Source organism: Pituophis catenifer, unplaced genomic scaffold (genome assembly GCF_029215685.1).
Source record: "Pituophis catenifer annectens isolate HBS135680 unplaced genomic scaffold, rPitCat1.0.hap2 SCAF_1, whole genome shotgun sequence".
Classification (NCBI taxonomy): domain Eukaryota; kingdom Metazoa; phylum Chordata; class Lepidosauria; order Squamata; family Colubridae; genus Pituophis; species Pituophis catenifer.
The window spans coordinates 240,094,541-240,166,629 of record NW_027256881.1 but is presented as its reverse complement, the minus strand read 5'-3'; the positions used below and the strand labels follow the sequence as shown (position 1 = coordinate 240,166,629).

At 40.4% G+C, this 72,089-nt stretch overlaps 1 protein-coding gene across 1 annotated transcript; it reads left to right on the top strand.

Moving 5' to 3' along the window:
• The first annotated feature begins 40,775 nt into the window (after nt 1-40,775).
• LOC139327495 (acyl-CoA (8-3)-desaturase-like) lies at nt 40,776-63,929 on the top strand. The gene is made up of 12 exons (XM_070957334.1): nt 40,776-41,018; nt 47,677-47,787; nt 49,482-49,679; nt 51,277-51,378; nt 54,078-54,206; nt 55,536-55,596; nt 57,957-58,030; nt 59,072-59,169; nt 61,547-61,643; nt 62,526-62,605; nt 62,730-62,855; nt 63,754-63,929. The coding sequence occupies exons 1-12, from the start codon at nt 40,776-40,778 to the stop codon at nt 63,863-63,865; spliced, it is 1,431 nt and encodes a 476-aa protein (XP_070813435.1). The 3' UTR covers nt 63,866-63,929.
• Nucleotides 63,930-72,089: the final 8,160 nt, after the last annotated feature.

The following is a 72,089-nucleotide window of genomic DNA, read 5'->3' as shown; positions in this document are numbered from 1 at the left end:
TTATTTAGAAATAGAAATATAATAACAGAGTTGGAAGGGACCTTGGAGGTCTTCTAGTCCAAACCCTTGCTCAAGCAGGAGACCCTATACCCGTGATGGCGAACCTATGGCACACATGTCACAGGTGGCATGCAGATCCATATCTGTGGGCACACGAGTGTTGCTCTAGCTCAGCTCCAGCATGCATGTGTGCACCAGCCAGCTGGTTTTCGGGCCTTCTGGGCCTACTGGAAGTTGGGAAACGGGCTGTTTCCATCCTCCAGAGGGCCTCCAGGGGGTGGGGAAAGCTGCTTTCACCCTCCCCAGGCTCCAAGAAAGCCTCTGGAGCCTGGGGAGGGCAAAAAAATGGGCCTACCAGGCCCACCAGTAACCTTTTTCCCGTCATGTGCCAAAAGCGGAAGTTGCGTGAGGGGGTCGCGTGTGCATGCACGGAGCGGGGCACGGGGAGGAATTGAATTATGGGTGTGGGCACGCGCATGCATGACCCCACCCCCACACTCCCCCTGCTTTTGGCACATGACGGCAAAAAGGTTAGCCATCCCTGCCTTATACCATTTAACACAAGTGGCTGTCCATTCTCTTCTTAAAAACCTCCAGTGATGAAGCACCCACAACTTCTGAAGGCAAGCTGTTCCACCGGTTAATTGTTCTCACTGTTAGGAAATTTCTCCTTAATTCCAGGTTGCTTCTCTCCTTTATTAGTTTCCATCATTGTTTCTTGTCTTGCCTTCTGATGCTTTGGAAAATAGGTTGACCTCCTCTTCTTTGTGGCAGCCCCTCAAATACTGGAATATTGCTATCGTCACCCCGGTTCTTCTTTTCTCTAAACTTCTTTTCTCTGGACTAGTTCCTGCAACCGTTCTTCATATGTTTTAGTCTCCAGGCCTTTAATCATCCTAGTTGCTCTTCTCTGCAATTTTTCCATAGTCTCAATGTCTTTTTTGTAATGTAGCATTTTGTAACCAAATGCTGTATTCTAGGTGTGGTCTTATAAAGTGGTACTAATACTTTACATGATTTTGATTTTATGCCTGTTTATACAACCAAGGGTTGTATTAACTTTTTTGGCTGCTGCTGCACACTGCTGGCTCATATTTAAGTGATTGCTTTTATATGCTTTGATACAGTTTAGATTAAATTTAAATTGCTTTGATACAGTTCAAAGTGATGCAAAGCTAGGACTTGGGAAACCCAATTATCTCTTCTTCATCTTCTTTTTTTAAAAATTTGATTTATATGCCGCCCTTCTCCGGAGACTCAGGGCGGCTTACAGTGTGTTAAGCAATAGCCTTCATACTTTTGTATATTTTATACAAAGTCAGCTTATTGCCCCCACAAACTGGGTCCTCAATTTACCTACCTTAGAAAGGTTGGAAGGCTGAGTCAACCTTGAGCCTGGCAAGACTCGAACTTACTTTAATTGCAGACAGCTGGTATTAAATTACAGTGCTTAGTCTGCAGAGCTATCCAGGCTCCTTCATGTTCCTGATATCTTCCTACTTGATGTTGCATCCTCATCAGTGGTGAAATTCAATTTTTTTTACTACTGGTTCTGTGGGATGTCTTGGTGGGCATGGCAGGGGAAGGATATTGCAAAATCTCCATTCCCACCCCACTTGGGCCAACCAGAGGTGGTATTTGCCAGTTCTCCGAACTACTCCAAATTTCCGCTACTGGTTCTCCAGAACCTGTCAGAACCTGCTGAATTTCACCCCTGATCCTCATTCATTATCTGACACTGAATAACGCTGGGTGCATTGCTTGTAAGAACAGCAGTGATCATCTCCATCAGTGCCCTCTGCCTAGGTAGAAGATGTCAATGTTACTGGCTATAACCAGCTGTGTGGCTTGTTCTAAAGTGCTTCAGGAATTATATTGTTGTTTTCTTCCAGAATGTTTTCACAATTTAATTGCAAAGAAAATACATGGAGGTATTGATTTCTCTCCCTCCATCCTGCCCTTCCTTCTTTCTTTTATTTTTTAAGAAATGATTGGTTTTATAAAAAAAGTAAAGGGCTGACTTGTAGACTGAATTGGAATGGGATGACTCACAGTGATCAGGTCAGCATAGATGGGTGGGCGTTACCAGGTGGGTGCAGACGAGTGGGCGACCGGAAGCGTCGCAGCGAGACAGTCAGGAAAATAGCGGGCTCTGACGAGCTCTGTGAAAACCCGGACTGAGAAGCTGTTGCCGAGAGGTCTTCGGACCAGAACTGTCTTGTAGGGATGGGGAAGAATAAGAGGCACCTTGGAAGACTTAGAGGAACAGGGAAGTTCCTCAAAGGTGAGAGGAAATTCTCTCCAACTTGGCAGCAGGGGCAGCAGCCATTGCCGTCAAGAAGCTGAGGCAACCAGGCTAAGCATGGAGCAGGAATGATGATTGGTACGGAGTTTTGACAGTGAGTACAGTGAGTGACAGCCAACTCATAGGCAAAAAAAAAAAAAAAAGATTTTTAAATTTGAAAGAGCCCCAGCAGAATAACAGTGGCTAATGGGCATGGGGGAAAGGAAAGAATATGATTGAAGTGGAAGATGATTTACAATTTATATAATCCCTTTTTGCCATAATATTTATTTTCTCTATTTTTTTTAAACTAATAGTACCCTTCATCCTAACCTCTAATCTTAACCAAATTCAATTTTTCCCTTCATCTCTATATTAAACCCCTTAAATTTAAAATCTCACATAATATAATTCCTATCATTTCCTGATATTCCCTTAATATAATCACTAATATTTTCCATTGTCAGTTATTTCAATATCCAACATCTTAATACAAATCAATTAATTATGTGGTGTTACAATCATTCATTTCTTATAAAAATAATAAACCCAATTGTTTTATACCATACATTTCCTTAAATCTTATTCCAAATAATACAATCCATTATCTTAATAAAAATCAGTTAATTATATAGCCATCTTTTTTCTTTATATAATAATAATAAACCAGGTAACTTTCTACCATATATTTCCCTGAATCTTCTCTAATTTTCAATTATTTTATCAAGCATATGTATTTATACCTTTTCAAACAACATCTTAATTGTTTTTGCTTTCCCCACAATCCAATTTATTCACAATACAATATCATTTCAACATTTTTCCTTTTTTGATTAGGTTCCAAATATGCAATTAAAAATATTTCAATTATTACAATTTCCTTAATTAAATTATTAAAGTTACTCATATTTCTAAAACTTATCATTATATAAATTCCAAAAATGCAATTAAGAATATTCCAATTGTTACAATTTCCATAATTTTAGTTTAAAATCCAATATTTGTATTACTTAATTAATATCACCTTCTCAATTTTTTCTTAATATTCATTACATCTATAAATCTTACTTCAATTTATATTTCAATTCTAAATGTATATAACATATTCCTATTTCATTTCTTTCTCCCTTTCCCCCTTTCTGTTTTTATTTTTTTTTCTTTTTCTTTTTCTTTCCCCTTTCCCCGCAGAGGGACACACACACACGCGCAAGGCCCTGTTGCCTCCACTGCCGCTTCTTTTGCTATTGGCTTCTCGCCCCTTTTAAAGTCGATCGTGAAGAGCTGGAAGATATTTCCTTTAATCTCCGCCAAACTCATTGTTGGAGTGTCAGCAATCTAAGAAAATGTCTTCCAGCTCTTCACGATAGACTTTAAGAGTGGTGAGAAGCCAACAGCAAAAGAAGCAGCAATGGAGGTGACAGGGGCATGTGTGTCCCTCTGCAGTCCTCTCCCAGATGACAATCAGGGCTTCGCCTCCGCCTCTTTATCTCAGAGGGGCAGTGTGTCTGCCTCCAACTCCTTGCAGAGGGGGACACACACACATGCCCGTCACTTCTGCTGCTACTTCTTTTGATCGTGAAGAGCTGGAAGATGTTTCCTTAGATCTCCGCCAAACTCATTTTTGGAGTGAAATGTGGCAGCCATGAGCTGTGCTTTTCTCCAAGTCTCATCCGAAAAGGTCTGTGCAGAGAGAAGCACCTGTTTACCTCTACTGTCCACAGCGCTTAGAGGAAAGCATGGCTGCTAAATTTCGCTGTGCTGAGCCAAACACTTTCCCATAAAGAGCAACAAAGGAGAGAAACAGCCGCTGACCTGGAGAACACGTGGACTGGAGCAGCTCTGTGTGCTCTCCACTGGCTGTTTCTTCCCCTTTGCTAGTGCAGCAAAGCAAAATGTAGCAGCCATGAACTACACTTTCCTCCAAGTCAAATCCAGAAACATTTGGCTGGGAGGGGTGCCTCCATCTACTGGCTCAGGGCAGCGGGCTCAGCTGCAGCCCAGATGAGCCGAGGAACTGTAGGGAGCCTCCTGTGTGTTGCACCCCCCTCCCAGCCTTTGCCCATGCCTCTGTGGCTCCAGTGTCTCCTGAAGCCGCTGCCATTGGAGTCGCGAAAGGGATGAGGGCAGTAAGCTGGGCACCTGAAATTACGCAGGAGTGCGGGCCGAAGGCTGGGAGGGGGTTACAACATGCAGGAGGGTCCCCGCGGTTCCTAGGATTGTCTGGGTTGCAGCTGAGTCCGCTGCCCTTGTCAGGGCATTGATTAATCCCATTCTGCTTTTGGGATAATCACCCTGAATACGAGGAGTGGATCAAGACCTTTCCTTGTGAGTATACTTTAAGAAAATAAAACCCGAAGATATTTCTTCTAAGAAAACTCATTTATTTGTTATAAAGAAAATAAAACATCTCACTAACTAAGAAAAGTAATTGTTACATTTTGAATATAGTTTGTGCCAGCTGCTTTCTCAGCAGCCGGACCTCTGGCAAGAGAACAAAGGAAAGAGAGTGTGAAGCAAGTGAAAGAATGCGGACATGCGTAGTATCAGCTTACTGATAACAATTCTTGGCAAGCTACGGAAAGACTGACAGTCCAGAAATAATGAGCTCAGCTGGTAAATAAAAGAATGCAGTGACAGCCCTGAGCCGTCGGAGGCTGCACAGGGCGTGGTTGGGAGTGTGCTAACTTTACCCTCCCCAAGTGCCAGATTCTGCCATTGCCATCATCCCTGGCCTGCCCGGCTTGCCCCTGGCTGGCTCCATGCTCATGTGGGCTAGCATGAGCGTGGCTTTCCAGGAGCTTGGCAACAGCAACACCAAAAAGTTCTCTGATTGGGCAACGAGAAGGAGGTTGCTTCATGCTTTCCCTTTGTTGCCCTTACTGGCCGAAAAGCCATAGCTGGTGGGCCGTGGAAATAGGGTCACCCTCCTGGCTTGAGGACCTGGGCGCATCCTCAGTGAAGCCACCCCCGAGGTCCAGAGGGAAGCCTTTCTCCTGCATGCTCATCTTGCAGACAGGACCTGGCTGGCAGGAGTGGGGTGCTCTAGCTGCAACCATGGGGAAGGCCCGTCAGAGGCGAGAAGGGGCACTTTTTGGCCAGAAAGGGCAATGGAGGAAAAGCCAAGATGGCCACCGCCACCCCACTGTATCCTGATCTGGATATGGGACCGGAGTGTCAAAAAAAAGTGTCAAAAGGTCCCAAAAATTTTCACCACTGTTTCGGTGGGCGTGGCTTGGTGGTGGTGGGTCATGTGACTGAGTGCGTGAGTGACATCAAGTTGCCCATGACAACTCCCTCATGCCTCCCCACCTAGCCACACCCACAGATCCGGTAGTAAAAAAAAATTAGAACTCACCACTGGTGCTGACTCCCGGCCTTATTATATCCAGCTGTGACCAGGGCTGTGCACTCAACACTGTTCCAGACACTTCCATTCCCTTGCTAGGCTTCAGCTGTTGACCAAGGAAAGTGGATCGGAGACAGGCTAGTGAGCACAGCATAAGAATGTGTGAATAATGCAAATTTTGTTTTCCTTGCTTGTTTTGGTTTTATGTTGTAGTGTTACATATTATTTTGCTTAGTTACGGTATATATTTTCACCTACGTTTGTGAAATCTAGGTGTTGGGGACTTTTAATTGATTGGGCCTGTTATTACCATGGATAGAAGACATAATGTGTGAAGCCTGTGAATATCGTTGTTGCTGCTGCTGGTGTTATTGTTGCGACTATTGTTCATCATCATCATCTTCTTTTTAGCCATTGTCTATTCACTGCAGGACAAAGGCCTCTTCCACATGTTTCCAATCAATATGGTCCTTGCCTAATGCCTGCCAACCACATTTAACATGCCATTCAATTTCCTTTATTGTATCACCTTCCATTAAGATCTATTAAGCAAGATATATGTAATGGTCTACTATGTCTAATTCTTCTCAACAATCTATCTGCATTTGAAAGACAAAGGTCACTCTTTTGAAGACAGTAAAGTCCATATTCTGGACAGAGAGGACTCCTGGTTTGAAATAGGGGTCAAAGAGGCCATCTACATTAAGAATGAACAGCCTTCTCTCAACAGAGGGGCAGGGCTGTGACACCACCTATCTCCTGTTTAGAACACAGCCCCTTCAGCGGTTCCAAGAAGGTTCAACACCCATTTGCATTCTGATTCAGGTGACCCTGAGGTAAATAAACCCCCAAGTGGCCTCAGTGATGCTCAGAAGGAGTGCTAATGACTAGACTACTGCAAGGAATATAAAACCTCCCCAATTCAGTCAGAATTGAAGAAGCCTCTTGGATGAGAAGTGAAGCATCTTCAAGAAAAAACAAAGCCTGCTTGCCTTTTGGAAAAGCACCATGAGGACACCATGGATTTGGAAAACACCTGGAAGATCAAACAATACAAACCTGGAAGATCAAACAATACAACACCTGTAGACGTAATTCTTGGGTTCACACTACTTGGATTCGGCAAGATGCTAGCAGACAAGAAGCCAGAATAGGATTGGCACCATTTGTTGAAAATGTTTTACAATTTGGGCTATACAGAAATTCCTATCTAGGACCGGAAGTTGATGCCACAGCGAGACGGACGGACAATTTTTGGGGCTCCAGAATCGCCACCGATAGCCCCGCTGCCAGACGGTCCAGTTAGGACCCCACAGTCTAGGTTTGACTTTGTCAGTGGAGGGCACCTTCTGTTGATCTCAGGGACATCGCAAAGTCCCTGATTGATCCAGGAAAGCCCTTTTTCCAGCAGCGGGGAAGCAGCCATTGCAGCTGCCAAGGCTGGGGCAGCTTCGGAGGAAGAAAGAGGAATGACAGCTATCCGATCTGGTGAGAGAGCTTTATTTTGACTGACAAGTTCACCTTAAGAGATGAGCGAGTGGATGATTATCTAAAGCAGTGGTTCTCAACCTGTGGGTCGGGACCCCTTTGGGGGTCGAACAACCCTTTCACAGGGGTCACCTAAGACCATCGGAAAACACATATTTTCAATGGTCTTAGGAATAATTTTATGGTTGGGGGTTACCACAACATGAGGAACTGTATTAAAGGGTCGTGGCATTAGGAAGGTTGAGACCCACTGATCTAAAGGAAGTTAAGTGGCGAATTTATATTGAATAGACTATTTGAAACCCGATTGCTGATTGGAATGGCTTTTAAACTAATTGTTTTTTAAGACGGAGACTGGACTGAATGAGAAGAGAGGGGAAGGCATTGATTTTTGGGATTGTGCTTTTTTTTTTTTTTTTAAAAAGAAAGAATCTCGTCTGAATTGTGATTGATCCATTGTGAAGCCTTTTTTCCCCCTTTCCTCTGATTTTTTTTCTCTTTTATAACTTTTCCTTTTTTAAAAAACAAATTAACTTTCAATAAAGAAGATTTGGATTTTTAAAGTAGGAAAGCTAAGAGAGTGAAAGTGCTGCCATCTACTGGAGAAAAGAAAAGAAGAGAAGAAATCAGTTGCAATGTATCCAGACAGAAAGATGAAAGATATATTGTAGCCAAAATAATAACAAAGTGGCTCTGAGCTCCAGCTTGTTTAGCATAAGTGAAGAGAACATCTGAGACAGTATCTATCTGCATTGTTGATTCAGGTGTTCTTGGTGACTTTGAAGTAGGAGCCTTGGAAAAGTGTGAAGGGGAATATTCCTCTCTATTATCATCACTCCTTTGGGCAGCTACTGTTATTCTCTCTTCCTGAGGCTTGTATGCGAGAGAACTCTCTGTACGCTTTCCAGATAAATATAAGGAAAGATTTTTTTTTCATTTTGAGGCTTTTTAAGGATTGAATTGAATTGGATTTAGGCATTCAAGAGCCTGAAGCTCTTTTCTTTTTCTTTTTCCTTTTCCTTTTTTTTCCCTATCTCTTATGGTTTTTTTCTCCCCTCCATATTGTTCCCTATTGTGGATTTTTGATTTTGGACCTCTATATTTTTATAATTCATCATTTTTTTCTCTCCCCTTGATATTTTGTTTATACATGATTTCTCTCTCTCTCTCTCTCTCTCTCTCTCTCTCTCTCTCTCTCTCTCTCTTTTCTTTTTTTTTCTTTTTTAATGGAATCTTAGTTGGATTAGGGTTTGGAAGAACCTGAAGAGCTGGGGTTTTTTCCCCCCCCATATTTGATTTTTCGCTTTTTTGCCTCTCTTTTTCCTTTTTCCCTTTTTGGTTCCCTTTTTGTTCTTTGTTTTTTAATTTTTTATTTCCTCTCTTGGTCTTTACACCAGTGGATTATAATAAAATGAGTAAAAAAAACAGTAACAGTGGGAGCTGCAACCACATCTTCTGCATCTCCATCTGGAGGACAACGTCCAATCCAGACCATGACACAACAAGAGAAAGAAACGTCGCTACAAGCAATTTTGAGCGTAGTTCAGAGGATGGAACAACAATTACTTAAGACAGATGAAAAAGTGGTTAGCATCCAACAGCCAATGTCAAAATTTGAAGGAAGACTACAAGAGCTTGAGAAGAAGGATGACCAAAAGGGAGAAAAAAATGAAAGATTTTGACAATAGACTGAGAGAGGTGGAAAGCGAAAGAAGTGCAGTAGTGGAACTGGAAATGGATAGAGCAGAATTCTATCTTAGATTTCAAAATGTGGAGGAAGAGAAAGGAGAAAATCTTACGAATGTCATGATTTCTATGCTTGCTGATGCTTTGGAGATACCTAGAGAGGAGATGGCATATGGTGGGGATGAGATTTACCGAGTTCACACTAGATATGCTATGCGCAATAAATTACCAAGAGAAGTCCATATAAGATTTACTAAGAAATCGATCAAAGCACAAATTCTTCAAGTGGCGAGAGAAAAAAACATTGAAATTCAAGGAGAAGGAAGTGGTAGTTGTGAAACAAATACCAAGGAAAGTGAGAGATGTGAGAAAAGAGTATAAATTTTGGACTAAGATACTAATTCAAAAGGGTGTTAATTTTAGATGGCTGATACCAGAAGGATTGATCTTAACATGGCAACTTCAAAGATACAGGCTGGATACAATTGATAAAGCGAGAGCTTTTTATGAAGATTTTTTAAAGGAAAAGGAAGTGGTAATGGAAACAGAAACACAAGCTACACTGATGTCGACAAAACCTACAGAAGAGGAAATGGTAATGATTGAATCAACAGAAGGCGCTGTTGGCGGGATCGTGGAATTCAAAGAACAACAGGAAGTAAGATCAACTAGAGCAATAAAACCTACATACAAAATATGAATATGGATACGATATTAATTTCAATAAATATAAATGGACTTAATTCGGCTGTGAAAAGAAGAAAGGTTTTTCATAAATTAGAGAAGCTAAATTTTGATATAATTTGTTTGCAAGAAGTTCACATTAAAAAGCAACACAAACAATTATTGGCACAAACTAAACTTGGGAAAAAATTTTCATCATTATCACAACACAAAAAGAGAGGCATTGTTCTATATATTAAAAATTCAATAAAAGCGGAACAAATATATGCAGATTCAGAGGGTAGAGTTTTGATAGTGGAGATAATTGATAATAATATGAAGATACTTCTAGTTGCAATATATGTGCCAAATAACAATCAGAATGATTTCTATCAAAATTTACATATGAAAATAATCGAAATGGACTATGATAATATATGCATGATGGGAGATTATAATGGAATAGCAGATGAAAAATTGGACTATAAAACAACAAAAACAGGAAAGCATAATAGAAAGACACTGCCAAATTCTTTCTTTAAAATGATAGAGGAAATAAATTTGAAAGATATATGGAGAATTAGAAATGGGAAGAATAGACAATACACTTTCTATTCAAACAGGCACTCATTTTGTTCCAGGTTAGATATGATATGGACAACAATGGACTTAATTCCGAAAATTGAACAGGTGGAAATAGACACTAACTTATGGGTTGACCATAATCCAGTGATAGTAACTTGGAAAGGTCAAAAAAGGAAAGCTAGATGGACTTTGAATAATACAATTTTAAAAGAAAAAGAATTTGTACAGAAAATGCAAAGAGAGCTGGAGTTTTTCTTTAAGGAGAATAAAAAGGAAGATACATCGATACAAAACCATTAGGATACAATGAAGGCCTACGCTAGAGGTATAATAATAGATTATATAAAGAAAAGGAATGTGAAAAAAAGGCAAACTTTTACAATATTAAAGAATGAATATAAGAGATTTGAAAAGGAACTCCAGAAAGATTCGCATAAGAAAGATGTAAAAATGGAAATGGATATGCTAAAACATAAAAGGGATTTACTGGAGAAGGAAGAGCTAGCCCAAAAAATAAGTACTAAACAGAACTATTTTGAAAATGCAAATAAACCTGGAAGGTGCATATAAATTGAAAAAAGAAAGGGAATCAAAAAAATAACGCAACTGATTGATGACCAAGGACAAAGTAAATTTGGAAATAAAGAGATGGGAAAAATAATACAAGAATACTATAGGCAACTTTATAAAAGAGAGCAGGTTGAAGAGGAGAAAGTTAAAAAATACCTACAGAACGCAAAACTACCTGTGATCCCCAAGAACATTGAAGAAATGCTAAATGGGCATATAACAATGATGGAACTAACAGAAGCAATTAAGAAACAAAAAAATGGAAAAACACCAGGACCAGATGGTTTGCCTGTTGAATATTATAAGACATTACAAGAATCCTTATGCCTCCCACTTTTGGACGTTATGAATGAAGTAATGATAAATAAAACAATACCCCAATCATGGACTGAGGCTTATATCACACTGATTCATAAAGAAGACACAGACCCACAGCAAGTTAAAAACTATAGGCCTATATCCCTGCTAAATTCGGATTATAAAATCTTTGCTTCAATGCTGGCAGAAAGACTTAAGAGACCCTTGAATAACTTTATTCATCCAGATCAAAATGAATTTCTTCCAAAAAGACAAATCAGAGACAATATAAGAATAATTTTGAATACTCTAGAATATTATGAAGTGCACCCTGAAAAACAAATGGCTTTGGTATTCTTAGACGCACAAAAAGCATTTGATAATGTGAACTGGCGATTTATGAGGTTACAAATGGAAGAGATGGGCTTTGGAAGGAAATTTATTCAGGCAATTGAAGCTATATATACGAAACAGATGGCAAAGGTAATGATTAGTGGAGAATTGACTGATGCTATTGAAATAGAAAAAGGTACTCGACAAGGATGTCCCTTATCCCCATTGTTATTTATATTGATGTTGGAAGTGTTGAATAGAAAGGTTAGAGAAGAAAAAGACATAAAAGGAATGAAAATTAGAAAGGAAGAATATAAATTACAAGCTTTTGCTAATGACCTTGTCTTTATTGTTGAAGAACCATTAATATCAATAAATAAATTGATAGAAAAAATAGGTGAATTTGGGGAGGTTGCTGGTTTGAAAATTAATAAAGAGAAGACGAAGATAATGACTAAAAATATGTTAAAAAAACAAAAAGAAGAACTGAGGGAGATCTCTAAGATGCAGGTCACAAATAAGGTAAAATACTTGGGGATTCAATTAACAGCAAGATGTAGTTCTCTTAAAGAAAATAATTATAATAAGCTCAAGCAACAGAAAAACACTAGATTATTAAATTTGGAGGGACATGATTTGCTGATGGGATGGCATGCTTTCTTATGGTATAAAGAAACTAAAATTCAGGGGTATTTTAGAAGGCACCAGATACGTGAAGCTTTGTGTTTGATATGGGAGAAGATAAAAAAATACCATTATTTGAAGATTCCGGTCTGGGTATCTACAATTGAAGCTTTTTCTTATCCAGTGGTATTTGAAGGGGAGCAAATTGTTAGATATAATGAATTATTGGATGAAAAGGGTGAACTTAAATTGAAACAAAACTTAGACGATCAGGGAATTAAGATAGATTGGTTTTCATACATGCAAATACTTTCCAGATATCGAGAAGACTTTAAACAAGAAGGTATTTATAGTGTTTCGACTGGTTTAGACAAGATATTAATGGGTTCAGATGACCATGTAATTAAAAAGTTATATGGATATTTACTTGAAGCAAAACTGGAAGAAGAACAAGTTAAAGAATCAATGATAGCATGGGGGAAAAATTTTGGTTATAGTATTGATTTAGAGAAAAGGCAAAAATTGTGGTCACATAATTATAAAATGACAATGTCAATAGCATATAAAGAGAATTTGTATAAGATGTTTTACAGGTGGCATTTACCCCCAATGAGAATAGCCAGGCTGTTTAAGAATAAATCGGAGAAATGTTGGAAGTGTCATCAAACTCCAGGATCGTACTACCATATGTGGTGGACATGCGTGGAAGCAAGGAGATTTTGGACTAAAATACATATGTGGTTAGAAAAAATGACAAAGAGACATATCGACTTTAAACCAGAAATATTTTTATTAGGAATTTTACCAGAGACATTTAATAAAGAATTACAATACTTAATTGTGAACATTTTAACAGCGGCCAGAATTGTATTTGCCAAAAACTGGAAAGGAGAGAAGATAATTACTGATGAAGAAATTATTATGAAAATGTTGGACTGTGCTGAAATGAGTAGATTGACATTTGAAATAAGAGAACAGGAAGATAAACAATATTATTTGATATGGGAGATATTTTATCAATGGTTTGACAAAAAAGTATGGAGATGAGATAGCATATATGAAATGTTTAAATATTTATCTTCAGTTTAAGTAAAGAATAATTGTTATATAAGGAGATCTGGAGAATTGTAAGCACAAAATGATTTCAACCGATTGAGATGCTGTCTATAATTGTTTGTAAGGATGATATTTTTATGTTGTTGTTGTGTTTTTTTATTTTTATTTTTTTATTTTAATCTAAAATAAAACTTTTCTCAAAAAAAAGAAAAGAAAAGAAATGCCTATCTGCATTTAATACCCATTTTATCTGTGAAAAAACCAAAGTCACCTGAACAGCATTTCGTGCAGATTTGTGAACAGAGTTATTATAGTGATTCATCCTACTGTACCTAACATTACTCTTTCACTACTCTAGTGCCTGAAGGATCTTGGTTCTCTGTGATGGACTTAAACGTTGCTTTCTATTGCTTTCCATTAGATGAAGATAGTCAGGAAATCTTTGCTTTTGAATGGGAAAATTTAGAGGGATATAAAATTCAAATGTGTTGGTGTGTTTTACCTCAAGGATTTAAGAACAGCTTCACCTTATTTAGAATTGCTCTTGTGACAGATTTTTGTCCTTGGCGGCCACCAAAAACCTCTCTCTGTACTCTCCTTCAATATGCTGATGACCTATTACTTTGTACATTGACTAAAGAAGATTGTATTTAAACCATCATAGACTTACTCAACTTTTTAGCTCAAGCAGAATATATAATGTTCAAAGGTAAGGCTCAAATTGCTCAACAATGTTACGTATCTAGGTTTCATCAAAAAACAAGGAAAAAGGTGGCTTTTATCAGAGCAAAAGGAGGCCACTTTTCACTTAGCTTCCCCCCAAAATCAAAAACAACAATGTGGAGTTTGGGGAATGGCTGGGTTTTATCGTATCTGGTTACAAAAGCTTTGGAGTGATTGTTAAGCTACATGAAGCCAACCAAAGTAAGGATTCTGACCCTTTTGAATGGTCCCCTGCGTGTGAAAGAGGACATGTCCACGAGGACATCTAATTCCCTATCAGAATTACATCTGTTGAGTCAGGCACCACCTATTCTATATCTGTGTGTTTGGTTTTACTTGCCTAAATGTAAGACCTTACTTTTCTGAATACTGAATTGCATTTCATTGGATAGAGCCCAGTGTTCAAGTCTATCAAGATCCTTCTGTATCTTGAGCCTATCTTCTAAAGTTTGGCTATTCACTCCCCCAACTTGATATCAGCTACAAATTTGATTTAATGTTTTATCTTGTTGTTTTTACTTGATTGTAAGCCACCTAGAAAGTGATGACTTGGCAAGATGGGCAGCATAGAAATTTAGTAAATAAATAAATCTGAGAGAAGCATTGCAGTACTAGATAAATAATCCTCTGGATCTCACCAGGTAATAATTTCTGTCAATTATCTCAGTTTTTTTATGAAGCAAACTAGACACATGGAGCCAGTTTGATGTGCTGATCATGAGGCACCAACCTAAAAACCAGGAATCTGGGGGTCCAATCCCACTTTAGGTACAAAGCCAGCTGGACAGCCTTGGACTAGTCACTCTCTCTCAGCCCTTGGAAGGAGACAATGGCAAACCACTTCTGAAAAGCTGCAAGGATCTGTCCAGGCAGACTCCAAGAATTGACATAATTGACTGGAAGAAAAAAATGACATACAAACATAGTATACATTTATTTATGGTTTCTTCAAGTCATTGTTGACTTCTGGCATCTACTTGGACTAGTCCTTGCAGTTTTCTTGGCAAGATTTTGTAAAATATTTGCCATTCTCTGCTTCTTAGGATTGAAAGAGAATGACTGTCCTAAGGTCACTCAGCTGGCTTTGTGTCCAAGTTAGAACTAGAACCCACAGTCTGCCACAGATTCTGGGTAAAAACTATGAAGAATGAGAACAGCCCTAGGACTATACAGCTTACTCTATAGACAAAAATCTTTTATCCCACAAATCTATTTGTGTTTGCATTTAATTTTGCCTCTGAACCTTGTTATGCCTTTTGTCTGTTTCATGAAATTATCCTTGGATAAAGATTGATTAATAGTTATAGCTATGATCTCTTTTAAACCCTAAATTATGTAGCAGGGCAGAACAAAAATTCTTGGGCTCAGAATTCTTCAGCCCTAATAGGTATGTCATTAGCAACAGGCTCTGATTACTGATTCTGAATCTTCTGTGTTGCAATAAAATTAAAATAAATGTGGCAACCTGAATGATTATCCAGCCCAGCCCTATTTGTTAAGTCCTCCTAATTGTGTCAGAGCCTTTTAACTCTGAGCAATTTTCATATGATTGGAAGGACATTTAATTATCAAACCATGGGGGAGTTGTAAAACCTGAAATTTTAAAGCCTACAGTTCTCTATCTAGTACAAATAGAAATCAAATACGCGCATTAGCCTGAATCAGATTCTACCTGAATCAGATTCTGTGCATCTAAATGCAAAGCTCAAGTACTTATCAAATCAAAGTACTTCTTTCTTTATCAAGTGTATATTAATAATTTATTAATTTTTCTACACAATCCACATGGGTGTGGACATTACTTTGTGTCTTGCCTGGCGCTTGCGTCGGACAGCGAGGAGGCTGAAGAGGATGTGGTGCCAGAGGCAGAGACTCAGCCAGGGCCTTCAGAACCTCCAGAGGCTCCTTCAAATGGAGAGAGCAAAGTGGAGGAGCCTCTCCTCAATGCTCGAACACACAGGGCTGCAAAAAGGCAGGAGTGGCTACTCAGGAGGAGGAGGTCTCCTCGAGAGTAAGGCTTGAGGATAATTGGCCACTCCTTTAGCCTATTTAAATCGCACACAGTTAATAATTTCTTGCTAGAAACAACTTGTAATTATCATCAGAACATTTTTGGAAAAGTCTTATCATATCTTGTTTTCTGGGCTGGTTGCCAACCTTTGCCGGACTTTAGTTTATTCTTGCTACTTAATAAATTGAAACAAAAGTTTTTTTTATTTTTTTTTTTATATTCAAACAACCAAACATTACACAATCAATTATCATACATCATTTTATCCCCACCCAAACCGCCCTCCCCAATTCCCCCCCCCGACTTCCCAGAGCAAAAACAGGATATAGCATTTAACAAACATAAGCTAAAATATGCTAACTATTTCAGAATTCAAAACTCTCTCACACTTGTTAACTACACTTTTAAAAATTATACTTCAACCTTTCTTTTATAAATTCTCTTGTCACATTTCACATTTGTAAAATAAAAACCCATAATCTTATTTTAAACATTTTAAAATCTCTTAATACATTAGCAGAACATTCTCCAAAATATAAGTTTCAAAACTTTCAAAAAGTTATCCATTAAATTTTAAGTTATCCACCTTTAAACTTCAATACTTTAAAACTACCATAAAATTCAGAAGTTATCCAACTTTAATTAAATCTTTTAACATCATGAGACAATCTCCAAAATATGACCACTCTTTCTTTCTTTCTATATTTTTTACCTTTAAACTTCAATACTTTAAAACTACCGTAAAATTCAAAAGTTATCCAACTTTAATTAAATCTTTTAACATCATGAGACAATCTCCAAAATATGACCAGTCTTTTTTTCTTTCTATATTTTTTCCCCAGTCCTTCTTCAATAATACTTTCTTCTTCAGCATTACTCCTCCCCCTGCTCCACCTTTAATTAAATCTTTTAACATCATGAGACAATCTCCAAAATTTGACCAGTCGTTCTTTCTTTCTATATTTTTTCCAGTCCTTCTTCAATAATACTTTCTTCTTCAGCATTGCTCCTCCCCCTGCTTTTATTTTCGAAAAAAATTTGGTTTGAAATTGTAGTTGGTATGTCTTAGGAATTCGTTCTCTTCTTGGGGTTGTTTCCTTTAATTTGAAGCCCCCATTTCAACTCTTCCTGCGTTTGTAGTCCATCAGTTCGTTCCTTATATATTGATTCTGTCTGTAGAGCCAACACTTGTCAAAATATTTATCAACCTGCAGTAAAGAGTCCTCTTGCTGTTTCTCAGTTAATTGAATGGAAGCCTCTTCCAAAACCTGTGTTTTTGATATAATAACCTCCATTTTATGGAGGTTAACCCCCAACAATGTCTCTTTTACCCTCCAAAGACGCATTGTCCTGATTAATTTCTTCCTCTTTTTCACCCAGTAAGTCATTATTATTCCCCAATTTAAAATCTTGAATAGTTCTTTTAATTATATGTCTTATCTCAGCAGTAAAAGATTTTAAAAGGTCTTTTAAGTCCTTCGCAGTCATTACTTGTAAGTTTGCTGACTCATATAATCCATCTTTAATTTCAACCATTTTTCAATTGTCTCTTTATGTTTGTATTAATTCAGCTATCAGGTCATTAACTCCAATTATTTCCAGACAAATTAGGGATATAAGTTAGTTAAAATCAATACCGCAGTCTTTTCCATTCCACTTCCACTTTAAATCTTTTTCTTGAATAACCCGATAGCTTTAACAATATTACTGATGTTAACAAGGACTTTCACTTATAGGTTTCATTTTTCACGCCCTAAGGCTCCATCTTTTTTTTAAAACGGAGTTAGCGTACAATACTTGCATTTTTAGTCTCCTGGATTAACTCTGCCAGCATCCAAAATCCAAAATCCAAATTCTTTTTAATCCTTCTAGTTGCTTTGCTGGTGTGGTCGTGATGTTTCAGTCTGCTTTAAGCAGACTCGTCCCGGCTCTGGAGCTATGAAGGGCTTTCAGGGAGCTCTCACCCTGCAAACCCCAGGCTTAAAAAAAAAAAAGCCTGGGGGTCTAGGGGAGCTCTACCCAGACCTTTCTGCTCTTCTCTCCCTCTTTTCCATGGGGGAGAGTTTTAAAGCCGCTAGACAGCTGATTTTTGTTGTTCTAGCGGCTATACGGAGTCACGGGGCTGGAGCTCTTAAAAGGAGCTCCGTTGGCATTACGCAGAGCCACTGGAAGGCCTGCTACTTAATAAATTTGATAAGGACCGTTGGTGTGTGTCAATATCCTCGGGAATCTGGAGCTGGGGCAGAACAATAGGAGACAGTTAGATATAGATAGTGGAAAGTTAAAAAAAATCCCAGAAGAAATCATGGGCAAACCACTTCCATGATGTTACTGAGAAAATGTCATGGATGTGTCCATATAGTCACCAAAACTCAAACGTGACTCTTCGGAATCTTTGATAAGTGTTTTTACTTTCTGCCAAATTTAAGCCAAATGTCATCAAAATTCCAATAAGATGAAAAAAGAAATTCTTCCAAACCTTTCAGACCACCATACTACATAGAGGCTCTATGGGTGCTGCAGTTCCATCTCTGGTCTTTATACCATACTGAATATTAATTACTGAACAGCAATTGTGGGAGATATTCACCTATTTTTCACATTTGTTGCAATTTGCTAAATCTGCCTAGTACAGCTGCTCCTCTTTTTAAAAATAAGCTTCAAGTGATAATGAGTTTGTCCTCCTATGCAATGTCAGGTGGGCCAGCACTAACCATTCGAAGGTTTTCATAACTACAGATGTCAGAGCAACTGGAGATGTCAGCTCCAGTTCATAACTACAGATGTCAGAGCAAGGAGATGTCAGCTCCTTGATGGAGGGTTTCTTAGGTACTGGATGATAGTAGAGTGTTTGAAACAAAAAACATAACACATCTCTAGTGATGTATTAAAGATGCAGGTGAAGATGGGGGGCAGTTGGTCAGCACAGACTTTCAAGCAAGGAGTTACCCTGTCTGGGCCTGGTGTTTTTCCAGGCTTTTGTCTGTGAAATAGACCTTGCACATCTTTTTCTGTGATCACCAGAGGTGGGGGGCCCAGAGGGATGGAGTCAGTTGTAAGAGATATGGCTGTTGTTGGTGTATCTGAAATGGGGAGGATAGTGATAGTTGACAGTGGTTTCCTCTCAAACCTACAGTAAAACACATTTAATTTAATTTTAATTTAATTAATTCAATTTTTATGCCACCCCTTTCCGAAGACTCAGGGCGGCTCACAATACATTCTAAAAAATCATTATAAAAAACATTTAAAAATTAAAAACATTAAAAACATTAAAAACTCATTCATGCCATTCATGGCCTGAACTTGCCAGATTAGAAGAGCGAGATCAACGGCCCCAGGCCTGCCAGAAAAGCCAGGTCTTCACCACTTTTCGGAAGTCCAATAGGGTGGGGATGTCCGGACCTCAGGAGGTAACTGGTTCCAGAAAGCTGGGGCAGCCACAGAGAAGGCCCTCCCCCGCGGACCTGCCAGCCGGCATTGTTTAGCTGATGGGACCTGGAGGAGACCAACTCTGTGGGATCTTACCGGTTGCTGGGAGCTATGCGGCAGAAGGCAGTCTCAAAGATAACCTGGCCCTAAGCCATGTAGGGCTTTAAAGGTAATAACCAAAACCTTAAATTGTGACCAGAGACCAATAGGGAGCCAGTGCAGCTTGTGGAGAATTGGTGTAATGTGGGTGTACCTAGGTGCACCCACGACATCTCGCACAGCTGCGTTCTGGACCAACTGTAATCTCCGAACACTTTTCAAGGGTAGCCCCATGTAGAGTGTGTTGCAATAATCTAACCATGAGGTGACAAGGGCATGAGTGACTGTGAGGAGAGCCTCCTGATCCAAGTAGGGTCAAATTGGTGCACCAGGCGAACCTGTGCAAAGGTCCCCCTAGCCACAGATGTCAGATGTTGCTCTAATCTAAGCTGTGAGTCTAGGAGGACACCCAATTTGCGAGCCTGTTCTGAGGGGGACAATTTCTCCCCCCCCCCCCAGAATCAAGGATGGACAATCAACATAGTCTTTAGGAGGCAATACCCACAGCCACTCGGTCTTGTCTGGGTTAAGTCTGAGCTTGTTGACTCCCATCCAGACCCTCACAGCCTCCAGGCACTGGCACATCACATCCACCGCATCACTGAATTGATGCGGGGTAGAGATATACAGCTGGGTATCATCCGCATATTGCTGATATCTCAGCAATTGGTTTGGGGACTTGCCGGGAAACCTGAAGCTGCCCTCACTGACGATAGCTGCTGGGGCGGTAATGACTACCTCTTCGAGAGGCCTTAGCTAAGGCCAGTGACAGCTTACAACGTCATCAGAGGGAATCTAAAAACTATTAACCCCTGGAGTGCCTTGAGTGCCCTGAATCACGCAAGGTGTTTAGACCCTTGCTGGAATTGAGAGACATCATTATAATCTAAAGTCTGGAGCCTGGCAATATATGCAGAGGACTATTCAATATACCAAGAGTAGGAGAGGCCAGAGGTTGACGAAAGACTATCTACCTGGTCACCTTGGAGGCCTCCCCCATCTTTCTCAATTCTCTGCCTCAGCCAGTCCCTAACCCAGCCGCCTCCAGCTTATACATTACCACCTTGATTTGACACTGACCTAGCTGCCTCCAGACTATACTTTCACCATCTAGTCTACCTTCCCTCTTTATATACATCTACCCCGCCCCCCCATGGAGTTATTATCATTCTATCTTCACTGTTTGGCTTTATTTCCAACTGAGCCACCTCTTGTCATACGTTGTCTGGGCAGCTATTAATGTGGATGCTGAGGGAGTTTTGAATTACTGACATCATTTGACCAGACAGAACAACAAATTTATTACGACCATCTCATTCAAAACGAGCCGCCGTGAGAGGATGACTAGACTTTTATCCTCTGTCCATCCTGAGATAGCACTAAACTCGTCCCCCCTGCCATGAGAGGGCAAGGGAGATCAGTTTCTTACCCACACTGAATTTATTACTCGTCTGCCTCAAGACTCTTACATCAGACTGTTGGACCAGGCCCAAATGCTATACTCATCTGACTTACTAGATGTATTTGGCGACTGAACTCTTGGCATTGTGAGATTCCCCCCTCTCGCAAATTTGGCCCTCCACATTATCGAGGGCCTACCTTGATGATGGATTTTGGAATCCCGATTTTGGAATCCCGAGAGGTGCTAAAAGGGGATTAAGGGCTTTCTTATCTAATTTTCTAACCAAAATTTTAATGGCTTCTGAAAGGGGAGTGGGTATAAACAGGGTGGATCATGTGGATTTGGGGGGCAGTCCACAGAGCGAGGGATTAGCAAATAATTTTCCGAAAGTGAAGCCAAAGTCAACACAAAATTACATCATAGGAAACTCGGAACTGGGAATAGGCAGACTTAATACTGGCATGGAAATGGGCTGTTCCATCAACGTTATGGTTGGGAGGGGCAGATATGGTGGGAGCAGGAGGCCACATCATGTCAGGGGGGTACGCACCCACTATCTTCAAGCGGTGGCGTGCTCCGACCTCCAAAGCTCTTCTTGTTCCCTGGGTTGCTCAAGGTCTCAGAGCCCAAGTCTTAGGCTGATGTTATGCAACGCCAGGTCTGCAACTAACAAAGCCCCCCTCATTTGTGACCTAATTCAGGAGGGGAAAGCGGACCTGGCAGGTATTACGGAGACCTGGTTGGGCAATGAAGGGGGGGTCCCCCTCGTAGAAATGTGCCCACCAGGTTTCCATGCATTCCATCAGCCAAGGACTCGGGGCAGGGATGGAGGTGTGGCGGTCATTATAAAGGAAGGTCTTGACCCTAGGGAAGTCACTGTCCCACAGACAACCGGATGTGAGTCCCTCCTTGTGAAGTGGGGTTATGGGTTATAGATGGGCCTGTTGATTTTGTACCTGGCTTCCTGCCACGTATCAGCAGCCCTGCCTGAGCTCCTCAACATAATAGCTGAGGTGGCAGTTGAGACTCCTAAACTACTGGTTATGGGAGATTTCAATCTGCCATCCATTGGTGAAATGTCTGAAGAGGCTCAGGAGTTTATGGCTTCCATGACAGCCATGGACCTGATCCAATTAGTTCATGGCCCTACTCACATGGGGGGACACACTCTGGATTTGATCTTTATCTCTGACCAGTGGCTGAATGGTCTAGATATAGGGGATATAGTCATCGAATCCTTGTCATGGTCAGACCATTTTCTCCTTAAGCTTGACCTTCTGACCACTACAACCCACCGCAGGGAAGCAGAATCAATTAAATGGTTCCGCCCCAGGTGCCTGATGGATCCTGATAGGTTCCGGATGGAGCTTGGGCCATTTCCTGAGACCTTGGCTCATGACTCAGCTGAAGACCTAGTGGCGTTCTGGGATAGGATGGCCGCTGATGCTTTAGAACGGGTCATGCCTTTGCGGCCTCTGACCCGGCATCGAACCTACCCAGCTCCTTGGTTCTCTGATGAGCTGAGGGGGATGAAACATCAGAAAAGACGCCTAGAGAGCAGTTGGAGGACCAGCCATTCCAAATCTGACCGAACACTAGTGAGATCTTATATTAAGACCTACTTAGTGGCGATAAAAGCGGCAAAATGTAACAATTTTTCCACTCTTATTGCATCGGCAGATAATCGCCCAGCCACCTTGTTTAGGGTTACTCGCTCTCTACTCCAGCTGAGAGCCCGGGAAGACCCTCTGCAAGGACGAGCTGAGGATTTTACACAATATCTGCATGATAAAATCGCTCAGATTCGGGAAGGCTTGGACTCTAACTGGGTTAATTCAGATGAAATGATGAGGGCAGATCTTGAGGACATTATCTGGGATGAGTTTGATACTGTGACTCCTGAGGACGTGGACAGGTTACTGGGGAGGCTGAATGCGACCACATGTTTATTGGACCTGTGCCCTTCCTAGCTAGTGCTGGCTACCCGGGAGGTTATACGTAGCTGGCTCCAGAGAATTATTAATGCTTCTCTGAACGAGGGATTCTTACCTCCCGCCTTGAAAGAGGTGGTGGTGAGACCCCTCCTTAAGAAGTCCTCTCTGGATCCGGCTGTTTTAGCAAACTACCATCCAGTCTCCAACCTTCGCTTTTTAGCGAAGGTTGTCGAAAGTGTGGTGGCACAACAGCTCCCACAGTACCTGGATGAAGCTGTCTATCTAGACTTGTTCCAGTCCGGCTTCAGGCCTGGATACAGCACAGAAACAGCATTGGTCGCGTTGGTTGATGATCTCTGGAGGGCTCAGGATAAGGGATGTTCCTCTATCCTGGTCCTATTAGATCTCTCAGCGGCTTTTGATACCATTGATCATGGTATCATGCTGCACCGGTTGGAGGGGCTGGGAGTGGGAGGCACCGTATTATGGTGGTTCTCGTCCTACCTCTCTGACAGGTTGCATTCAGTGTTGACAAGTGGACAGAGATTGACCTCGAGGCCCCTTACTTGCGGGGTGCCACAGGGGTCGGTCTTCTCGCCTCTCCTGTTCAACATTTATGTGAAGCCGTTGGGGGAGATCATCCGTGGTTTTGGGGTGCGATGTCATCTGTACGCTGATGACACTCAGCTGTACATCTCCACCACAAACTACCCCAATGATGCCCTTGAAGTGATGTCCTGGTGCCTTGAGGCCATTCGGGTCTGGATGGGGAGAAACAGGCTTTGACTCAACCCTTCCAAGACTGAGTGGCTGTGCCTGCCAGCGTCCCGGTACAGCCAGTTAGTCCCATCACTAACTATTGGGGATGAGTCATTGACCCCTGCAGAGAAAGCTCGCAATTTAGGCATCCTCCTGGATGCACGACTGTCTTTAGAAGATCATATAACAGCCATGGCCAGAGGAGCTTTCTATCGGGTTCGCCTGATTCGCCAATTGCGTCCCTTTCTAGACCGGGACTCATTACGCACAGTTACTCAAGCCCTTGTCATTTCCCGACTTGACTACTGCAATGCTCTCTACATGGGGCTCCCCTTGAAGTGCACCTGGAAGCTACAACTGGTCCAGAATGTGGCCGTGCGAGTAATTATGGGAGCAACATGGCGCTCACATGTAACACCTCTTCTACGCGAGCTGCACTGGCTTCCGGTGGCCTTCCGAGTGCGCTTCAAGGTGTTGGTTGTTACCCTTAAAGTGCTCCATAGCTTAGGACCTGAGTACTTACGAGACCACGTGCTGCAAGCGATAACCTCCCACCAACCAATACGCTCTCACAGAGTAGGCCTATTCATAGTACCATCATTAAAACAATGTCGTCTAGTAGTTCCAAGGGAGAGAGCCTTCTCTGTGGGGCACCTACTCTTTGGAACAAAATACCCCCTGGAATACGAATAATCCCAGATCTTCGCACTTTCTGACGTGCCTTGAAGACCTTTCTGTTTCAACAAGCAGGGCTAGCATAAACATTTAAATTCTATGCCAAGGTCTTAGCAGATACACTAAGTTGACTCAATTTATTATTTACTGTTTATTAAAAAAAAAATATGTATATGAAATCTTATTCTGTTCACCCCCCTGAGTCCTTCGGGAGAAGGGCGGTATAGAAATTCAATAAATAAATAAATAAATAAATAAATAAATAAATAAATAAATAAATAAATAAGAGGGGAGAGAGGACCAAGCCTTGAGGCACCCCACAAACGAGGGGCCTAGGGGTCGACCTCTGTCCTCCTACCAACACCGACTGTGACTGATCAGAAAGATAGGAGGAGAACCACCGTAACACGGTGCCTCCCACTCCCAGCTCCCTTAGTCGTCCCAGAAGGATGCCATGGTCAATGGTATCAAAAGCTGCTGAGAGGTCAAGTAGCACCAAGATGAAGGAATGACCCCCATCTCGGGCTCGCCAGAGATCATCCATCAGCGTGACTAAAACAGTTTCCATGCTATAGCCAGGCCTGAAGCCAGACTGAAAAGGGTCTAGATAATCCATTTCCTCCAATGACCGCAGGAGCTGAAGTGCCACCAGTTTCTCTACAACCTTTCCCACAAAGGGTAGGTTGGAGACTGGACGAAAGTTCTTTAATTCTGCTGGATCCAGGGAAGGCTTCTTGAGGAGGGGCCTTACAACCACTTCCTTTAATGGTTGCGGGAAGGCCCCTTCCCTCAAGGACATGTTAACTAAAGCCTGGAGCCAGCCTCGTATCACCTCCCTGCTGGCCAAAACCAAGGGGCATGGGTCCAACAAACAAGTGGAGGAACTCATCGCTCCTACAACCTTGTCCACTTCCTCAGGAGTCACCGGCTCAAACTCATCCCACACAATAGGACTAAGACCTGCCCCCATCATCTTGGTTGGAATTGCCCAATCAGAGTCCAGGTCCATCCGAATCTGAGAGACTTTATCTGACAGAAACTGTACAAACTCCTCAGCTCTACCCTGCAAGGGCTCCTCCACTCCCCCCAGATTAAGGAGGGAGCGAGTCACCCTAAATAGGGTGGCTGGGCACGAATCAGCAGATGCAATAATTGCGGAAAAATGTGAACATTTTCCCCTCTGTATTGCCATTCAGGTCATCTGCCAGTTGTTGATTCCCTTCAGCATGGGAAGGAGGCTAGCTGTAACCAGCGATACTTTTAAGGGTTTTCCACACATTTGCTGGTTCATTTGTTGAGAGGTGATTCCTCAGCTTTTGAGTGACAACACATTGACACTCTAGAGCATTGGTTCCCAACATGAGGCCACTGCCCCACTGGGGAGCAATTTGATTTTTAATGGGGGCAATTAAAAAATGAGGTAGTAAATGAATTTTTGAAAGCCTGCTAATTGTTCTTATATATTTGTGGTGAAACAGCTGTGTTTCATTTACCTATTGTTGTCTTTGTTAAAGTGCATTTCCTAGGGTCTGGTCTGAAAAGGATATCCCAGCTGGGGGGAGGAGGGAGCGACTACCAGCCAATCAGATATGTTCCCACTAAGGATCATGGGACTGGCAGAGTCTCTCTCTCCCTCTCTTTCCTGTGGGCTTTCCTGCTGGGTGGTTGCAGGGAGAGCCGCTCTGTGGGGAGACAGAGTGGATGGCTGCTGGGGGAAGCTCAGCAGTGAGGATACAGAACCAGGACCCAAATTTAAGTAAGAAATTGTTAGATTTACAGTTATTTTTAGTCTGTGTTTTCCCAGGCTGTGTTTTAAAAGACTTTTCGTCTCAGAGCAATCTGGGGCTGGGACACGCATGCGTAGGCTTTGCAGGCCTCTGTGATTCACCTCCACCTACTGAACTACCAAAGCATTTCCCCACTAAACTGTGGCTCTCAAAGGGAAATTGTTTGAAAAGATTCATGGAACTATTTGATGTTCTTAGTGACTTTTTAAGTGAGAAGCCTGAAATGAAGCACCTGCTAACCATTGATGGTAAAGCATTTGTGAGTTATTTAGCAGATATCTTTGAAAAACTGAATATGTTGAATAAACAACTTCAAGGAAGAAATAAAACTTTTGTTGATGGAAAGGCAAAGATATTTGGCTTCATTATATTTATAGAGTTATGTCAAAAACATATTTCTGACAAAAAATTTGACATGTTTCATTGACTAAAACAATGTGAGGTGACTGATGCTGCTGTACTTGTCATTGTGGATCATCTGAAAATATTGGCCTCTGATTTGAAAGAAAATTTTCTGATTTAAAACAAATTGATTTTCCAATGTGGGTAGTGCAGCCAGTGCTAGTGTTGTGGCTCCATTACCGGAGCCTGTGTCATCGTCAGGAGAGGATTCTGAGAATGAAGGGGAGGAGTTGGCAAGGCCTCCCTCTCCAGGACCCTCCTCTCTGGCAATGCTTTCGGTGTCCGCTGAAGGGCAAGAGATAGGGCCAGGGCCAAGCACGTCCACGCAGCCACAGATGGACAGTGATGAGGGTAATGAGTCTTGGCTGGACCCACGCCAGCGTCACAGAGATAAGCACGTGCAACAGAAGAAAGGGCATGCCTGAGATTAGGCTGAGTCACTGGACCACACCCCACAGGATATAAAAGGGAGTGTGGTGGCCAGTCAAACCTTGTGGCGAACAAAGCTGAAAGCTTCCACGCCATTCTGCATTGCCGGACTTTTGCTTTAGGACTTTGCTGGAGTATCTCTGGACTTGGTTTAATTCTGTAATTATTGAGCTGCTTTCCTTTGATGTATCAGAATTGGGAAGAAGTTATCTCTCCTCTTTGTAAATAATAAACTCTTGGCAGGCAGCCACTAGGTTGTTGCCAAGTTCCATTATCATAAGGAAAAGGATTTTGCTGGCTGGTTTGGTCTTTAACTCTGAACGTCTGTTGGTGTGTGTGCATGGGGTTGGGGACAGAACAGCTAGTGGATCTATCTGATGTTTCAATGCAGTACCAAGAAGAACTCTCGGAATTGCAAAATGATGAGTCACTTAAAATTGTATTCAATATAAAAGGAGCGATGGCATGGCTTTGTGATGAGACAGAAACTAAATACCCAAATTCAACCTACTTTACAAGAAAACTGCTGTTCCTGTTCCCCTCTTCATATTTAGCTGAATGTGACTTTAGTGCTGTAAATGATTTCCTACTGAAGAAAAGAAATCGACTGGATATCACTGAACGAGAAGATGTGAGAATGAAGCTGACTAAATTGGAGCCTAATATAAAATCTCTCTGCAGCAGGCATCAAGCACTAGGATCTCACTAACTTAAGTAGACTAAAGCTGCAATCCTACAACATTCTCCTGGGAGGAAACCCCATTGAAGACAATGGTACTTACTTCTGAGTAGACATGAATAGGATTGCATTGTAAATATGATCTTGAGGTGAGCTCAAATTGTATTTTTAATTTGTTAGGTACCTTTATTTTAATATGTATAGTAATTAATATGATTAAAGTATTACAGAAAAAGCTTTCATTAAAATTATTTTATATTTATGTATTTCAGTTCTCTATTATATGTTTTGAAACTTTATTTGCTGTTTTTTCATATCCCTTCATACTATTATTTTTTAAGTTCCTCAGTACTTCTACTGTCTTTCGTTCTTTTATTTTTCTCTTTCATGGATGCCATGTTCTTTGGAACCTTGTTTAAACCAAGTTAATGGCCTTTTAGGCTTCCTCCACAGGGTAGGAGTTCACTTTTTGATAGTAAGAATTATATGTCACGGGGGGGGGGGGGGGCATCAGAATTTTAGAGATGCTTAGTTGGGGCATGGCCAATAAAAAGTTGGGAATCACTGCTCTAGAGAATTCCTGGAAGCCTGGCATTCAGAGAAATCAGCTAACAATAGGAACACTGAGATAAACATCATCTACATACCATTCAAAAGAGATAAGCAAAAAGCAAAAAGATCCTAGAACTTCCTTGCCAGCAATCATCATGCCTATAAGCAGAGATTAACATAAATTAATACCATATCAAAAGATAATAGCACTTCCTTGCCAGCAATCAACATTCAGATAGGAACTTCCGGTTTGTCTGCCTCCGACGAAAGACGGTCCCTTCTTTGGACCGCCAGCCCCGCTGCCTGTAGAGCCGCTTCGATTTGAAGAAGCGGCTTGAAAATTCCCAAATCTTTAAGATTTGAGGAGGAGAGTGGGCAAGGAGCAGGTTGAGCCCCTGTGAGCCCCCAGAAAATTGCTACTGGGGAGGAAACAGGCGCGGCTCCCTTTCAACTTGCTGAGACTCCGGATGGCGTGGGACAACTCTGCCTAGCGCAGAGCAAGTCGGCTGCAGCAACCTTTCAATTTAAATGAAATTAACTCCAATAATCATCGGAAGATAATAACTTGAACCTCTAAACCTCTAAACTGCAAGTATTGTTATTTCTGTGACTTTCTGACTTAAAGTGCAAGCGTGACTGAGCGGAAGCGGCTTGAAAAATGGCGCTCGGCTTCAGCATTACAGGCTGAAAGTGAGAGTGGATTTCTAATGTTATTTTAACCAGCTACAAAGTTGCGCTGTCTGTAACAAGGAGGAAAAAGAAAAGAGAATTTTTTTTTTAAAAGTAAGCCTGAGATTGCTTCAATCTAAGTTCTATTTCCAACCTGATTAATCCTGGGGGATTTTTTTAGAGGACTTTGTGGTGGTGGAAAAGGAAAAAGGATATCCTTTTTCAGAAAAGCTAGTCTATGTGGCAGAATGGCTTCCAAGCCTAAACAGGAAGGAAAGGCAGCAGGGGGGGGGATCCCCCACACGTAAACCTGAGCAGCAACCTCCTCCCAGCCAGCAGAGTCAAAAAAAAAAAGATTTTGATGTTGAAAGTTTAAAAGATTTTATTACTCAGGCTTTGGATGATAAATTTCAAAAATCACAACAGGAAATTAAGCAGGAAATTAATGAAATTAAAAAGGTGGTGCAAGAGAAATATGACAAGGTGACTGATAAATTAATGAATGTGGTCTCTGGCCTGTCAGAAGCTATTATTAGAATGGATTCTAAGTTGGAAGAATTTAAATCAGAAATGAATGTTAAAATGAAGGATACTGATTACAAAATTTCTGATGCAGATAATAAAATGCAGAGAGTTGAAAACGAAATTACGATGATGCAGTTTAGGTCCATGGAATTCGCCATAAGGCTTAGAGGTATTAAAGAGAATGATCAACAAGACCTAAGACAGATTTGTGCTGATGCTCTGGCTGTGTTGTTAAAAATTAATCCTGAAGAGATTTTTTACAAAATAGACAAAATTTACAGAGTGAATTCGTGGGTGGCCAGACAAAGACAACTGCCTAGAGACGTGGTGATATATTTTACAGACAGAAGAATGAGAAATGATATTCTGCAAAAGTCTTTTCTCTCTGCTGTGCAAGTGGAGGGAGCTCAGATTGGAGTCTATAAAGAATTACCACCCAAGATGTTAAAAGATAGAAAAGATTTTGGCTTTTTAGTGAATGAATTAAAAAAACAACAAATACCATTTTGGTGGGATGCCCCAACTGGTATAATTTTGAGGTACAATGGAGAAAGACATCGATTAAACACTGTTGAGAAGGCGGAACACTTCTATTCTACTGTTCTTAAAGAGAGATCACCATCCCCACGTACATCCACTGTGTTTGAGATAAAGGAGAGTGACAAGGAGAAGCAACTTCAGCAAGAGATGAAAGAGCAGCTTAAGCAGGTGGAATCAGAGGCAGCGGAAATGCAGGGTGCTACAGGAGGTTTTCTGGAGGAGCCCCTGTTAGAATCTTCTCCAATTTTGTCTACAAGAGATGTGGCTTTGGACCTAGCCCAGATGGTTGAAGCTAAAGACCAGTGTGTAACTTGAGCAATTTCTAAGCAACTTAAAGAAAAGCAACAACAGGAAAGACCTAAGGTACAACAATATAAAAAGGGAGTCAAGAGTACTACACAAGAAAGTGAAGCCATGGGGGGAGCAAAGCTGAAGACTTCAGAAGATATTCGGCAATTCTGCTTGTCGCTTCAAAAAAGTCTACATGACGCTTAAGTTTCTATCCTGGAATGTGAATGGATTGAATTCACCACAGAAAAGGAAGAAGTTATTCACAAATTTGAGACAATTTAATAATGATATAATTTGCTTACAAGAAACTCATGTCAGAACACAAGATCAAAAATACTTGATAAATTCAAAACTTGGAACACATTTCATAGCTTCAAACTTGGAAAAAAAGAATGGTGTGGTCATTTATATAAATAAAAGACTGTCAGCTAAAATTATAGAAGCAGATGAAGGCGGCAGGTTCATAGCAATTGAACTGCATACAGTAAATGGCCAAATTCTAGTGATTGGAATTTACGCTCCTAACCAACAACAGGATCACTTTTACAAAACTTTGCACACCAAAATACTGCAATGGGATTATAGATCTATTTTAATCATGGGAGATTGGAATGGAGTAATTGATTCCAAACTAGATAAAAAGAGTTTGGCGAAATCAAGGATTAGACTACCACAGACTTTTTTTGACATGAAAGAAGATTTGGAATTAAAAGATATTTGGAGAATACATAATCCAAAAGAATTGGACTTTACTTTTTTCTCTGATAGACATAGATCTTTTTCTAGGATTGATTTTATTTTATTATCAGATGATTTATTTGTCAAGACAAAAAGAACAAAGATTTTTCCAAGAACTCTAACCGACCATAGCCCAGTATGGATAGAAATTGAGTTTGGAAAGATTGAAAGAAGATCATGGAGATTAAATGAAAATCTGTTTAGATATGAAAAAAATATAATAGAACTTAAAAAGCAGATGAAAGAATTTTTTGAAATGAACTTGAATAAGGGTACCCCAATTGAAATTGTGTGGGATGCGAGTAAAGCGTATATGAGAGGGGTACTCATTCATATGAATTCTAAACACAAACTGAATCGACAAAAGAAAAGATCTGAAATGGAAGTAGAAATAAAGAATAAAGAACAGTTACTTATTAAAAATCCAACAGTTGAAAGAATACGTGGTGCTATAAAACTTCTGAAAGATCAATTTCAAATGCTTATGGCGGAACAAGCTGCAACAAATTTACAATATGCGAAGCATAATACATTTTGTAATGCTAATAAACCGGGCAGATGGTTGGCTTATACATTAAGGAAGAAGCAGAGTATACGGACTATTGATAGCATCGATATTGGAGGGAAAGAAATCTTTCAACAAAAATTAATTAAAGAAGTCTTTGTAGATTATTACACTAAATTATATGCTAAAGATGATATGCAGAATGGACTTATAGAAAAATATTTAGAAAATAAAAGAGTCACAAAAATTACCAACCAACAAAAGGAAAGAATGAATCATCCTATAACAGTTGAGGAGATAATTGCAGCAATTAAACAACTGAAAACAGCTAAAGCTCCTGGAACGGATGGCTTGACTGCGGTGTATTATAAAACTTTGCAAGCAGAAATGGTGGAACAACTTAGAGACTTATTTTGTAACATACAACAAGGGGGTAAAATACCCCCATCATGGAAAACAGCTTACATTTCTTTGATACCAAAAGAGCAAGCAGTCCTAAAAAACCTGAGTATTATAGACCAATATCTCTTCTGAATAATGATTATAAAATATACGCAAAAGTACTAGCCAACAGGTTGATGCCAGTTATTCAAGAGGTGATTCACGATGATCAAGCGGGATTTATAGAGGGCAGATATATGAAGGACAATGTAAGGCAAGTTATAGATTTATTGGAATATCTTGAGAAGAATAAACAGATCCCTTCAGTGCTGGTTTTCTTGGATGCGGAGAAGGCCTTTGATAGAGTGGACTGGAATTTTCTATTAAAGACTTTAAAAAAGATGGGCTTTGGGGATCAATTTATACAGGCGGTTTCAGCAATTTACCAAGAGCAAAAGGCACAGATTATTATTAATGGAAGTTTGACAACAGACTTTAATATTGAAAAAGGAACAAGACAAGGTTGTCCATTATCCCCATTGTTATTTATTTTAACACTAGAAGTCTTGTTGAATACAATACGGGACTCGAATATCTTGAAAGGTATAGTGATAAGGCAAGAGGACTACAGAATAAGGGCATTTGCAGATGATCTGGTTGTTTCCCTAACACAGCCGATGGAATCAATAATCCAGATGAAAGACATTATAAAAGACTATGGCATAGTATCAGGATTTAGACTGAACCAGAAAAAAACTAAGATGATAGTTAAAAATATGACACAATATCGAAAACACGAACTTGAAAGGAGGGCAGGTTTTGAGATTGTACCAAAGGTTAAATATCTAGGAGTTCAGGTTGCAGAATCAAATATGAAATTGTTTCAAAATAATTATGAGGTGTTGTGGCGAGATATACAGAAAGATATGGAGACTTGGAAAAAACTGCAGCTGTCTCTACTTGGAAGAATAGCAGCAGTTAAGATGAACATTTTGCCAAGATTTCTTTTTTTGTTTCAAATGATTCCGGTGCTTAAAAGTGATAAACAATTGAAAGAATGGCAAAGTGGACTGAATAAGTTTATCTGGAACGAGAAAAAACCGAGAGTGAAATTGAAAATTATGCAAGATGTTCCAGAAAGGGGAGGTCTTAAACTTCCAAACCTACAGTTATATTATGAAGCAGCAGCTTTGACTCAAGCAAGTGATTGATTTGGAAGGAAAAAGACTGGAATATTGAATATAGAAAGTTTTGATCTTGAATTTGCTTACATGCTTACTTATTTTATGAAAACAAAGTGGATAAAGTATTTAAAAGCCATATACTTAGAGACTCTTTGATGAGAGTTTGGAAGAAGCACCGATCCAAATGGGATTACAAAATACCGCTATGGCTGGATCTTGGTCATATCATGTGGAATACAAATATAATGTCACTTGGGGGGTTTTTATATAAAGAAGTTCTTTTTGCAGATGCGGGCAGATGGCAACTGAAGACATTAGAAACACTGTTGGATGAAGGGATTAATCTAACTTGGTTACAGTATAATCAACTTCAATTGAGATGGAAAGAGGACCAAAAAATTGGTATAATGTTGCATGAGGAAGAATTGGTTAGACATATAAAAGAGAAAGGTCCAATGCATATTAAAAGGCTTTATAATGTTTTGTTAGAAAGGGATTCAGAAACTGAATTGGTTAAAGATTGTATGATTAAATGGGCACAGAATTTTGCAGAGCCAGAATGTTCAGAATGGGTTCAGAATGTTAAATTTACACAGTCGCAGAATTTGAGGGAAAATTTTTATAAAATGTTTTATAGATGGCATTTAGATCCTAAGAAATTGTTGTGTATGTACCCTAATGTTCAGCCAAAATGTTGGAGATGTGACTGCTTAGATGCTACATATTATCATGTTTGGTGGACTTGTAAGAAAGTTAAGGCTTTTTGGATAAAAATTTGGTGGGTCATGCAGAATGTTTTGAAGAAAAAAATTCAATTTTCTCCACAATTGTTTTTACTGGGTATAGTTAAGGGTTTTACATTGGGTGAAACAAAGTTGATATTGTATATGATAACAGCAGCGAGATTATTGATAGGTAAATACTGGAAAAATGAAGCTTTGCCCACTATCGAGGAATGGACTTTGAAGATGGCCAGCTTTGCAGAGATGGCGAAGATTTCAGCATATCTAAAAGATCGCTCACAAGAGACTTATGAATGGGAGTGGAAAAAGTGGATAGATTATGTGCAGAACAAATATCAAACTAGGAAGTATCAAATAGCTTTTCACTGAAAGTATTATATAATGATAGACATATTTGAATTTTGTGAAGATGAAAAATTATATTGGGGATGGAGAGGTTCAAGTTTTATAAAAAGGGGATTTTGATTGGATTATACTCTGTGGAAGTCCGGGGGAGGGGTGGGTTAGGGGGGTTGGGGAGAGCTAGGGGGGGTTTGGGAGGGTTAGGGAGATTGGGGAGGTTGGGGCGGGTTGGGGGGGAAAATGGGGTGAAAATGTAATTGCAAAACTTTTGCAATAAAAAAACAACATTCAGATAAACAGATTAATACTATTATCAAACAGCAAACAATGCCCCAATCAATGAACTATCGACTCAGACAAATAGTAAATAACAGCCTAGTCAAGGAACTACCAGCACAACTGCCACCAACACTGACAGGGCAAACCGCCTGTATATAAACAAAGAGAACATTAATTCCCTTCTAGCACTGATGATGTTACCTAATTGAGTAATGAAATGTCTGCAAAAAAACCCAACCAAGTTAGAGAGGATGAAGGACCCCATAGTTCAACTCTGAGCTACAAATATTCTCTTCTATTGGTGCTTAAAATGATCTCAGTCCTGGGCTACAGCTGGGGAATAAAGAGAAAAATATCTGTAGTCAAGTCATAATTGCATGGTGGTCAAGTTCTAATTCTTCTGAGTGTTGTATAGAATCACAAGGATAAAGATGATGTGTGGTTGGAGATTTCTTCTCTGTTCTTTGCTTTGAAATAGTTATAGTTATATTGTAAGGAATAAAAGGAAGAAAAAGTATCCATGTGCTTGGGGGGGGACTTCTAATGGTGAGGGAGAATAAAATAAAATGAAGAGACCAAGGTAAACATAAATGGGGGGAACCAATGTTGCTATAGGGGATCTACAGATAGGAATACTGGGTTGGCAGGTGGAGAGTGCATTCAAACATTTTTTCAAAGGCCAAGAGAATACTGTGTGACAGCTGTGATGTGAAAATGTTCCTAATTTATTAAACATTTTTCAGTTGTATTTGAGGCAGGGGGCAGTTACTTATGCTTGGTTAAGACTATCCAATATTGTTGTTTTCTCCCTGAAAAGCAATAAATAGTGCAGTTATTGTTAGGTGGGTTACAATCAAATTTCTGCTGCATGATATCAGGGACATATAAGACAGGTTGAGAGAATGCACATTGACTTTACCTGCATTAAGGCTTTCTATAGAGTGCTATTTGGGGGAGAAGATTGGGCAAGGATCTAGGTATGTCTGTTTACAAAAGAGATGTCAGTATATAAGAACATTAGAGAGCAGCCTGGAAGTAAACTTGAAAAAATGAAAAATATAGTGATTTCATAGGATCAGAAATGCTTTGGTACTTCATTCCAAAATGCCTTATATTCAGTTTCTTGCCGTATTGTTCATCTTTACTATAATATTTGCTTTGTGATGCTGCTCATGACACTTTGAAAGTGTTCACATGTGTTCACTGACCTTGAAAATTTGGAAGAACGCCCACTATTAAGCTTATCATGGCTTACTTTGCAATAGGCTTGTACAAGATTGTTATGTGAGAGATGGAGTTTGTGATACAATTGAATGAATGTGTATGAACATGTATGAATTATGCAACAGGCCAGGCAACTAAATAACAGGCCAAGTAAATATTAGCAGGAGTGGGGTATATTTTCCCACATTCTTTGAAGCATATTTCTTGCCTTTGAATTCTTTATTTATTACTTATACCTTCTTTCCTATTGTTCAGATTTGAAAGTGCCTCTCTAGTGGACACCTTCCATTATTTTTCATGTATACACTTATAAGCTTGTTATTTTAATATTTTAAGTACACAGCAATCTTTTGATTGCATCTTTAAAATCTTAATGGATTAGATGTGCTAAATCCACTGTTTCATATTTATAAATGATCTTGCAGATTATTTTTAACTCTTGCTAACTGCTGATATATAATTACCGTATTTTTCGGAGTATAAGATGCACCGGAGTATAAGACACACCTACTTTTTTGAGTGAGGAAAAGAAGAAAAAGAAATCTGCCTCTGAGCAATTTTGCCTTGTGGCAGCAAACAGCAAACAGCAAACAGCCTGCTTTACTTTCAGTTTTGCTTTCAACATAGTTTGATTAGCACAAGGAGAAAAAAAATCTGCTCCAGCAATTTACCTCTTTGCAGCAAGCAGCAGAGCCCTGCAAAACAGCTGAGAGCAAATCAGCTGAGAGTCTGGAGGCTGATCCAATCACCTTGTGCTAATTAGGCTGTGCTGAAGCTGAAAGAAGCTGATTTTTCTTGCTGTTTGCTTGCAAGGAGGTAACTGCTACGAGACAGAGGCCAAAGGGTAAGGGCCAGTGGGTGGGCAGGGCTACATTCGGTGTATAAGATGCACCTAAATTTTCACCCCCTTTTAGGGGGGAAAAAGGTGAGTCTTATACTCCGAAAAGTACAGTAACTTTGTTAATGTTGTTCTGTGTTGTTATTTTAATGAAAAGGCAAATAATTTCTTAAGGATAGTTGCATGGTAAACAGAAAATTCAAATAAATATAAAATATAAATATAAAGGCATGGGCAGGCAAATTGTATTTTAAATAATATAACTCTGGTGTTGACATATTATTAAAATGTCTTCCTCCTTGCCCTCTTGTTTAAAAAACTGTAATTTACTGTAAATGTTGACAAAGAAATATATCAACCATCCAGTTTTGAAAATTAACCAATCTTTATGTCCTGCAAATCCACAATTCTTGATAGATTCCATATAATGAAGGTGTACTTAAAAACTATGTATGAATCATTAACATGCAACAATTGAACCAAATTCATGTTAACAGTCTTTCTGATGTCAGCCCAAAATGTGATGAAAATAGAACAAGTCCAAACCAGGTGGTTCCGTCCCAGGCGCCTGATGGACCCTGAGAGGTTCCTGACGGAGCTTGGGCCATTTCCTGAGACTCTGGCACACGACTCGACTGAAGAGCTGGTGGCCGCCTGGGATAGTGCGGCCACTGGAGCTTTGGATCGCGTTGTGCCTTTGTGGCCCCTGACCTGATGTCGATCTCAATTGGCACCTTGGTTCTCCGAGTAGCTGAGAGAGATGAAGCATTGGAAAAGATGCCTAGAGAGCATTTGGAGGACTAGTCAATCCGATTCTGACCGAACACTGGTGAGGTCTTATATCAAGACCTACCTAGTGGCGATAAAAGCGGCAAAATTTAATTATTTTTCCGCTCTTATTGCATCTGCAGAAAACCGCCCAGCTGCTCTGTTCAGGGTGACCCACTCCCTTCTTCAGGGGGGAGTGCGGGAAGATCCCTTGCAGGGTCGAGCTGAGGATTTTGGGCAATTCCTGCATGATAAAGTCGCTCAGATTTGGGAAGGCTTGGACTCCGACTGGGTAAGTACAGGGGAGGAGACGGGGGTAGGTCTTGAGAATATTATCTGGGAAGAGTTTGATCCTGTGGCTCCCGAGGACATGGACAGGATTCTGGGGAGGATTAGTGCTGCCACATGTTTATTGGACCTGTGACCCTCCTGGTTGGTACTGGCCTCCCGGGAGGTCACACAAGGCTGGCTCCAGGGGATTATAAATGCTTCTCTGAGTGAGGGCACCTTTCCCACCACCTTGAAAGAGGCAGTGGTGAGGCCCCTCCTCAAGAAGCCATCCCTGGACCTGGCTATATTAGCTAACTACCATCCGGTCTCCAACCTTCGCTTTGTGGCAAAGGTTGTTGAGAGCGTGGTGCACGACAACTTCCCTGGTACCTGGATGAAGCTATCTATCTGGACCAGTACCAGTCGGGCTTCAGGCAGGGGTACAGCACGGAAATGGCATTGGTCGCATTGGTGGATGATCTCTGGAGGGCTCGGGACAGGGGTTGCTCCTCTGTCTTGGTCCTATTAGATCTCTCAGCGGCTTTTGATACCATCGACCATGGTATCATGTTGCAGCGGTTGAGGGGGTTAGGAATAGGAGGCATTGTGTTATGATGGTTCTCCTCCTTCCTCTCCAACCATTCACAGTTTGTGTTGGCAGGGGGGGCAGAGGTTGACCTCGAGGTGCCTTGCGTGGGGGGTGCCGCAAGGGTCGGTCCTCTTGCCCCTTCTGTTCAACATTTATGTGAAGTCACTGGGTGAGATCATCCGTGGTTTTGGGGTGAGAGTCCATCAGTACGCTGATGACACTCAGCTGTACATCTCCACCCCAGACCACCCCAATGATGCCCTTGATGTGATGTCCTGCTGCCTGGAGGCCGTGCGGGTCTGGATGGGGAGAAATAGGCTCAGACTCAACCCTTCCAAGACCGAGTGGCTGTGGCTTCCGGAATCCCGATATAGTCAGCTAGTGCCATCGCTGACTATTGGGGGTGAATCTTTACCCCCCCACAGAGAGGGCTCGCAATCTGGGTGTCCTCCTGGATGCACGGTTGTCTTTAAAAGAACATATGACAGCCATGGCCAGCGGGGCTTTCTATCAGGTTCGCCTGATCCACCAGTTGCGGCCCTTTTTGGACCTGGACGCCTTATGCATGATCACTCACGCCCTTGTCACCTCCCGGCTGGACTACTGTAATGGTCTCTACATAGGGCTCCCCTTGAAGAGCACTCGGAAGCTCCAGCTGGTCCAGAATGCGGCCGCGCAGGTGGTTATGGGCACGACTTGTTGCGCCCATGTGACACCTCTCCTGCATGAGCTGTACTGGCTCCCAGTGGTCTTCCGGGTGCGATTCAAGGTGTTAGTTACCACCTTTAAAGCGTTCCATGGCTCAGGACCTGGATACCTTCGAGACCGACTTCTGCCACTAGTAACCTCACACTGGCAATTTGCTCCCACAGAGAGGGACTCTTCAGGGTGCCATTGGCCAAGTTATGCCAGCTGGCGACACCCAGGGGAAGGGCCTTCTCTGTGGGAACTCCTGCCCTGTGGAATGAACTGCCCCCGGAAATACGCAAGATCTCGGACCTCCGTATGTTTCGCTGTGCCCTTAAGACCCTGCCAGGCAGGACTGTCTATGTAAATGATTTTTAAATTGGTGTTTTAAATTTTGGGTTTTAAATTCTGGCTGAAATTATGTAATACTTTTAATTTATTTTAAAACTGTTGTTGTATTTTGTGTTTTTAATTGGCTGTACACTGCCCCAAGTCCTTCGGGAGGAGGGCGGTATATAAATTAAATTATAAATAAATAAATAAATAAATAAATAAATAAATAAATAAATAAATAAACCATATGGGATAATCTTTTAACTTCTTAGTTGCATCTCCAACTGCAGGACAATTATAACCTTCTATATAAAGTATTTTCTAAGATGTCCAGCATACATGAAACATTGAAAAATTTAATTGTATTGATTTCATTTGACGAACACAGGGAACAAATTTCACATATTTAAGTGACTTTCTTTTGATTTACCAAGATAAAATATTCAAGCTTATTATTCCAGACATTCTGTACATAACTAATTGAATCAACATTCTTCAACATCCTATACATCAAATATTTAATTCTCAAGTAGAATAACCAAAACAAAAAAACAAAAAAACCACTCCACTCTAAGGCATTTTTGCACTTCTGCGAATGTTTTTAAAAGTGTTTTCTCCAAACTGAATTGATCCAAACTAATAATGCTATAGATAGCCTACTTTATCCTTTTCAAATAACTAACAAATGCTATTTTTTTTTCAACTGAGATTATTTCATAGTGTAAGCAATTCACTATGAATAGTTTGGTGTAAATTTGGTGTAATAGTTAAGGCACCTTTTGGTGTAGAGCCAGTTTGGTATAACAGTGAAGACACCAGACTAGAAACCAGGAGAGTTTCAGTTCTATTTCTGCCTGAGATACAAAGCCAGCTGAGTAACCTTGGGACAGTCACTCTATCCCAGTGCTGGGAAAAAAGCAATGGGAAATCATTTCTGAAATATTGCCAATAAAATTTGTCCAGTCAGTCACCAGGATCCAACACTGAATGGCACAAAAAAAAGCATTATATCTTCTTTGTACAATGTAATTAAAAATCTGATTGGAATGTATAAAGCTATTAAATTCAATCCATTTATTAGTGATCCATTCCTGTCAATCCCCCATGACAGGCGAACAATACCAGTAGGACGTGAGATTTATCGCTGTGATGTTTTGACAAATGAAAAGCTGTTTCGGATTGTGCCAGTCTCCTTTTTGTGTAGCAGGTAGAAATTCTCAACCGGTGGCATTCCAGGGATGGAGAGGAGGAGTAAAGAGAAAAACCAACTCCGAATTTTTTGAATCACAACTCAGCCTATTCGCCAAAATGAACAAATACTGGCAAAACTGATTTCGGTCCCATCACTACCACTTGGGGAACTCAAGCTTTACACACACACAAACACAGACACAAACACACCGGATCAGGATCGCGGGATTATTTCTTTCACTCTTCTCCGTCCCAGACTTTTCACTTTTCTAGGAAGTAGTGCGCGCATCGTCCGTCTGTGGCGATAACATGAAAAATAAATAACATTTATGTCCTGATGACATTCAGGAAGAGCTTAACTTCAGACAGGATCGCAGATCGATCTGTGATCGAACTGCCTCCCGTGACTGCGGGGCTGAAGAAGTGGGGAGATCTTGCTTCTTAGTGAAACCAGTCAGAATAGAGCCTCCACAGAGAGACTCCGAAATTTGTTTGGCAATTTACTTGCCCTGCACGAAATCGACCTCAGGGTCCTTCATTCTTATCGTTTTGCTTGTGAAGAAATAGGATTTTTATGGAACCAAGAAAAGGAGTTTGCTCCGCTTACTGCAAAAACGCTGCCAGCCTCCAACTCCTCTTTCGTACTTGAAAAGCTGAACATCCCAGGCTCAGCCGAGTTGGCGCCTTCGGTGCTTCCCTCTCCGCGTTTGTTCTCCAGGGGAGCAGCGTCAATGACGCTCTTGGCCAATCGGAGATGGAAAAGGGGGTGGGGGGAACTCCCTCGCCAGGACCCGCCCAGTCCGCTCTTCCGTGGTGCTGAAAAGGACAGTGCCAAGTTCCCCGAAACCTCAGTCTGGGGGAGATGGCTTCCCAGCAAGGAGAAACTGGGATCAGGCGGAGGAGGGAAACTGATCCCGCGACCGATCAGTCCGGTCCTTCGCGGTGGTTTACCTGGGAAGAGATCGGGCTGCGCTCTGGCCAGGGAGACTTGCCACGGGAGCGCTGGCTGGTGATTGACAGGAAAGTCTATGACATCAGCCGGTTCCACAAGAGGCACCCGGGGGGCTCTCGGACCATGTGCTGCTACGCAGGGCAGGACGCCACGGTAAGACGCGCGGCAGGTGGAGAGACGAAGACTCCGCTGTTTCCAGTTCCTTGCAACCGCGAATCTTTCACTCTTCATGTCAAAGCTGGATTCCTTTTTCTTGCTGTTGCCACCTCTTCTTTCTTTTAGCTCATTTCATTTAGGTTGCACTAAGATATGTGTAAGGGTAAATCCATCTATGATGCCAGACATGGATTTCTTCCTTTCTTTTTGGAAACAGACCCCCCCCCCCAATTCCTTCTTTCTAACATACTCTAATTCAATCTAATCTAATCACAGATTTTCTCCATGACATTCTGTCCCTAACCTGATGCTTCAGATCTTCCAACGTAACTAGAAGATTGCTGCTGGTCATATTTTTGTTCCTTCCACCTTTCCCAGCATTAGAACTTTCTCCAGAGAGCAGGATCTGCACAATGTGTTCAGAGTAGGATAACTTTAGCCTGGTTATTTGTCCTGAAGTGAGAACTCTGGGTTTAGTTGTCCAATGATCCATTGGTTTGTTTTCTTGGCTGGCCATGGTATTCTCAGGAGTCTTCTCCAACACCAACGTTCAAAACCATCAATACTCTTCTGCTTCTTCAACTTTCATTTCCATAAAGTACCACAGGGAGTACCATGGCCGGTATTGCACAATTCTGCTATTTATAGATATAGACATATCATAGCATTTGAGTATTTTTTCCAAGACCTTCATGGCTACTTTACTAAGTGTTGTGTGGTATATTTCTTGATCGCTTGTTCCTGTACTGTTGATGGTTGTTCCTAAAAGGCAGAAAGTGTCTAAGACTTCACTATCTTCATTATCAGTTCTACGGGTGGCTCTTCTATCTGTTGTCCTTCATTTGGTCTTCTTTATATTGTATTTTAGTCTCATTTTTTCCCATTGTACTCATTGGCTTTTTTTATTAGAGCTTGCAGATCCTCTGCATTTTCAGCTATTAGGACAGAATCATCAGTTTAGCCCAGATTATTGATGTTTGTGCCTCCAATTTCTACAACCACACACAACTTCGTCTAAATCAGCTTCTCTTAATATATATTCAGCATACAGGTTGAATAAATAAGGGGAGAGTATATAGCCTTGTTGCACTCTTTTGGAGCCAGCCTGTTCTGTTCATGTTGAGCCTTACCTTGACCAGTATGCAAGCTTCTCTCATAAGAACAGTAAAATGCTCTGGGATTCCCATTTTTGTAAGCTTATTCAACCTTGATCTGATTGACAAAATTAAAAGTCATTCTATGATAAATGAAACACATGTTAACTTTTTAGTATTTCTCAATTATCTATTATGCATCAGTTATATTTCATATTCCTCAGCCTTTTCTAAAGCCAGCTTGAACATTTGGCATCTCTTTTTCTATGTAGGGTTTTCATCTGCATTGGATGATCCCTATAATAATATCTAACCTGAAAGGAATGACCAGTGAATATGACCAAAGCATATGAATTAGTTCTAAAATAATATATTCAAGACAATGCAAGGGGGGGGGATCCTGTATATTAATTGTTCAATAAAGGTGGTAAAGAGATAACAAGTATGAAAAAAGATAAAGGAAAAACATTTTCTCAACTCCTCTTTTGGCTCAGGGTTTTCAGAGAAGAGGATATTTACTTCATTGGGCAATTCAGAAGATCAGGTTAAAGAATCTAGTTTCACTGAAAGGAACAGACAGAAACTGAACCTCCAGGCCAAACAGATTGATTGATTCCAATTGTATCATGTCACTATCCAAGTAAAATTCTTGAGAGTTTACATGTATAAACCGTAAACCCTTCAATATAAATATTAAAATAAAGCAATTACAACAGAAGCCAACATAATCTCTCTCTCTCTCTCCCTCTCCCTCTCCCCCCCCCTCTCTCTCTCTCTCACACACACACAAATCAGATAAGCCAAACTTTTATTTAAAAAAAAAACAAATAAAATATGTTTAAGTCAGAATAGAATGCTCTCTGGAACAATTCCGTTTTCTGCATCCTTCCAAATATGACCATTCTGATCTCTACTGGAAAACTGGTGCTGCTGCTTCCAGTGGAGAACCAGAAGGAACTTCTTCAGGGATGATTTGGTGGCCCCAAATCATTATGAAATAAGGATGAACCTTCTGTGTAACTGGAGAACCAGCACCTTGGATTCTCTCTTTTAAACTCTTCCCGGTCACCCTTTTGTTCTCTGCTTCGGCACTAGGAGTTGTAACTAACCCCCATCCCACCTCATCCCTGGCTGGGGGGGGGGTGGTGCTCGGGAGAACTTCGGCAAGGCTGGCCGGGCGACCCTCAGGGCAGAGACCCTCACCCCGGCCCCCTTAGCTGCTTTGAGAGCGGCCATGCCAGCCCAACCCAGCCCAGTCCAGCCAGGCTCCTTAGTTGGCAGCCGGGGAGGGGGAGGAAAGGGGGGCAGGAGAAGAAGCGCTGGCTTGGATCGCAAAAGCCACAGACTGGCTCGATCGCCTTCCTCTTGAAGAGCCTGCAGGGCAAACTGGAGATCTGGAGTTTGGGCGAGCGACAGAATTCTCGCTTCTCCGCCTCCCCACCTGCCACTCCCCCTCGCAGGCCGAGATCGGCAAACCTGATTCGGGGAGCTGAACATGCTGCTGTCGCGCAGGAGGAGAAGAACGTCAGAAATGGGCTCTCTCGCAGCGCCTCCTCTCTCTCCTCTCCCCAGTGGCAGCAGCGCGTCCGGCTCACCGAATCTGGCCTGCTGATCTCGGGCGGCAGCGGCTCTGACTTGATCCTCGCTGGCAATGCTGCGGGCAAGAAGCGGCCACGCCGATCCCACTTCATGGCTGCGCGGATAGCCCGCACCGGCCACTGCTCGGAGCTCTGGTGCCTGTACCCCTCCCCCGAGGTCGACAGGGCGAGGGCTGGCAGGAGTTGGTTTGCGGCTGCCACTAAGAGAAGAGCGCACAAGGCCGTTCCTGGTGGATGGCAGGTGCGCCTGGGGCATGTTCCCCCACCGTTCGCCTCCCCCACCTGTGTTGCCTCTTCTCCTCATGCTCTTTACGCAGCAGCTGCGCATGTGTATAAGTATTTGGGGGGCTGGGGCTTATATTCGAGGAGGCTTATTGTAGCATGTGCGCTCAAAAGCCCAATTGGGCTTATTATCCCGGACATGTATTATTTTCGGGGAAACACGGTATTCTAACTCATATTACTACCAATAATAACAATGACCCCTTGGATAATTTCATCAATACTTGTGGATCAGAACTGATCACTTTGGGAAGCTCTGAGTTAAACTGTGTCTCTGACCAGCACGTGCCCTTTTTCCCCATCTTAGAGCAAATAAAGTTGTTGAAGTGCTGTAATGAAGTTAAAGGGTTTTTTTTTTTGCTTATTTATACATTTTTATTCATTGAAATAATAGAAAATACTTGTAGCTCAGGTTTTAGATTTTGGCAGTGATTTGCTCTCTGAGCTTGCCATTTAGCTCCTGAACGTTTCACGAACAGGCCAGGTAACTTCATTTATTCATTTTTTAAACAAAATACTCTGATTAAGGCACTCTCAAGGATTTATTCCTGACAAAACAAAGACTGGACAAGCTGGTTCGCAAATGTCAGCATGCGCCACCTCTGTGCATGCGATGGCCTTCTGTGCATGCACAATAGTCATGCATTACGTCCAGGCAGGTGGGCGGAGCCTTCCGCAGTTGCAGCTACTGGTTCCTGTGATCCGGACAGAACTGGATGAATACCACTACTGAACCGCACCCTCTGCGCATGGCGCGGCTTTTGTGTGGCTCTCCCCATGTACTGCATGTGCAATTGCACCATATGCACATGCACATGGCTTTTGTGCATGCAATACATGCGTACATGCATGCATGCACAGGAGAGCTCTGAAGACCAACTGGGTCTCTGGAATTGGGCACACGTGTACCGGAGGCCCAAACACCAGCTGGGGCACGCGCACATGCACGGCTTCAGGTGAGTTGGGCGACAGCTCACGTGCCTGGAAAGATGGCTCTGCATGCTACCTTGGCCACGGGTACCATAGGTTTGCCATCACAGGTATAGACAGTGACTTGTTATTATTTTAACCATTCCGTCATGTCCGACTCTTAGCAAATGCTCTCCATGCTACCCTATCAAGCACAGCTTCTTTCAATTATTGAATGTTCTTCTTTGTATCAGCTTTGATGGTATCAAACCAGCTTGTTTTTTGCTTGCCCCTTTCTTTTTGTTCCACTAACTATTCCTAACATCATTGACTTTTCAAATAAATTTGCATGCATGACATGACCAAAGTAAATCAGACATAATCTTGCGATTTTGGCTTCTAATGATGTGTCTGGTTTTATACGATTCACAATCTCTCTGTTGGTTGCTCAGGCTGCCCATGGTATACGCAATTATTTATGCCAGCACCACAGTTCAAAGACATCAATTCTTCTATGAGCCATTTTTAGTGTCCAACTCTCAGACTCATACATCATTATAGGGAAAACTATTGCTCTAACTAGCCTGCTTTTTGTATTTATATCAATTTTTATGCTTTTCCAGATCTTATTCATGTTAACCATTGCACTATGGTCTAAGGTTAGTCTGTGTTTGATTTCAGGAGTACAACTGCCAACGTGAACAATTTTTGATCTAAGGAGCATATAATTCTTGAACTAATTCAATTTCCTCCTTGTTCATTTTAAACATCTCATATCCATCTGTAGCTGTTGTCATTATCTTTGTTTTCCTGATGTTAAGATCCAATCCTACTTTTTAAACTTTTATCCTGATTTTCCAGATGATTTTTTCCCCAGGTCTTCCTTATTTTCAGCCAATAGTGTTGTATCATCTGCATATCTCTAATTATTTATGGTTTTTCCCCCAATCTTCACTCCAACATCAGGCAATTCCTGGTCTAATTTTCACATGATTACTTCAGATTGAACAAAAATTTGTCATAAAATGCTTCTCTGTCTAACTCCCTTACTGATGCTGAACCAATCTGTGGCACCACAGACTTCTCATTGTTGCATCCAGATCAGCGTACAATGATCTGATAAGTCTGATTAGGTGGGTTGGGACACCAAGGTCACACAAAGCCTCTCATAGCTTATTGTGTGCTACACAGTCAAAAGCTTTCCTTAATCAATAAAACACATATATAGATCCTTTTGACCGTCATGTGCCTTTTCCATAATCCATCTGCAATGTGATCTTGAGTGACACGCCCCTTTCTGAAGCCAGCTTGTATATCAGGTAACTCTTGATTGATGATATTCTGTAGCCTCTGTTTAATGATCTTTAACAGAATCTTGCTTGCATGAGAAATCAATGCAATCTTGCAATTGTTGGAGCAGTTGCTGGCATCACTTTTCTTTACCAGTAGGATTAAAAGCATATTTTTCCAGTCCCGAGGCCATTAACAAATAGTCTATATCTCTTGACCCAAGGCAGTGAAGATGTTAACTGGCACTGGTCTTAGTAATTCTGCAGATTCATCAATAACCAAGACTTTCCAGTTTGGCAATTTCTCCATAGCCCATTCTACTTCTTTTTTCAAGATGCTTCATTAATTATTAATTGGGTTGTCATCATTATCATCTTGATGGTAAATCAAACTTCTATAGAGTCATTCTGTATATTATTTCCATCTGTTCTTGATCTTCTGCTGGTTACTTAGTACATTCCTGTTGTGATCCTTGCTGTGCTGAAAAGCTGGATCACATCATTTTCACTATGGCAAACATGACCTTGCTACGTCCCTTCCTGTTACCTTCTTCCAGATATTGACACTAATCCTCCCGCTGTCTACTTTTGTCTCTCCTGGCTTCATGTTGGAAAATTGCATTCAGCTTTTTAATTTCGCCCTTATTACCTTTGTCTTTGGCTGCCCTTCTCTGACCAGCTATTTTGATGGTGTCATCAGGCACTTGTTCTCTTTGATTTTGGCGTGACACATACTTTCCATCAATTTCAATGATCTCTCACGACTGTTCATTTGGATCTTTCCCTTCTATATTCAGTGATTCAAAACTATTCTTAACATCTATGGCATGCATAGGTGAGGTGTTGTTCAGATTGATTTTTGGGAGGTGGGAATACCTTTTTTCACTTTGCAAAATTTGAGCTTCAGTTTAGCCACTAATTGTGGATGGTCTGAGCTACAATCAGTACCAGGAAGTGTTTTAACAGATGCAGCTGACCTTTTCTATATGAACTCTTCTTTATGTCTATATTCACACTAATCATTTCTCGTTTTACAATTTTGAGTTTCCCAAGGGATATGCCTTTAACATTCCACGATCCAATTCGATATAACATTGTACAGTTGTGGGCAACTCTTTCATCTTGGGCCACATGGGCTTCCTGAAGGTTTTCCTCCAACAACATCATAAAAACTCTGACTACTAAAAGCTAGTTCTTGCCCTTCTCCAGTAGCTTGTAGGCTATCATCCAGCCTGGTATTCAATCCGAGTCATGTTGAGTTATTGCCATAAAGTGTTTTGGTGAGAATTTTTGAAGGATAATTCACCACTGCTTTCCCTAACACTTCCCATTTTGGGGGGCTTGGGACTAGCATATGGTTGATAAATCATCTGAGAAGAAAGGTAAGAATCAAATATAATCACTCAGCCTAAACATGTTTCTTCCAGGTTGCCATTAAATTGGTTCTTTATTATATATTTTTTTCTTTATGTTTTGCCTTTAGGATCCTTTTACAGCCTTTCACCTTGACAAGACTCTAGTAAGGAAGCACATGGCATCTCTTTTGATTGGGGAATTGGCACCTGATCAGCCCAGCTTTGAACCCAGTAAAAATGTAAGTTTGGAGACAGAAAATTGAGATAGTGGCTTATGGTATTAAACTGCATACCCTTAAATATTATATGGCTTGAGTCAAAGATCACTTTTGTCATTAAAACTGATCTGCTATTAAGGCCAATAAAAGATTTTTACAAAGATATTCCTCAGCCTTTCTGCATTGTCCTTGTATTTCACTCCAATCTCTTGGCATTTATAAAAACAGGAAAAGTCCATTTCCTTCAGCAGACTTTAATTATGAAGTGATCTTAGTATCGGCCCCTCCATTCCCATCCACTCTCCACCTCTTTGCCCTGAAGCTGCACTTGATTCTTCCCAAAGATATCCAAAGGATATCTTCACTATCACTCACACCCAGCCTCCTCTCATCTTTCTGTCTGCTTCCACTAAGCAAGCAGGACTCGGATCCACAGGTGAGAATAACATGGAGAGAACCCTGTTTGCTTCTTTAGGCTCCACAGATTCAAACTGAACCCAAATAATCCCACAAGATGAGGCTTCTGTCATCTCAACAAGACATATCCAGCTAGTGTCCAATGTAGAATGAATGTATACAGTATACATCCTCCGGATGTAGAGCAAACTCATTTTATCAGATGATTTTTCTATCTGATTTTGTGAAACAAGATCAAAGGTCCTTCTAAAAATTCAGCTGGGCAATAAGTCTTTCTGGCTGCCGTCCTCAGCCTCCACTTAATCAATCCCAGCCTGTCTTCTCAAGATTATTAAGCAGGTGGTTGCAATGCAGCCTCAGAGAGTCTGGAGAAAATGGTTTATCTGGATCCTTTTCAGTCAGGTTTCAGACCTGGGCACGGCACTGAAACAGAATTGATCTGGGAATGACCTGTGGTGGGACTTCTGGCCAATGGGTATCTAATGATGTAACCTGATGGAAGTCATTGAATGGGCAGCTGTATAAAGTGATTAAAGTAGGTAAATAGATACCAATAGCAGTTTCATTAATATTTAATCAGAATAATAATTAACATTAATTCATAATATTAATTACATATTTTATAACAGTAATAAAATACTACATTTAAGTAAATATTAATGAAGTTGGAATATAGTGCAAATGTGTTCTATAAATGAATTTAATGTGCAAATATATTACAATAAATATATAAATAAAAATAGTACTGAATAACACAACACTCAGTGGTTTTGTTACTAATAACTCTCCAGCCATAGATTAGTATGTGCATTAGAGGAGTATATAGAGTGGTGCCACCTTGTGGACACTCAATAAAGCTATACCAAACTATACTAAGCTATAAAATCATCTTCAGCTATACCAGTTATTTATGTCTCGGTCTCTGTCTCTTTCTCTCTCTCTCTGTGTCAGTCAGTTTCCCCATTAGTGTTTTTTGCCAAGATTATTAAATCCAGATAGACATTGATTTCTAGTGTCCCAAACATGAGCTGCAAATTGTCTAGCAATCACTAAGAAGAAAAACAGTTTATTTATGCAACAATTTTTCATTTGCTTTCTTCCACATTTACTATTTTTAAAAGAATATTTGTCAAATTTTGGGGTCACATGCTTTCTTCTTCATTCCCCTATAAAAAGTTTGGAAAGAAAAGGATAGTTTGGAGGGCAATTCCACCAAGACTTCATGATGTTAACTGTCTAGCTATGCTGTATCCATAAAATCGAAATGTCTGCAAATTTTCTGATTTTTTCCCCCATAGAAATTATTAGTAGAAGATTTTCGGGAACTATTGTCCACTGTTAAAATGATGGGACTCTTCAAGCCAAACCAATTCTTCTTTTTCCTGACCTTGCTCCATATTTTACTGCTGGATGCTGCTGGCTGGTTTGTGTTGTGGTATTTTGGGATATCTATAACGTCATTTCTTATTGCCACAGTGTTGCTGACCGTTTCTCAGGTAATTTTCTTGCCTTTATTTTTAGGTAAAATTGCATTTTTCATTAGATTGACTTCCTACAGCAGAATGTCTTTCAGCCAAATTAAAATAATTTCTTTATAAGGAAAATAACACAGATTCAATTGTCACCGGCTTTCAGAAGATGGCATTCAATTGTTTGGAGGAATAAGGGTTGAAGAAGGCTAAGCAATTCAGTTACATAAAAAGCCACTTCTGTTTTGCCCAACAAATGATTCTGTAGAAAAGAAGGATATTGGAGGCTTTTGGGAAGAGACTGGGCAGCCATTTATCTTAGAAGACCTGCAAGATCCCTTCCAACTCTGTTATTCTCTGTTCTATGATGCCATGTCATCTTATATCTCAAACCTTCCATTCTGAAGGACAGTAAGCAATGAAACAAAAATAGAGCATTAAAAAGCAACCGTCTCTTCTCACTGTCTATCACACAATATCAGATACGGTTGTGGAAGATATCTGTGGTTATATTGTAGAATTGCTTTCTTTCTTTCTTTTTTTATTGAAAAAGTTTTTCAAATACAGATTTTTCCCCCTTTTTTCTCCCCCCTCCCCCCTCCCCCTGTGACCTCTTCTTCAAAATAAAATCCAAATTCATAACAGATTATATGATACTTTACCATCCCCTTGCTCCATCCCCCAAATACTGACCCTTTCTTTCTAATAATATTATTATATCCCCCTTTTACTATACATTTCAAAATAACATTCTACTATAAGATTATATGATAACTTCTGGTTTAGCATAGTAATATTATTATAACACCCCATTTAACAATAATCTGCCCTTTTTCTCCTCCCCATACATATTTCTCTTAAATCAAACCATTTATGTATATTAATATAATATATTAATATAACATTTCAGAACAACCTTCCACTTTAAGACTAAATAATAAATCCTAATTTAATGTTTAATCTTTTATGTATATTAATATAACATTTCAAAGCAGCCTTCCACTATAAAACTATATAATAAATCCTAATTTAACATTTATTCTCATAGTCTTTATGCTCATAATCTATCCATTTCCTCCACTCCCATAAGTATGTCTCTTAAACATCCCTTTTCTTAAACTAAACAATCAGTAAATTAACCTGTCTCCACCCTCCTCTGCAAAAAGGCAGAGGTCTCCCAAAGCCCGGAGCAGCGGCGAGGGAAATAGGGAGCCTCATCTGCTCGCCCCCAAGAGTAAAAAAAAAACTCTGGGGGCTTCGCGGAGAGCTCTACCTGCCCTCACCTGCTCTATCTCACATTTCCTTATGGAAATGGAGTTTTTCAAGCCGCCTTTCCGTTGTAAAGGCAGCTTTTTACAGGCGATGGGGCTGGCGGTCCCGAGGGACCGTCTGGCAGCGACGGAGAGCAAACCGGAAGTCCCGTAGAATTGCTTTCTTGTGCCTATCCTGTTTGGAATGTTTCTCTAGGTGGCTGAACCTTTGAAAAAAAAATCCTAGAATGAATGAGCCTTTATTTTATCTATCCTAGCAGTTCTTGCATAGTTATTACAAATACTATTGGATATAAGTTGCAGGAGTGACACAAAATGTGGTTCTTCTGTTGTGAACCACCCTTTTCTTTTAGTCTCAAACAAGCTGGCTACAACATGATTTGGGACATCTTTCAGTCTTCAGTAATCCAAAATGGAACCACCTTTTTCATGAATTTGTGATGTGCCATTTAAAGGTAAGTAAGGTATATTATTCTTAGAATGTTCCACAGAATTGAAGGAAAGGAATATGGAATGTTGCAAATATACATGAAAACATTTCATGAGTAAATATCAAATGTGTTGTGTTATTTATAACAGAGGTGTCAAATGGGATTCTCATTTTCCCATTCCCACTCAAAGAATACAAAGAGTTCTCTTATGTTAAATCAAACTATTTGTTTGTCTATTTTATTATTAACTGCAGACCAAGAATGGAATTTCACTTGTAATAAACAAGATGAATGTGCAAAAGCCAATCCCAATTTCAGATCTGAAGGTGGCGAGACCTGATTCATATAGATCAAGATCATGTTAAATAAATTCAAGAAAGTTATGACTTGAATGGGAAAGCATCAAAGTGCCTATAACTGTTTCATTTGGGGGTATAGAATAAAATGAGAATAACATAGCAGATACCTTTGAGGGTATCAACTCTGCAAAGTTTGAATGAATAGGCTGAAATAGTTCTACAGATATAAATTTTCTGATATAAATTTTGACACATTACTTTTCTACTGTTTTAAGGCAGAAATAATAAGAATGAAAATAGAGCAGCACAGTCTCTTAGTTGCCCAAGAAAGAGTCTATAGATCAATCATACTGAAGTAAAACAGAAAACACTCTAGTCAAATTTAACTAGAAAAAGCAGGTTATATGCTATTGTGACTACTTAAAAAAAAAGACTGAAGAATGTTTTTGTATGAGAAGGAGAGTCAGAGTTGGGGGAACAAAGTCAAGAGAGGAATCATCCTGGAGTCGTTATGTTCCCACAAGCAGTCCAAGTCCAGCCATCCTTGAATTCCATTAACTCTTATCCAGTGCTAACTTAGCGTAGACCATAAGGTCAATATGGCATGGAAAAAATAGTGTTTTAAAAGTAGACATTCTATTCCATAAGTTTCTAATAATGTAATTGTTTTCAGAGGTACCAGAGTTTTATATATTTACAGTATATCCTAATACTGTCCATCCAAACAAAGGTGCTGTATATGTATATTCCAAGGTTGCCCAAATTGGAAAATTGAACCCAATTATTTGCTTTCACTATTTAATACTTGACAGTAAATAAGCATGATAGTTCTAAAAACTGAATCCTGCCTCATTAATTAGAAATTGGATTTCCTGTAAAGATATTCTCAGAATCAAAGAACTCCATCAAAATGTTGTAAATATTTTCTCTGAAAATATTTTCCGGTTTTTAAACTGGAATTCCTCTCAGAATATAAATTTATCTGGCAATAACATACATTTTGAGACCATTCACCTTTTCCCCAAAGAGTAAGGTTTAATGATCCCCATCTATTGATATCTGAAGAAACATCCCTCCCACAATTTTATTTATATTACATGTTGTATCCTTTGGTATATATATTTAATGGATTCGGTGCAAATATGGAATTGATATTTAGTGAATGGGTGACCCAATTTTTACCTATTAGCATCAGTTCTGATTTGGACAATAGACTATTCTGTTATTTTGCATCAATACTAAAATAACAGAATGAGGTTTAGAAATAAACAAAAAAATGTGGGCATTTGTATTCAACTGAGTTATGTAAAACTCCATAGATATTTCTATGTTGTCTAATAGCAGAAGCCAAAAGTTATTAAATATTGATTGAAGTATTAATTAATGTAGATAATAAAAAGCAAAGGTGAAACTGGACATCCGTGTCTAGTTTCTCTAAATAGTGGAAAAGTGGGAGAAAACATCATTAAAATTTACTTTAGATGTAGATATAATATTCTTAATCCATTTAATGAATTCCAAGGGATTTTCAGATCTATTTAATATAATAAACATGTATTGTTGGTGAATTTTATCAAAACTTTTTCAGCATCTAATAATGAGATTACAAATTGACCTTTATTTTAAATCTATTATATCTACAATTAATCCTATATTATCTGTTGCATGTCTAGTTTTTTTTCACCCTGCTTGTGCGTTCTTAATAACAAATGGTATCACTTTGCTATAATCTATTTCCTAACACTGCTATTAAAATCTTTGTGTCAACATTATCAGTGAAATTAGATGAGCATACCAGGTGTTAAATGCTAGTGATAAAATTCCCTTATCAATAAGTCTGATTAAATACAAGTGACAAAGGAAGGAAAATACTGGACCCAAAACTAACAGGGACTGTACTACAGGTGAGTCAAAGAAAAATAAGAATAAAATGGTATGGAGGCAAGAAAAAACAAGACTCATTAAAAGTGAGACAGAGCAGAATAAATGTAGGTCTCTATTTTGTTTTCTGTTTCTCTCCACAGGTGAATCTCTCTAAATACACAAATAGCAGAGCAGCACTTCTTCCAATGCTTTGACAGGCAGGGTTTTTGAAAGGTGATAAAACTCATTTGCCACCTACTCATGTTAATATCAGAGAGCTCATTACAATACTCAAATTCCCCCCAGTTTTGTCCATATAGGCAATGAATGCTTGAGATTCTTCAAAGCTAGAAAGCGCACTTAATCTTCAAACTGTTTTGAACCTCTCCAAGATAATTCAGAGTCAGCAGATTCAACACCTCAAACCTATTTGAAAATCTGATTCAAAGGTTCAATGGAATCTCTTCTATATTACCTCTTCAAAGCAGAATTCTGTGGTAATAAATAGTCAAGTAATTTTTTAAAAGAGCCTGAATGTTTTCTTTCACTCTTCCTCTACAGGGAAGTTCAGCTACTTGGTGGACTTTGTCCCATTCCCAGCATCATGCTAAACCCAACTGTTTCCAGAAGGACCCAGATGTTTCATTTCATCCCGTTCTTTTCTCATTAGGGGAACCTCTTTCTCTGGAGGTAAGAAGCAACTGCTTAGATGACAACAGATTTTACTGAACCCTGACCATTCTTCTTTCAGATCAGAAACTGTTAAGCCATTTCATTGTCAAAGGTTAGAATTGAACACAATATAATTCTTTTGGATTTATTATTTGTATTTATTAGCAGCGTTTGATAAAACAAATCTCACAGGGATAGTACATTAGTAGGGCTGGACAAAATGTTCACCCAAGGTGGCCACAACAAAAGTGTATTTCCCTTTCTAAGGCTGAGGTCAGGGTGGCTTTGTCCAAGGAGAGACTAGAACTCACTATCTTGCAATTTCTAGCCTGATGCCTTAACTGGCAACTCCTGTTGTAGCTCATAACTATAGATAAATATTATGGATTGGATTACTGGGTGAATTATCTCACTGGATTGACTTAACAATCATATACAAAAGGATTCTGAGGAAAGCAGTAAGTTTTTATAGCCATGAGTGCAATCCTAAGAAGGTGTTTAGAGAAGCAAAGTAACAGATTCTCTCTCTGTCCAAAAATCTGGTAGCTCGGGTAGGATAGAAGATGGAGGGTGGTATGGGGCTTAAGCATCTGTGGATTGTTTTAGATTTGATAAGTATATTCGGCCTTGGCTCTTTCTTAAAACAAAGAAACTATAAAATACTATAAACTATAAAATAGGGGAATGCCTCACAAGCATAAATACTGGAAGAAAATGTTTTATCTCTGATGGTTGTGAGGTTCTGAGGTTGTGAGGTTGTGAGGCTGTGGCAGTCAGTATAAATCTCAAAATTAAGAAGCTGCCTATTTAGCTGAGATTCTGGATTCCCATTTTGTTGTTAATTCACCCCTACTGAAACCAGTCAGGACATTAATTGTGGCAGCTATAGGATGGTGTGGAGCTGATATTGGGACAATGGAGCACTTTGAACCCATCAGATTCAGGTCCATCAGTAACAGTTTCCTTTGGGGCCTTCTACTAATGGAAAGGTTAGTAAAAGTTTATCTAGTGTTTCTGCTACCAAAAGGGACAGCTTCCTTTCCTGGCTAAAAAAACCTAAGTTTAAGAATGCTGTTTCCGTATTTATATTGCAGGGCTTAGTTCTAAAGCTATCTCATTCTGCCATGTGTTTCTGCATCTGAAAATAAAGACTGCAGTCTATTCTATCTACCACAATTACAATCTATTATTGTGACAGCTGTGTGCATCTCACCTTTTTTTCCTTTTGTCCTGCCTAAGTATTTATTTCACAGAGCAGCTGAAAAGGATGTTAAAGAAATGGAGCCTTAAGTTATAATTACCTAGTGAAAGTTATTTGTTTTTTTCATGACTTACTTTCTTTTACAGTTGGGTTTGCAGAAAAAGAAATACATGCCTTATAACTATCAGCACAAGTATTTTTTCTTCAGTGAGTATCTGATTTTTTCCCCTACCTCCTGCTAAGTGAAAATGAACTTTTTCTTGTGTAAAAAAAAAAAAAGCAACTTTTGCAAAAAAAGCTCTGGATCATCTTCGGACTCTTATCTTTTCCAGCCTGAGCTCATGGACAGATTACATATAATGCCCAGCACAGTGCAGATTAATAACAACTCTTTGTTATTAATGATACGATAAAGAGGAGGAGGGAAGACAGAGAGCAGAGGCAGCAACTGCAGAACATTGCAGAGAATGAGGAGGAATTCTTTCCTTTCTCAGAACACAGTTTCCCATGAGTTTAACATACATATTTAAGGTGGAGGGAGGCATCCTGATTCTAAGCCCACATCTTCAAAAACAGACTATGCCTAAACAGTGCAAAGAGAGAAATGGCAAACAGGAGTGGGTACTGCACTTCCTTATGCAACTGCTCAATTATTTGATGCTCTATAGCCATGATGGCAAACCTATGGCATGCGTGCCCGAAGTGGCACACAGAGCCATGTCACCTGGCATGCATGGCATCGCCCGTTCCTCTTCTAGGTTTCTGGTGTACATACACACTCAATGATCAGATGGCCTTTTTGCATGTGGCAATGCTGGTAACTAGAAGAGCTGGTCTTCTGTTTTCCTGTATGAGCATGTATGCTGCCCAGCTGATTGTCGTGTGTGCATGTGCATCAGAAACCCAGAAGAGTAGCTGGCTGAAACTGGAAGTTCAGTGGCTGAAATTGGAAGTTCATTTTTGGGTGTGTGCATGCGCCCTGGGCAGCTCCTCTTCCGGGTTGCAGCCCTGACAAGTGTGCCGAAAAGATTCGCAATCACTGCTCTATGGGCACGACTGATGACCATCCATAAATCAAATTAGAGTGGAAGAAAATTGCCATGTAAGAAAAACAGGACAATAATGGAAAGGATATTCCATTCTCTTCACCAGCAGTTACTTTTCTTTTTGAAACTATTTTATTCTTAAGAGCATAAATGGGGCCTGCTGGATTGAACCCCTGGCCCATCAAGCTCAGCAGTCCATTCTCACAATAACCAACCAAGGAAATTCACTGGTTTTCCTTCAGATGGCCTTCAGAGGCTACCACACTGCCATCCAAGCTAATAGCCATTGAATCTCATGAATTCCATGACTTAGCCCATCCTTTCTTGAAGCCAGCAAAGCTAATGCCCACCATCACTAACTGCTTACAGCAGTTCAGAGGGGACCCCTGTCATAAAAAATTTTTAAAAACTGTCTCTGGTTAGATTGAGTGTTGAGTCTGAGTCTCAAGAACCACAAAAGTGTTGAACTCTGAACAAGGTTTTTTTTTAAAAAAATATCTTCCTATAAGGGTTAGGTAGTTATTTTATTTTGGAAGAAACCCAAGATATAAAAGCAAAATGTGAAACTTACAAGTTTATATGTGTTTTCTATTGCCTCTACTTTACATTGTATTCTATTGCTATTTCTATATTGCTACATTAATTACAATTATTATAATGATTACAATTATTATACTCTATTATGATACCGTATTCTGTGGTACTATTATATAATAATGTTTTCTTCTTGCAAACACTGTTCTCCATTAATTCCTCTCTCTGGAATTTCTTCTCCTTTTCCTCTCTGCTATTGGCCAGCAAGTAGAATACTACTTGCAACTTTCCTTCTTGTGCCTCTATGCTTCTTTTCCTCTGGACTATTAACCCCTCCCTCTTTTGAAGGAAAAATGCCTTTTATTTGGGTGATTCCAATAGAAGAGAATATTTGTAGCTCAGGGTAGAACTGTGGAGTCCTTGGTGCTCCCTGAGCTCACTAGTTTACTTGCAGACATTTCATTACCCAATTAGGTAACATCATCGATTCTAGAAGGTAGTGGGGTTTGTTCTCTTTATATTTACTAGTAGCTTGCCCTGTCTCTAGTTTTAGGTTTTATATTGTTGTAAGTCACCCGGAGTTGTATTTTACAAGATGGGCAGTTTTACAAGATGTCTCTTATAAATGAATACATAAACACTTGAAAGCTGGTCTCACTGGATTTACCAGGACTTTCTTCTAAATAAACCTGAATAGATTAAGATAGTATCACGAGGAATAACAGAGCTTCCTTTAGCTCATTCAAGTGTATTTTAGTCAATTGGTTCTAATGGAGCAAACACAAATAGTTTGAGTGGCACAATTCAGGCAGTGTCTGCCATGTACATGTTTTGGGGTTGATTTATTTTTGATGACGAGATTCTCAAGTACAATTATAATTTTTAAATAAAATGTTAAATACAAAACATTTGAGGAATGTGGTTGATGCTTCCTTTATGCTTAAAAAGGACAGTTAATGGCTATATTCATCTTGTTTCCTTCTGCAGCATTGCCACTGCTTCTAGTGCCAACTTTTCAATTTTCCGCATTGTACTTTATACTCCAACGCAAACTCTGGAGGGTGAGTACACAAATAATCCATACCAAATATTAAAATACTGAGATCCCCCCCCCCAATGGTATGTTTCTAGGTTTAGAATTTTATTTCCTTAAGAGGATATGAAAAGACTGGGACCATTTTTAGGTGCGAATAAAAATTGGCATGGGGATATTGTTAATGGGAAAGTCAAAGCCACCCAATTCCAAAGTGCTTCCAGAGGACTATTGCTGGCTATCAAAAGGCCTTTCATGAAGAAGGCATTAGTTTTTTGTCTGGGAAATCAAACGTGTAGAAGGCATGAAGGGGAAACTTTAGAGGCAATTGGACAATGACATCGGTTGAACTAAGAATGTACAAGAATTACAATCGAGTTTTCTTAAGTCGTGATTTTGAGGGCTTTGATTCAGAAATGATTTATGGTGGCTTGAATACAACTATAAAGTTATGGTTCATCTTTCTTTGTAAAAAAAAATCTAGAGGGATTGGAAATGGGGTTGGACTTATTTTTTTCTAATAAAGAAGATGGCAGAAGAGACTTTTCCAGCCTTAGTTAAAATGGGAATTTGTCATGCACTATTGTCAAGTATTCTCACCTGATATCACATAAATATGTCAGTTGCTTAAAATAATGTTTTTATGAGCTCAAACAGATCCACATACACAGCAACACTGGTGCTTACAACCACACCTGGTCTCTTGTATTGATCATCACTATATAAAAAGCTTGTCTTCCCTGATTAATTAAAAAAAACTTTATAACAACATGCAAAGAAACTTCTCTCCTTCTCCATCACTTTCTGGAATGATGTGAGCTCAAAATTGTAGTTTTTAAAAAACAAACATACTCAGTCTTGTCTAGTGAATTTTTCTATAGCTCTTTTCAATCAGTTAAATCTGTTTAAGCAGCCAGGGTAGAAAATGGTTCTGTAAAAGTGGGCAGTAAACAGAGCAGAGTTTCCATAAAATATACATCTGGATCTCAGTAAGATTCCATGTAGGGTGTCTACTTGGAGCAAGGAAAGATGCTATTCTAATGTCCGTTTCTTTTCTTCTCTTCAACAGGAAATGACATGGATTCTGGCACATTTTATCCGATTCTTTATTTTATTCAACCCCATATTGGGATTCAAGGGTCTTTTGGGATTCCGCTTACTTTTCAAGTACTGTTCATCATATGTACTATTTTCTTTGTGTTTCACTTCACAGACCCTGACTATTCTCTAGATTATCCTTTCCCAAACTTGTCCACTTCCATATGTATGGGCTTCAACTCTACCATTGGCAGTAATGGTTTTGTTGGCTGGGGAATTCTGGCAGTGACCAGGCTGTGGAAGGCTGTTCTGAACTTACCCCCTCATTTTTAGGACACCCAAACCAGTGGTGGGTTGCCCCCGGTTCGGACCAGTTCTATAGAACTGGTAGTAAAACCAGCGGGAGGCTCCACCCACTTACCTGGATGTCATCAAAAGTGATCTGCGCATGTGCAGAAGCTTCTGCGCATGCGCAAAGGAGCATGTGCATGCCGGAGCAAAGCGAGTGTGTGCGCGCAGGCACGATGCGAACCAGTAGTAAAAGTAGGTAGAATCCACCACAACCCAAACTCATTTTCTTTCTGTTGAGGACTGGTGCACATGCATTCATCACTTACTGACTGCAGCAAAGATCATTTTACAATCTGAATATGTGAATCAACCACCACATAAATGCAAAGCATCAAAGAGGTTCTTTATTTTGACTGAACATTAGATGAAGTGCCACTTTTTTTTTTTTTAAATTTGATTTATATGCCGCCCTTCTCCGGAGACTCAGGGCAGCTTACAATGCATTAAGCAATAGCCTTCATTCTTTTGTATATTTTATACAAAGTCAGCTTATTGCCCCCACAAACTGGGTCCTCATTTTACCTACCTTAGAAAGGATGGAAGGCTGAGTCAACCTTGAGCCTGGTAAGATTCGAACCTGCAGAAATTGCAGGCAGCTGTGTTAATAACAGGGTGCATTAAACCACTGTACTACCAAGACTCTTTCCTTGGGTGTAACTCCATGAAATGAAGCAGTCCTCAGTTATAAGGGCCATATTGAATTTCCTGCTTCAAAAGGCAATCATTTTCCAAGGATTTGAGCACAGGGAGACAATAGGGACTAGCCAACTTTCTCCCAATAGCAGCAGAGATTTTCAAAGGATACTAAGTTTGCAAACAGTACTTTCTAATCGCTTTCAGAAATTGCTGATTAACTAATTCTAAGCTATTAGAATGACAAGTTTGAAAATGTTAGATAAATTTGCCTTTCATATGAACAGAATCTAAAATAATCAACAAACGGTTAAAAATGATTTTGATCTTAGAAAATTGCAGATGGACTAAAAGTCTTGATAAAATTGGAATATTATAACTTTTGCACTAATATTTTGGAATTAATTATAAAGTAAGTACAAACAGCTTCTTATGGGAAATAGACCCTGTTTTGGTTTTATAGAACATAACATAGATAAATAATTTCATGATTTCAAAAACTCGACAGAAGAGGGGACTAAAGATTTTAAGTAGAGGAGAGATATACAGGCCTGCAAGATAGTAAATAACGTGGGCCTTGAGCTGTTCGGAACTGGGCTGTGGAAGTGATAGGCAAGTGTTCATGTGTGCATGCATCCCCACTTGTGCGAGCAGTGGATGAGTGTGTGCATGAGCTTGCTGGCCACTCACGCAGAACAATCCCCTCTCCCCCCACCCCCTCCCTGGTCCACAAAGCCAGAAAGGTTGGGGAATTCTGAGCTAAAGATTAAGTAAAAGGAAGGAATATAAAGTTGGTTTATTTGATCAATGTTAAAATAAGATCAATTATAAGATAAGCTATCCTTTTTGGACTTTGCTGACACTGGACTGAAAAAGATAATATTTTATTGATTTGTTTATAGATAAGATATGAAATGAAGAGATAAATGTTTGTGATTTTACAAAAGGTGAAGAGTTATTAAATCTGTTTATACTTTGTGATGAAGGTTGGAAGTAACCTCTTTATGTATTTCTTTTCTCTTTATTATATTCTTACTTTTCTTGCACTTTTTATTCTTTCTATTCTCTTTTATTTCTTTAAGTTGAGTTTATACAGTCATTTAAAAATGATAAAGAGTATCGTGAAGGGCTGGTGGGAGTAGTAAGAACAACCTCACCAATTTGCCTTCCTCTAAGAGGGTCATATGTCACCATAAGTCATTATAGAACTATCTGGGATATAGCCAAGCCATTCTGTAGGGATCAGTTTCCATGGTATCTGGTCAACCTTCCAAATTTGTCCATTAACTCAGAAAGATTGAGGGTCCTGATCTTTGGTTTGGATCTGACTCATTGTCACCGAGGGAGTGTTAGAAATGAATTGGTTTCCATAGAAAGGCATCATTAGGTCTAGTAAATGACTTGCATTCTAAGCCTAACAAACAAACCAATAAATTTATCCCATTTTTCTACTTAACAGCTTATTTGTGTATAGTTTCACCTTGCCTCATTTACCTGACTTTGCCTCATTTCTGTCTCTCAGTCTTCTTGAGAGTATCCTTTTTACATGGATATCACAGATGAGTCATCTTCCTATGCACATTGATCATGATAAAAACATGGATTGGTTCTCTACACAGGTAACAGAGCAGTGGTGGGATTTAAGGTTTTTTTACTACAGGTTCTGTGGGTGTGGCTTGGTGGGCATGGCATGGCTTGGTGTGTGTGGCTTAGTGTGCGTGGCAGGGGAAGGTTACTGCAAAATCCCCATTTCCTCCCAATTAGCTGGGACTTGGGAAGCAGAAAATAGATGGGGGTGGGGCCAGTCAGAGGTGGTATTTACCAGTTCTCTGAACTACTTAAAATTTCCGCTACCAGTTCTCCAGAACTGGTCAGAACCTGCTGAAACCCACCTCTGTAACAGAGATCTCAAAGATAAAATTGTTCGCTGTACATGATTAAACTTTAACTTGTCTGTGTAATTTTATTATATGACAATAAATCACAGATTCATAATAATCCAATTACCACAGGATCCACTATAATTTGCATATGTGAAAAGTATTGTTTCACAAAATGAAAAATAAATATATTACTAGAAGTACATTTTAATTCTCTGTGTTTTCAAAACTGTACACTGAAGATATCAGATTTGATACCGAATAGAATAGAATAGAATAGAATAGAATAGAATAGAATAGAATAGAATAGAATAGAATAGAATTTTTTATTGGCCAAGTTGATTGGACACACAAGGAATTTGATTTGGTGCATATGCTCTCAGTATATATAAAAGAAATGAGTATTTAAACTACTATTAGGGTAATATAATTTAAGATTTTCAAAATTTAATATATTTGTCTAGAAATACTAGCTATACACCGATACATACATATATACAAACCAACATTAATATAAATATAAATCATGGACAAATATAAATATAAATCATGGACATTTGCTTGTTCTTCCTTCGTTCACAGTATGTCTGGCCTAAAACCTGTCTTTCTCTCTTCTCCCAGCTTCAGGCAACATGCAATGTGAATCAATCTTTTTTCAATGACTGGGTAACGGGGCACCTGAATTTTCAAATTGAGCACCAGTGAGTACTGATTTAGGGCAATAAGAAAGATTTTAAGCCATCAGTGAGAAATTGCTTCATAGTTCGAATAAGACAAAAAGATAGTAAAGGATCACAACTTCTTTGCCTTCCTTTCTGCCTATAGTCTCTTCCCTACGATGCCTCGGCACAACTTTTGGAAGGTGGCTCCTTTGGTGAAATCCATGTGTGCCAAACATGGTATTGAATATCAGTCAAAACCCCTGTTCACTGCCTTTGCTGACATTGTACAGTAAGTATCAGACTGCAAAGACTATCAGGTCAGAAGAGGAGTTGGGGATCTAGGAAACATTCAATTTATAAAGGTTAACCAAACAGCAAATCAAATGAAGGATCTGCCTGGTTTTGCTCTTAAGGACATGGGAAAGGTGAACATGCAATGATATAGACATACTTATATACATGTGAATATGTCAACTGAACATTGTCCAATGGGTAGAGGCTTCAAAAGCGATCTGGTGTGCAAAGTATGAAACTGATAACGAGAACAAACATTTTGGATGTAGATCCATTAAAAGAATAAAAATAAGCCTAATATCAGAAAGAGAGAGATGCTAGTCATTAAGCATGTGTTCTATCACATGCATTTTTCATAAAGTTAGTATTAAATAATTATCAGTTAACATCAAAGAGCCTTTCACAGGTGGCAGCACCCAGCTGTACTTGGGTGATCTTGAAAAAAGCTAAGCAGCATCTAAGTTGGTAATATTTTGATAGAAGCCATCAAGAAAAGGATGTAAGCTAGACTGTTAAGCTGCAAAAGTAACCTAGAAACAGGCAATGGCAAACTATTTCCATGTTGCTTGCATGGAACATGGAACACACCCAGGTGGCCTCCTAAATATAGGCAGACTCTGCCCTCTCCACCATGGTTATGAAATTTGGGTGCTTGGATAAAGTGCTACTTTATGATAATCCATATAAAGCATCAATGCAAGCTAGAGATAACTGTCAAGACATGTCAAATACCTAAAAGAATTTAACTCATTGAGAGATTTTTGGGCTACTCTATCTGTCTTCAATTTACTGTGCTTGAATTCACTTCTCTGCTTGAATCTGAGGCATGCTTTTTCTAAGTAGGACTTAACTCTCATGGCAATGAAGAGAATCTTATTTTCTGTTATTTTCAGTTCCTTGAAGGTTGCAGGTGAAATCTGGTTCAAAGCATATCATCTTGAACAGAAAACACAAAATCCTAAAATCTGCCTTCCACAAGGGAAGAAGAGTGAAGAGACAAGATAGATCTGAGAGGGACCTGACAGGCTTCAAGCATAGAAAACTTAAAGTAATTTGTAAATGAAACAGAATGCTGGAGAGCCTCAGCTCAACTTTTGGCATGTTTCCTAATGAATATAAGCATTGCAAGCAACACTTTTTTTTCCTTTTCTGCTTCTGGGTCTTGGATGTATCGTAAATAAATAAAGTTTCTTAATACTTTTCATTGAATTGCTTTGTTTCTGCTTTTTACACTTGACCTCTGTTTTGCAATGGTCATGAAAATAAACTTAATAGCTGTTGCAGTGGATTCTGGATTATGATATGAGATTAAACTGCGTCAGCAGATACAAAACGCAGCTAAGAAACCAATCCATATTTCTTCTACTTTACGTTTGGAGATTCCATATTATTTACCTGATGTTTCTCTCACCCAGGGCTTCCAATTCTGGGAGAAATCGAGAAATGAAAAAGTATCTCGCACCACCAAACAAATAATATCACCAAGATGGCCATGCACAACTATATTTTTGTGCTTTTCTTCATTATAGGGTCTTGTTCTTGGACTGGCAGGGTGACATAAATATAAGCTGAGAAATGGGGGCAAACAGTTTTGTTGATGGAAACCCAGCACACAGGAGAAGCGTGTGTTCCAAGTTGGTGCTGAAAACAGAAAAAGAAGCTGGTTTCATGAGAGTGCAGAGGAAGTGGTGTTTTTCGGTGTTCGCAACATGCTAATATTCCAGTACTGCTTCACAGCTGGCATCATGATATGGCCAGGGATATGTCCAACAGCAGATGCAAGATATAATCTTGGTGTTTAAAGACTTATAATAAACACAAGATTATGGTTGTTTTTAAATGTCCAGCCAGAACTAGAAAAATTGGTACATTAGAAGAAAAGAAAAGAAAAATGTGAAATCAACCTAACGTGAAAAGTAATGGTAGGGTGAATAATTCACCTTGGATTAAGAATAAATCACTAAAGTAAGAGACCAAAAGAGACACAAAATTTGCATTTTGTGTATCCATCTGGAATACATGAAATTAAAACAAAAAACTGAAATTAAAAAACAGTTACCGTATTTTCCGGCGTATAAGACGACTTTTTAACCCAGGAAAATCATCTCAAAAGTCGGGGGTCGTCTTATACGCCGGGTACCCGAATCTGAGTTGCTGGCGCTGACCGATGACACTTTGGGAGCGCCGGCAACATTGAGGGGAAGCTGTACTCTGAATTAGTTCCAACCTACAAGAGGTGCCAGGCAGTGCGGGGCCCACGAGAAAGGAGCGCGTCCCCACTCTACCCCGGAATTCGGATCACCTTCCTTCCTTTCCCAGCAGTCCACGGTGAAAGCGGCGCCGCGGTCGACCTGGGCCAGCGCCTTGCACACCTGGCTCTGCGTCTCCATTATGAGAAGCCCCATGCGACTTCGCATGTCTCCGCCCCAGTTGCGCAGCTCTCGCAATCCGCTCACCGGAGGAGCCATGAAGTGCTCGCACCGCCTTGCCAGATCTTCCTCGTCCTCCTTTCCCCACAGCTTTTCCCGTTGTAATTGCTGCTGCTGCTACCGCCGAGGCTGCTCCTTCATCTCCGCCCACCGCACCAGACCCAGCCCGGTCAGCACCGCCGTGGCTCCCACAGTCCAAGCGGATCGGCGCCCGGGCTCGCAGGCGAAGGGTGGGAGTGCGCAGCGCACTTTCCTGGCTTGGCGCCAATCCGGACGGCTGCAGAAAGAACTGGGCACCGGCTGTCATGTCTTTTCTGCTGTGCCGGGTTCGGCACCTGGGCTCCTGGGGTTTAAGCCTTTGGGCCGGCCCGTGCTGCTCCAGGATGTTCGCTTCGGGCTCCTTGGAATTGCTGCTGGGCGCTTCTTCCCGTTGGGGCGATGGTGAGTGGACTGCGGGAGCCACGGCGGACTCCTTCCCCACGAGGTATTGCTCTGCATTTCACCACCTCTTCCAGGCTCGCAGCCACCCACCATCGCCCCAACGGGAAGAAGCGCCCAGCAGCAATTCCAAGGAGCCCGAAGCGAACATCCTGGAGCAGCACGGGCCGGCCCAAAGGCTTAAACCCCGGGAGCCCAGGTGCCGAACCCGGCACAGCAGAAAAGACATGACAGCCGGTGCCCAGTTCCTTCTGCAGCCATCCGGATCAGCGCCCGGGCTCGCAGGCGAAGGGTGGGAGTGCGCAGCGCACTTTCCTGGCTTGGCGCCGATCCGGACGGCTGCAGAAAGAACTGGGCACCGGCTGTCATGTCTTTTCTGCTGTGCAGGATTCGGCACCTGGGCTCCTGGGGTTTAAGCCTTTGGGCCGGCCCGTGCTGCTCCAGGATGTTCGCTTCGGGCTCCTTGGAATTGCTGCTGGGCGCTTCTTCCCGTTGGGGCGATGGTGAGTGGACTGCAGGAGCCACGGCGGACTCCTTCCCCACGAGGTATTGCTCTGCATTTCACCACCTCTTCCAGGCTCGCAGCCACCCACCATTGCTCGCAGGCAAAGGGTGGGAGTGCGCAGCGCATTCTCCTGGCTTGCTTACCTTAGCTCAGTGGTTGGGGGGGTCAAACAACCCTTTCACAGGGGTTTTGATGGTGGTGCAATACAGAAAAACGAGCGCAGCCCTCGCCATCCGGAATGAATGGTGCTGTTGTGGCGGTGGGGGAGGGGGCGGCAGAAGCGGGAAGAAGTGGTGTTTGCGATGGCTGGAAGCTGTGGGAGTGAAGCACTACTTTCATTTGTACGGCAGCAGCATTCCGCCTTGGTATATTTGTGTCAGGAGTGGCGCAAGGCAGCCTTTGTTTCCTGCTGCCTGGGACTCGGAGCGGTAAATGGTGACTGGTCCGGGGAGCAGCTGGATTTTGCAGTCCCAAGCATTAGGAGATGAGGGCTGCCGCTCTTACAGCGCTCTTACAGCGGAGAGAAAAAGCCGGATGCCGCTCTCCGTTGCAGACACCAGATCGCCCCCCTGCAAGCTCTCCTCTCTCAAGCAGTCCAACCAAAGTTTCCAGCCCCGCTTCAGGGAGCGCTCCTTGAGAGACGAGAGTTTGCAGGGGGCCGATTTGGCAGCCGGATTAGAGAGCAAAATCCAGCAGCTCTCCGGATCAGACGCTATTTACCACTCTGAGTGCCAGGCAGCAGGAAACAAAGGCTGCCTTGCGCCACTCCTGACACAAATATACCAAGGCGGAATGCTCATGCCGCACAAGTTCAAGTAGTGCTTCGCTCCCACACTTCTTCCGGCCCTCAGTCTCTCAGGGAGATGCTTGACTTCCTCTCAGCCCCAAGACACTGGCTGGCCCATGAGATGAGAGAGAGAGAGAATGAGAGAGAAAGAGAGAATCAGAATGAGACAGAGAGAGAAAGAGACAAAGAATGAAAGAGAGAGAAAGACAGAATGAAAGAGAATGAGAGAAAGAGACAGAGAGAATCAGAGAGAGAGAGTGAGAGAGAGAGAATGAGAGACAGAGAAAGAGACAGAATCAAAGAGAACCAAAGAATCAGAGAGAGAATGAGAAGAGAGGGAGAGAAAATGAAAGAGAATCAGAATGAGAGAATCAGAATGAGAGGGAGAGAGTGGGGAGAGAGAGAAAGAGGGGGAGAGAGAGAAAGAGAAAGAGCGGGAGGGAGAAAGAGAAAGTGGGGGGGAGAGAAAGGGGGACAGAGAGAAAGAGAGAATGAGAGAGAGTGGGGGGAGAGAAAGAGAGTGGGAGAAAGAGAGAAAGGGGGGAGAAAGAGAATGAGAGAGAAAGAGTGGGAGAGAGAGAAAGAATGAGAAAGAGGGGAGAGAAAGGGAAAGAGTGGGGGAAAGAAAGAATGAGAAAGAGAGGGGGAGAGAGAAAGAGAATGAGAGAGGGGGGAGAGAGAAAGAGAGAATGAGAAAGAGTGGGAGAGAAAGAAAGAGAGGGAGAGAGAGAGAAAGCGAAAATGAGAGAGAGAGAAAGAGAGAATGAGAGAGAAAGAGTGGGAGACAGAGAGAGAGAGAGACAGAGAGGATGGAGAGTGCCTGAAGGACCCCATCCCGTACTGGGAGTCCAGGTGCTTCAGCAAGCGGGGCACTGGATTCGTATTAGTGGTCTGCGAAATTTAAAATTATGAAGTTGGTGGTCCCTGAGGTCCAAAAGGTTGGGGACCCCTGGCCTAAGACCATCGGAAAACACATATTTTTGATGGTTTTAGGAATAACTTTATCGTTGGGGGTCACCACAACATGAGGAACTGTATTAAAGGGTCGCGGCATTAGGAAGGTTGAGAACCACTGCCTTAGCTGCTTGCCTTGCTTCGCTTGCCTGAATCCATTCCATCAGCAAGCAACTCCCTGCCTGCAACCAAGCAGGCAGGGAGTTGTGGACTTCAACTCCCAGAATTCCTCAGCCAGCAAAACAAAGCTGGCTGAGGAATTGTGGGAGTTGAAGTCTACAAGTCTTAAAGTTGCCAAGGTTGGAGACCCCTGTTCTATTGGGTACGTAAGTTTTTTTCCCCTTTGGGATCTTTAAAAAAAAATAGTTAATTGGGGTTTTTTTTAGTTCTTTTTTAGACCTAGCCATTTAAAGTTTAGGAAGTTTTAAATTTAGCTTTCATATAAAAATAAAAATAAAATAAAATAAAATAATATTTGTGTAGCTTTCTGAGATTTAGTGTGTTTCTGTAGTGTTTCACTCTAACTACACAAACACACAAAATCTCACAAAGCTGTATGTGGAATTTTGTGTGTGTGAAGTGTGAAAGTTGGGTTTTTGGGCTTTTTGTGGCTGTGTGAAGTTCCTGCTTGTTGCAGGGGCCATTTTGGGTCTAGCACAGCTACTTTTACATTGTGGATGAGCCAGTTGTGTTGTGTTGTGTTGTGTTGTGTTGTGTGTGTGTAAAGCGTGAAAGTTGTTTTTTGGGGCTTTTTGGGGCTGTGTGAGGTTCCTGCTTGTTTCAGGGGCCATTTTGGGTCTAGCACAGCTGCTTTTACATTGTGGGTGAGCCAGTTGATGTTTTTTTAATTTTTATTTGGTGTGCGTTGGAAGAGGGGTAGTCTTATACGGCGAGTATAGCCCAAACCCTATATTTTAACAGGAAAAGTAGGGGGTCGTCTTATACGCCCAGTCGTCTTATACGCCGGAAAATACGGTATTAAAATGGACAATCGGAAATATTTAAACACACATTCCTATTCCTTCACCACATTGAGGCACCCCATATTCCCTACATGGGACTCTGTCCATTTAATGACTCAAAATTCTCACTTAATGAGTGCAACCAGAAGTGCCAAGACTGTGGTTATTGAGCCAAGTGGTCATTTCACATAGCATTAAACTACTGTTTCACTCAATGATCAAGATTCAGTCCCAATTTTGTTTGTAAGGTGAGGACTGCTTAAAATAAAATAATTTTCAAGAAATTTATCTTCAAGTATACAAATCACAAAAAAACCTGAGAAGTCAGAATCTTATAGTCAGTCGGAACTATTTCAAAATCCTTCAGTTTCCATTTCAGTTTCTATTTCAGAATCTTTCAATTCATTGAAATCTCTCCACTTTCAAAGTATCCTTAAAAAAAAAAAAATCACCATTCTGGGAAAGCTTCATTCAAGGCAAAAGTAAAGGTGAAAATGAGACAGAAGTCCATTTCCACAAAATGGAAGAAGTAGTTAAAGGCCCAATGTTAGCATGGGCAAAAAATATTGGGAAAAATATAAATTTGGAAGAATGGGATCAATTATGGAACATTAACATAAAACTCACCAAGGCAACCACTTATAAGGAAAACCAGTACAAGATGATTTATAGGTGGCATCTAGCACCGGCTAGAATTGCTAAGATCTTCCCTAACTCTAACCCAAGGTGTTGGAAGTGTGCACACCAGCAAGGTTCCTTTTACCATTGCTGGTGGACGTGCTCCCAAGCAAAAAAGTACTGGAAGACGATTTGTAATTGGCTCTCAGAAATAATAGGTGAAACTTTCGAATTAGATCCTAAAATACTTCTCCTGGGAATTCTTCAGAAGGAAATGACAAAAAAGAAGAAATATTTGGCATTGCATATAATAACAGCAGCAAGAATTGCCTTCGCCCAACAATGGAAAGAGAAAAAAATCCCGAATGAGGAACAAGTAATCGGCAAAATAATGGAGTGTGCCGAGATGAACAAATTAACATTAGAAATTAATGACAGAGATGATTCGGATTATTACAGCGTATGGGACAAGTGGTACGGGTGGCTAGAGAAGAGGAAATTGAAATAAAAAGGGAAGAGACCAGAACAAGAAATAGTAAAACGGAATAGTAAGAGAAGATGTAGAGAGGATGGTAGGAAAGATAAGATGGCAAGGAGAGGATACTCGGATAAGTAGGAGACAAAATTTATGTATTCATTAATGTATAGTAGAAGATTATTATAGATATATAATATACGACCTAAATGATATGAGAACACAATTCTCCACTTTTTCTGTATTTACTGCTATGCACTACTATGTATCTGGGCTGAAAAAATCACTCATTTATGTTCAATATGTAATTTGCATTTATTTCTTTTTCCATACTATGTAACCGGATGGAGAAAAAATTGTATTATTATAACTTCTTACAATAAAAAAAAAAAAAAAATGAGACAGAAGTAGGAAACTTTGGTGGAATAACAACCTCAGTAGTTTACAAAAAAGAAAACAGCCGTACAAATTCAGTTCACTGTTTTTCACAGGCATATTTGATAATGATATATTTCAATGTTAGTATTTACTTCTCACTTCTCAAATTACTGAAAACTTTCATGAAAAAGCAAGACTTCTCGGATTTGGAGTTGCTCAAAAGAAAAACTAAATGCTTCTATCTCTCCCTGAAATCAGTGGAAGTTTAAAACACTGCATCTAACTTTATTAATGTACATTCTCATTGTACATGCTTTGCAGAGCAAGGAATAGACTATCTTTTTTTTTTTGCAAAAATCATCAAAATTAGCAAAAATTCAACAACAGCCTATTGATTTTTTCATTTTTGATAGAAGTCAAGCATGCATATTTCTGATAAACTCATGTGTCTATACATATAGTTTTTTCTCCAATAATTTTCAATAAATTGCATCCTATTGCTTTTTATTTTCTTTAAAAAGTTATAAAAGTAAATAAACGTACATAAGTTATAAATTTGCATCTGTTATTTGAACATAAATAAGTATATATGCTACCCAAAATCAATAGTACAGATTTAATCTGGATTATTGTTGTCACAATTGAAAAATGCCTCTTTCCATGGCTGTGCTAATCGCCTACATTTGAACAGGTGGAAGATTATACTGGCATGAAACTTATTGTCCCCATAGGTGATCCTTATTTGACTCCTTTGCCTCTTTTGTTTCATGTTTCAGACATATTTCAGGACTACTAGGTAGATCAGACAGATCTAATGCTACAGAGGTCTAAAACTATTTTTATTGGAACAGCTTTAATAACAGAATCTTAGCAGGTCTCCACGCTCCTACACCAAGTTCTCCCACTTGGAGAGCTCCGAAAGGAGGTAAAACCTGTAGGGGTGGTGAAGAAAACAGGGGATGCCCTGTAGATCATGGGGAGCCGCAACTCTTCTTCTCAACTCAGGGCTTTTTTTTATCCACAATGAGGAGAAGAGGCAGCCATTATGGCTGCCGAGAAGCTGGAACAGCCGAGGCAACAAAGAAAGTGCAGGAGTGGTGTAGATGGACAGTGACTAGAGCTGGGTAAGAAGATTCCTTTTTTATTTAGACTCTAACTTTAAAAAGGGAAAAAAAGAGAAAATCCAGGAAAAGAGACTCTTTGAACTGTTTGTTAAAGCGCCAAACAATTATATAGAGAAAACCCTTAGACCCGAAAGAAAGGAACTAAGGGGAGAAAAGCTAAAGACTTTTTAAAACATAGAAAATTTGACTTTCAAACTGGATAGGCATTGTTTTAGAAAGGCATTTTAAAATGCTGGAACTATCTACTATCTTTGAAAGGGAGATAGGACCCTCTGGAGGCTGGGCAGCATAGGAGGATAGAGATGAGAGAAATGTTTAGACTGAATTGTGAAGACACAGATGTAGGTAGAGATAAGGATCCAAGAGAGGAGTATGGGAGGCAAGTTAAAAAGTGAATAGGAATTGAGGTATCAAAACGGGCAAGAGATGATGGATGTGTGTCAACACTAGGATCAGCAATGATGGCCTAATTAGAAGCCAGAATAGAGGTAGAAATAAGAAATAGAGGGAATATTAGCACTGTCACTGCGTTATTTTATTTGCCAGCTGAACTCATCAT

Excerpts from the sequence above, each read along its gene's own strand:
- LOC139327495 (XM_070957334.1), top strand. The coding sequence starts at position 40,776 with ATGGCTTCCCAGCAAGGAGAAACTGGGATCAGGCGGAGGAGGGAAACT. Across the intron at positions 51,379-54,077 it reads TTGTGATGTGCCATTTAAAG|GGAAGTTCAGCTACTTGGTG; the intron begins GTAAGTAAGGTA and ends CTTCCTCTACAG. Across the intron at positions 58,031-59,071 it reads TCCAACGCAAACTCTGGAGG|GAAATGACATGGATTCTGGC; the intron begins GTGAGTACACAA and ends TCTCTTCAACAG.